The sequence below is a fragment of the Urocampus carinirostris genome, chromosome 12 (assembly GCF_059441175.1).
Source record: "Urocampus carinirostris isolate Australia breed hairy pipefish chromosome 12, RoL_Ucar_1.0, whole genome shotgun sequence".
Taxonomy (NCBI): domain Eukaryota; kingdom Metazoa; phylum Chordata; class Actinopteri; order Syngnathiformes; family Syngnathidae; genus Urocampus; species Urocampus carinirostris.
This window is the reverse complement of record NC_142360.1, coordinates 4558969-4631057: the sequence shown is the minus strand read 5'-3', so window position 1 is coordinate 4631057 and position 72089 is coordinate 4558969. Positions and strand designations below refer to the sequence as shown.

Here is a 72089-nt window from a genome sequence, read left to right as displayed (position 1 = left end):
TAAGCAAGTTAAGCGGCTGCTTAGTGCCCCATGACCACTAGAAAGCCCCAAAGAGCGGTTAAATTTTTTTGGGTGCCAACCTTGTCCCCATCGCCACTTTTGTGCGTCAACAACAAAAATACCCCAACAGAAATACAACGAAAATACAAAAAAAAAATCCCTAAAAAAATAAATATCAAACATAATGCTTTAAAACAAGGACCTTGTATATTATTTTGCTTTATTACGGAAAAGAAAAAATAGTATGTAAATACTACAAAAATATTACTACAGCAATACTATCATACAAAATACTACTAGAGAAATATTACCCCAGAATTACTACAAAAATACAACTACAGTAATATTGCAAAAATACTAGAGAAATATGAAAAAAAACAATGCTATGTGAATACTACAAAATAAATTACAAAAATATTACTAAAATACTGCTTTGGAAATACATCTATAATACTTCTACAGAAATACGACAAAAATACCACTCCATATTACTATAATACAAAACACTAGCAGAAAAATATTTCTAAAGAAGTATTACAACTGAAATACTGCGAAAATACAACTAGAGCGATACTACAAAAATTCTTCTATGGAAATATGAAAAAAAAAAACTACAGTAATACTTTACTACAGAAATACTACGGATGTACAGTATATCAAAAACCTTGGAATGAAAATACTACAAATACAACAAAATAGTACAAAAACACACAAAAAAAAAAAAAATGAAAGGGTATTTGTACAAAACCACCAAAAAGTACTGTTATGCTACAAAAATACTACAGACATACAACAAAAAATATACTATCATAATACAACAAAATTGCTACAGAAATACTAAGAATTTACTGTTATGTAAAAACAACTAAGAAAACTACTGCAGAAATAATACAAAAATAAAACCACAGCAATACTACAAAAAAACTACAGAACTTCAACAAAAACCTGACAACAGAAATACTAAGAAAATACTTTTAAAAAAGTACAATGCTTGAAAACTAAAAATCAAACGTTCTTATATATTTTTGCTTTAATTGAGATTGTTTCAAAAACAATTTGATGAGACTAATCTAGTTCAAAAGTATTATAATATGTAAATGTCTGCATGTATATTTATTCCCAAATTTAAAAATTGGATGTTTTTCCAAGATCTAATTCTGCTTAGGGCCCCATGAAGGCTCAGGCTGGCCCTGCAGCTGCTAGTCGGACATTGGCTAATGTGTACATTCTAACAATACAGAGCTAGCTTACTACAATTGAAATGTTTTTATTCGTACAAACATACTTTATGTGTGGCACTCAGTCCGTTTGTCCCCGAAGTCGAAGTGCCTGGCTAAGCTATGTACTGGAAGAGTTTAAATTTACTATTATTATTATTTTACATTGGCGATATGCGACTCGTTTGTTGCATCATTAAGTACCCCTTTCTCTTGCATTTTATTTTTTAAAATGTTTATTACATTTTTTTTCGGGTTTCAGTTTTCATTTCAGTGCATCAACTAATAATTAAATAATAGGAGTAATCAACGGTAGTAACAAAGCAACTTAGAAGAAGTATTTCCACTCCAGCTTCCAGCCTGAAGTAATTCCCTTACAGAATTAAGTCATTGTTCCTGAGGAAGGTGGGGTTTTCACAGGTCCAGCTCATAAATGATGCCTACAACCTTGTGATTGACGCCATGCTGGGCCCTGAGGACGACATAGTCGACATCAAGGAGCCCTACGCTGGGATTCTGGTCACACTCAAGCAGGTCAAGATCCCTATAGTGAGTGTGGACGTGCCCTCGGGTGAGTCTGAACCTCTTGGTGTGTCCTTAGGGTTTTTTTGCCCAGGAAAAGTGGCCGGTGTGCAGGATAGATATGCTCCAAGAAAATGCAGTATGAACTCACCAATTAACTTGATGCAACTTTATTATATACACGTAAATTTACCTACGATCATTATTAGACTAATTTAAACATTGAAAAAGAAACTTCGGGGTAGGCAAGGGCCTATAACCGGCTTGAGGATTTACCATGGTTTAAATTAGCCAAAATTTAAATTACTGCTACATTAACTGCCATTTGAAATTACCATGTTTTTTTCCTGTCTAGACATCCATCAATCCCGACAGCTATCTATCCAGGCATCCATCTATCCAGACATCTAACTGTCGGTCTATTCAGACATCCACCTATCTGTCTATGTAGACATCAATCTATCCAGACACCTATTTATCTAGACATACACCTATAGTAGGGGTCACACAACCTTTTGAAGCTAAGAGCTACATTTTGTAACTGTTTGTGACCAAGGACTACCAGTCTGATATGCATTTCTAAAATGACAACTTGTCATGTTATTATTATGTTGTCAGTATGTTATTGCCAGGTTGTAAGTTTAGAAGTTGAGCTCAAATGGGCTCAGTTAACCACTAAAAAAATCATGCCAGTAAGAAATCAAATTTCCTCAAAAATCACGATAACTCATCACTGGTAAGCTAATGTCAGAACCTGTCCGAGGGCTACTCAGGCGTTCCCCAGGGGCTAATTGGTGCCATGAGCGTTCTCCATTCGGGCACCGGTGCTGTGGAATGCTCTTCCCCCTGAGATCCGATCTGCAACCTCAGTGGAAATGTTTAAATCTAAACTTAAAACTCACTTCTACTCCATTGCATATGAATAATAACCTACTCTTCTTGTCGGCTGAAAAATAGTCTGTGTAACATAGTGTACTAATCTGTGAAGCCCTTAGAGACTTATTGTGATTAAGGGCTATACAAATAAAAATGACTTGACTTGACTTGACTTGACATGAGCACCACGTTGGAGACCTTTATAAAGACTTCTATATAGACAACCCGTTTATACACTTATCCATCAATATATATATATATATATATATATATATATATATATATATATATATATATATATATATGCAGACATCCATATATCCAGACATCCATCTGTTCATCTATCTAGGCATCCATCAATCTGTTTATCTAGACATCCATCTATCCACAAATCAATCAGCCAGACATCCATCTATCCAGACATTTATCTATCTATCAATCTATACATCCATTAATTTATCTAAACACCCATTTTATCTAGGCATCCATTTGTCTATTTATTTAGACAACCTTCATCTAGAAAGTTTTCTATCCAGAAATCCATTTATACATCAATTTATCCAGACATCCAGCTATGAAGAATTGAGAGGTTGACCGATTATCAGCATCGATATTTTGGAATTTGACCAATATCGGTATCGGCATATTATCAAGCCGATTAAGCGGATTATTAAATCACGAGCAACAGCCGAGCTGAACTTTTCTCTTCCTCTCCTGCGTTCTGTCTCGGACGCTACCTTCTGTTTGGATAAGCGACCAGGGTCGGAGCCACTGAAACTGGAAGCCCACTCTGCAGTCACAGATTAGAGCGAGAGTCGCAAATATTTCTTTATATTCGCGAACATTTTTCCCATGCTCTTCCGATAGAACGAGTCTGATGATCGTAGTCTGTATAATGTGTTTATTACAAAATATTTATTAACGTGATTAAAACAAAAAAAGCAATCGTTCTCTATATAATGAGTTTTTTAAGACATATTCCTGCAAACGTCACCAACACTGTAGGCGACTCAATATAGCTAAACGCTATCATATTTACGACCACGACTAGTTGTTAACAAGTAGGCTTTATAAAGTGTGCTACAGTGTTATGCATGTTTATTGTACGTAGTTGTTCACTGATCGCTGTAACCACAGAACCAATGTGAATTTGATTTCCCCTTTTAAACAAATGTTTTAATTGAATTTTCTGACTTCCCTATTTACCGTTTGCAAAGTAAGACACACTTCAAACATATTGTGTTGTGTAGCGTTGGTAGATGTATACCACACGTATTATTCATGTTAGTAGTGATGAAATTCTAATATATTTACTGTAAAAGGTTTCAGAACACTGTTAAAGTTTTATTCTAATTTACAACAACTATTTCTTTGTGTCTTTTTGCATTATTAAACATTTCTTACGTTCATTATCAAGCTTTTACAGCAAATCATGTCGGCCTCCTGTTAATACTAACAGTCGGTATCGGCCCTGAAAAACCCAAATCAGTCTAACCTTAGTAGACACCCATTAATACATCAATCAAGAGATTCATCCGTCTATCAATCTAGACATCCCTCTCTCGATATAGACATCCATCGACCTCTTCATTCATCCAAGCCATACAAAATTCGTGCCAGCTCTATAAACGACATATGGAAACAGAATTGTACTTAAAGCAAAGTTAGACGGATAAGATTACCGAACACTGTCTGCTTTTTCTTAGGTTGGGACGTGGAAGAGGTGGGTCAGGACGGCATCAGCCCCGAAGTACTCATCTCTCTGACGGCACCAAAAAAGTGTGCCATGAGTTTCTTAGGAAAGCATTTTTTGGCCGGACGCTTCCTGCCTTACGATATCCAGAAAAAGTACGACCTCAACCTACCAGATTACCCAGGCACGGACTCTCTTATTGAACTGTGATGCACGGGAGGAACTCTTTGTCTCTTCGTTTTTGCATTTAACAGATGAGAAAAAAATAACGTCTCAGTCGTGTCATTTGGGCCTTAGTCGCATTTGCTGTTCAGTGACTGTAGGAGAATTTAGAACCTGTGACATGGTGTCTTTTTAGGTAAAGCTTGTGTGTCAGTCTCCAAATAAGAACTGTAGCATTATACTTGTTGGATTGATTTAACAAGAGATTTACTTCAAAGAACTTTTCTTAAAAGAAGTTTGCAACTGTTTTGATGTTTCTGCAGTGAAGCAATATTTTTGTTTTTCCATCTTTTTGCTTTGACAAAAATACAGTATATCCCTGTTGTCTTGGTAATAAAAATATCGATTAAAATGATGTGAATGTTTTTTTAATCACTTACTTTATGTTTTTTATAACCAATATTTGGGGATTTGACGGACATAGGTGTCAGCTTTTTTTGATCAATTCTATTGGCTGACTAAATATATTTAGACCTGTGTAAGAGGAGGAGACGGAATCTTTGCTTTGAAAGCCACGGTGTTCTTTCTTTCGATCTTCCCCTCCTCCTCTTTCTTCCTAACCCTACCCCCCGCGCCTTCTCATTGGAGAAGCGACCGTAGGTGGAGCCACTGAGACAAACTAGAATCTTCAGAATTCAAAGGCATCAAATGTACTTTAGCGCAAGCTTGACTTTAAATCCCTGCTACATAACGTTGAAACATTGACTATATTGAAATGAACAAAAAATAAAGGTAAGAAGAAGCGGGATAAGGTGGAATACCAAACTGGAAAAAACATGAAAGAGGAGGATGGGAACATACTCTTGTGTAAATAGAACAATTACAAATTGTTCACCAAGCTCTAACAACGAAATAATTATACATACAAGTGCAAAAAAGAACGAGACTGCCTTGAAGACGAAACCATGAATTATTGTGCAAGGACACTAACTAGCTGAAAGACAACAGAGGATATGCTAGAACACTAACTCTATTAGGCCAGTCTCTCATCACTACATTCAAAATAAAAAATTCTGCCATTTATCCTGATAGCCTTTAATCTTTTTTTTATATGCATATTCTACGTCATCACTTGACCATGGAGTGCCATGTCTAATCTGGTTACATACAATGTTTACTATGTTTCTATCAATGACAATAAAGAAAATTCATTTAAACAAGAAAGGCAAGGCCTGATATGTTGGGACATTAAGTAGCTCTAATTGAACAAAACATAAAAGGTACAGTATTTTCCGCACTGTAAGGCGCACCGGGTTATAGGGCGCACCCCGAAAAAATAGTTTTTGGTCCTATTTTTGACATACATAAGACGCACCGGATTATAAGGCGCTACAATGGGAACGTCGACAAAACAGTCAGATAGTTCAGTCCAACTTATTACCCCCTTAACATTCCCAAAGCTTGCAAAGACGCAAATACGTGTCGAGAACACGTGCGGATGCGGTGTCCGTACGATGTCACTCAAATGCATCGTTCCATCATTCGGAAGGTTAAAGTCTTGGGATTCAAGAAATGCCAACCATTCCTTAGTTTCTGTTTTCTTTTTCGCTCGCAACTTTACTGTGCATATGACAATAAACACTTGGAATTGAGTTTATTTTAAAAATAGACACTCCATTCCATCCATTATCTGCACCGCTTATCACAGAAACATCGAGTTCAGTCTGAAACAAGTTACAGGGACAATATAAAATCCGGAGTAGCTCACCGAAGTCGTTGTGTTCATAATAATGTGCAGCCAATGTCCTCTTATATCCGTGAGGGTAGTAAATCCAGGAGAATAAAATATTTACAAATACAGAATAGAAAAAAATGCTTTCTCTATGCCGTCAGCTACGTGCTATACACATTCATCTTTTTCGGCCAATTGCAGGCTTTGTTTTGCCGTTTAAGCAAATGCCAGCCTGTAAATGATAAAAAGGATCCGCCCCTTGACCTCCGAATAACTTTAACCAATTGTGATAGATTCAACTGATGATTGACACATCTTTTTTGGCCAATTGCAGGCTTTGTTTTGCCGTTTAAGCCAATGCCAGCCTGTAAATGATAAAAAGGATCCGCCCCTTGACCTCCGAATAACTTTAGCCAATAGTGATCAATTCAAATGATGATTGACACATTGGTTAGCCAATGAAACGCCGGTAAATAAATCCCAGCATACACCGCGTACTACTTGGCGTTCGGGGGAAAATCTAGTCGGCGGCTGCATGTTAGTTGGAAAACTTTGCGATTTAATATTGATCCATAAATAAGGCGCACTGTATTATAAGGCGCATGGTCATCTTTTGAAAAAAATAAAGGCTTTTAGGTGCGCCTTATAGTGCGGAAAATACGGTAATCTAAAAGGTGTGTCACGATAACGAGACAACAAAATACCAAATTTCACAGACGAAAGTCATGTTTGCAATGAGAAATCAGGAGAGATAGTGACTGGGAGAAAAATAAGGAACAGTAAGAAATGAGAATCGGATAAAAATTGAAAGATGTGAGCGCTTGCATGAGTCTGATCTTTAGTTACTTCTATCTTCCTCAATGCTTGCGGGACATGGACTCTCACAGAAAACTGGAAAATAAAATCCATGCCATGGAGATGCGATACTACCATCACAGGCCAGAAACGGAGACAGGACCCGATAGCGTTTGTTTTTACTCAGTTTTATTCAGAAAGAGAGCAGTGCTTGCTTCCACGATCCGATGATCGTTGGACGCGGGTAGCTAATGGCAGGAACGAGGAAGTGGCACTTCCGTGTCGAGCGAAGATAGTCTTAGGCAGCGGGAAAACTGGTCAATAGCCGGGACGGGGGAACAAGTGCGGTAACGAGTCCAGAAAGGTAGCCGGCAATAGGTATCAGGCAGGAAACAGGGCAAAACAGGTCGATGGCCGAGACGGAAGAGCGGGGCAGAAACAGGTCCAGAAACAGGTCGACAACAGGTATCAGGCAGGAGAAAACAGGGTAGGAGAATGTCGGAAGGTGCAGAGCTTGCCTACCTGGAAGCATATGTTCACAGATGGTCTGACAGCATCCTCTTGGAAGCCGGGGTTTTAAAAAGAGTCACGGATCCAATCAGCGCTCAGGGCTGTTGGCGCCAACGGGGCAGTCGCAGGTGCCCTGAATCAGCAATTATGACAGCTACAGGAAACTTCTAGGCATCAGTTACTTAGCCCATGTGACAAACGAAACGGTGCACAACACCATCAGAAGGCACATTGGACTCTACGAAGGACTGTTGTCAACTATGCGCGGACGGAAACTTCAGTGGTATCGTCAGTTCATAAGATCATCAGGACTGACCTATATCATTTTCAAGGGCACAGTCTAAGGGGGCAGGATAAGAGGAGGACCGTAAAAGAACTGAGCGAACAACATTAAGGAATGGATTGGTGCCAACTTTGCCAGAACCCTAGAACAGGCCAGGGACTTTCAACAGTGGATAAGGCTGTCCAGAGTTGCATCCTTAGATTGTACAGAGAGTGCCAAGCCACGGTATCCATGTATCACACACAGAGAAAATAGGGCAGCTGAAACAACAGCAAGCGACTCTTCAGCCGGTTTTCCTTATTATACAAATTTATCTTAAAAAGACGGGCAGCACGGCGGCGCAGTGGTTAGCGCATGTGCGGCACAGTTCATGTCATGGGAACCTCCTGCGTGGGTTCAAATCCAGCTCCAGACTTCCTGTGCGGAGTTTGTATGTTCTCCCCGTGCTTGCGTGGGTTTCCTCCGGGCACTCCGGTTTCCTCCCACATTCCAAAAACATGCATTTCAGGTGAATTGGCCGGTCCAAATTGTCCCTAGGTGTGAATGAGCGAGTGAGTTGTCTGTCCCCGTGTGCCCTGCGATTGGCCCGCAACCAGTTCAGGGTGTCCCCTGCCCACTGCCTGATGATTGCTGGGATGGGCTCCAGCACCCCCCCGACCCTACTGAGGATAAGCGGTGCAGCTAATGAGATGAGATGAGATCTTAAAAAGACAGTAGAAAAGGGTCTCAATTATTATACACAGAGTTATATCCATAAAGTCCAAAGACGCTAATAACCTAGTAATCTTGGCGATCTATGAGGAAGTCGTCAGCCCCGTACCAATTTTATAAAAATTGATGGACTCTTACTGCAAATGTAAAGCAGGGTATGTACACTTTATTGTTTTCCCTTATAACAGACCTTAGGGGCCGGTCACACAGACATTTACGGCTGAATCACGGCCAGAAATTTCTGCCTTTGAGGCGGACGCTATAGGACGCATTGAGATCGCCATTCAGACAAGTTACGGCAGTGCAGAACACGAGGTCGGAAATTCGCGCGCGGGTGGCAGCGCGAAAAAATTTTGCGCTGTTCAATTCTTGAGAGCGCGTGGACACAGACTTTCACGAGTTTATCGAGGCTGGACCGCGGCCGTAAACTTCTGGCCGTGAAGCAGATGTCGTTGGGCGCTGTTGGACGTTTTGAGACCGCCATATAGACGAGATAGAGCAGTGCTTTACTCGCGGTCGGAAATTTTCACGTGGTTGGCCGCGTTCAAAACTTTTGAGCTGCTCAAAAGTTTGAGCACGTGTTAAACCGCGTGCCGCACACGTGGTCAACACGAGGTAATGACGCGGAAATGACGCGGATCAACGTGCTCTGGCCGCGGCCAGGGCGTAGTTACACATGGGTAGGACGGGAAATTTCAGCGGGTAATTGTGGGCGGAGCATGGTAATAGCATGTTCTGCGCCTGTATCGCGGTGTTATTACGTGAAATTAGCGTGTTACGCGTGTGACAGTCAAACGCCTTTCTCCGCGTATATACAGCGCGATTTGCCGAGCACACCATTGTGCTCGTGACGTCAAGGGGGTGAACATGGATCACCGTCAGCGTAGTTTCTCTTCATTTCGAATAAATCTTTCGGTGCATTATTAATGGTCGTAACAAGGCTTTGATGCTAGATCCTTAGCCTGGCCTTTTGGCCGAGAGTAAGAGTCCCGGCTCCTAAGCTTTGTAACGTGTTATGAACTGATCGATAATGGATAATTAGCAAAATAGATAAAATAATTACCCTCAATAAACCCCTCCCCGTCAGCGTAGTGATTTCGTCTTAACCCATATTTATTTCTTGACATTTCTTTTAAAGATTATAAAATAAATATGATGCCATAGCTTGAAGTCTTGATATTCACGGGACTGTGTCTAGAGCGTTTATGAATTCTACAGCCCGAGAAATACATCCCTGCCGAGATTTGCATTTCCTCGCTTCTCCAACCATTTTTACCTTGCTTTATCTCACTTATAGGGAATGTAATGGCGAACATATAACCAAATCCACTTCGTCTTGCATTCGTTGGGAATGTAATACAACATAATCCATTCCGTCTTTATTTTTGTTGTTAACGTAATCGAACGGTAAATCCTTCCCACCTCGCGTGAACGCGCATTCTGCTGCGCTTTCATCAGAAGCGATCATATTCTATATTAAACGCTTATTAAAACAATAAAGCGAGCTAATTATAATAATTGGTAGATCCTAGTCTATATAACGCGTTTATTTAAACAATAAAGTGCGATCGTATTCTACAAAATGCGTTTGTTAACGCGGATGAAAAGGTCAAAAGCGATCGCAGCAGAATGCGCGTTCACGCGAGGGTGTGGGGGGGTGGGTGGTTGTGTTGCGTGGGAGTCGGATTTGGGCACAACACCGGCTCGGGAGCTTTTATACCCGTGGTCCACACGAGAAAATAATAATAATAATAATAATTTCCTTTGTATTGTCATTCTTTGTAACAATGTACACAGAACGAAATGTCGATACACCTGACCCGTTGTAGCGAGCCGATGCAGCCGCAGCCAATGACGCAGAAATGACGCGATGAGGAAGCGGAACAGTCGCCGGCGTCTTTTTTCCGGCCATACCACAGACGAACGGCGGGTTGTCAAATTTTGCGCATTTTCCATCCCGGGCAACCACGGGCAAAAAAAAAAACGCAAAATTTTAGCCGTGATTCAGCCGCAAATGTCTGTGTGACCGGCCCCTTAGTGAGTTTTAGATATGTCACCTCAGTCTTATTGTTTTGCGCATCTCATGTTATGAATAGGGCAAAGTCGTCTTGAGGCTGTCTTTCATAACCTGTGACAAAACAAACCCATTGCGGATTTTTTCAAGGCGTGTCGGGGTTTTTATTTCATGGTAATATACCAAATTAATGTGGCAGGGAGGAGCTACACGTCACACTGTGAGGCTGATAGGGTGCTGTGTTATAGCCGACCCAACAGCAGCGTAAACTTCAATTTAATACGGATAAAACAATTACTGTAGAACAAATAACTTTTCCGTTAACCCGTTTCCATCAATGAGTTTCACGTTGAGTTGAACATGAGGGCCTTTATCCACTTTGTCCGGACACTTCTCCAAATTAGTTTTTAGCTGAGGAAAAGGGACAAACATAACCCCTACCAATCGTTCAGAATACTTCTGGTCAACGTTACAAGTGCCCCAGACACGTTGTCGAACCATCTTTGATCCAAAACACTCAACTTACAAATGTTTCAGGTTACAAAGCTACTCCCAGAACGAAATAAATTTGTAAGTAGGGGGACCCCTGAACAAGCGCTCGGATTACATGTGGCACAAAGATAGAAGACCTAAATTGGCAGCCACCGGCTGTTGTCATCCTGGCGTCCTGATTGGCTGAGAACAAGCGCTGTTTGGTTTATTAATTGGTGCCCCGACGACGCAAGCGGTTAAGGGATCCGTGAACCGTGAGTGCCATTACTCTCAAGGGATTTTTGTGACATATCTTTAAAATATCAAAAAGTAAAATTCAATTGAAAGCACCAAAACAGAACATGGCCGTACAGAAGGTACTGACTATGACAAAATATCTAATCTGTGTATAAAGTACACACTTGTATACGATTAAAATCAGACAAAGGTAATGAAAAAAATTCTGTTTAGCTTATTGATAATAACCAGACTTAGTTTGGTCTTTAACGGTTATATTCTGCCATCAAGCAGGCGTGGACATAGGAAGGTCTCTCATTACGCAGCTTACAACTTCTGGTTTAAATAAAGATGACGGAGAGAAGCTCCATCATGAATGAGCTCATTGGTGTTTATTGTACCACAGGTAGCTTAAATTGAATGCTAAGGCAATAAAATTAAGTGCATACTTTTATAGAAACGGCTATAACAAAATGTCAATCACCAATTTCATTGAAAAAAAAATGTCTGCGTGCATTTAGTTTCCTTTACTTTAAGGCCTGTAGAATGAATTAGCTTGATGCTAGATAATGACTTTACTTGAAACCACTTCATTTTTTTGACTCAACATTACCAAAAAGAGGAAACAATTCGAAAAAGGATTTTATTTTGCAGGCTGACTATTTGATGACCATTCCTTTTGTGAACAAGGCCAAATTAGCATAATAACCTTTTTTTACCGGAATATTAGCAGGGTAATTGGTCACTATAAACATGACCTCACATTGCATAAACAACGCACAGATGTAAACAAATGAGCCACGGTCCGCAAAGCTCCAGGAGGTTTATTTACCGAAATTGTTTTCTGGATAGCGAAAGACTTCATTGGAGCGTCGTTCTGCTTACACAGATGGACTTTGGCATGTCAGAGTAATCACGCTCGATGTGAAAAAGAGCTTAGTGTTTCGATAACGTAAGACAGTTGAGAAACGCTGTGAATGTTTATCTTTTATTATTTATTGTCATCATACATTAATTATTTTGGTGATTGTTGTATGAGCAAATTAGTGAATTGTGTTTTTAGCTAATACTAATGCTAGCAACTTGGTTAGCATACGTACTAAACCAATTTCTTTTAATCAAAATTTGCCTGATTGGACTTCATACATTAATGCAAAGAAACTGTCATTAGCGGCTAGGAGTTGCGTTCACAATCCTACTTGTCACAATTCTTTGTGCAAAAAATGAAATTTCATCAAACTGAATGTTTTTCATAAGAAATATTTCAACAAATTAATCTACTTTACGGAAAGAGTTAAAATATATATAGCAAAATTTACATGTGCTAGCTTGTAAAATCCTTTTTAATCATGTAGGTCAAATTATTCTCACCGTATGAACAATAAGGCGTGGATGTAATTTTACAAAGTACAGTAGCAATAAAAACTGCTTACCTACTGCATAAACAAAAAATAAAGAGAATAGAAGCCTTACCAAGACGCCATGCATTTTCAAAGGGTTGCGAACAGTACAAACAAACACATCTTCAAATCATATTAAATAATCCCAAATTGTCTGACAGCTTCCTCTTACTGCTTCCACCCAGCCGGTTGTATTGCTTCTAAATGCATTGTACAATGTGATACTCAAAACTTTGCAACAAAATAGTTTTCCCATGGTGATTTAGGATCTAGTATCAGTATTACGTCACACAAACACCGCTGGCCGTCATTGAAGAGCGGGATGACGCTGTACACCGAAAAACAATGATGAAGGTGCTGTATCTAAGTCACAACAGGAAGCTTCTCCTGTTACTGGTCACCATGGAATGTTTTATGTGGGGGAGCAAACGGCTACCCAGAAAAAACAGCCTGGACACAGGAAGTAGTGCAGCTATGACCCTGGCGGTTAAGGGATCCGAGAGCCGTGGTTAAAAAAAAAAAGGATCTTCCGTGACCTTCTAAAACTCATAGAAGCCTTGTAATACAGATAAACACATGTAATGTGTGCCTTGACTGAGCTTTTAACAAGCAACATTCCTCATTAGCTGCGCTTCGCATGTTGTGAACAAGCACACTAGGGCGCCTTGTATTCACACGTGTTGATTTTTTTCCTGAGTGGTTTGACATCTGACGCTACTTCCACTCTTTTTGCAGCACACGGTCATGCAATCGACGACTTTTAAAAATAGGAAGTGGAAGCAGTCTGACACACTAGGAAATATTATTTTTTGATTTTTATAATATGTATATAAGGTTTAAACCCGTTGTTGGAAACTTTAGGAAAGTGGGCCATATTTGTCCAAAGAATGGATTATTTCTGCCGCTAATCAGCTGTAAAAACACACACATGAGAGGAACTGTTTAAATAGCCCATTTAAACCACATATTTTAATAAGATGTAAAGTTGTGAAAAAAAAACAGGGAAGGAAAATCACTTGATTTATGGAGCTTATTCTTTGGTTTCTGTAAGTAAGTTCTCTATGTACTGTAAACCCTTGTTTATCGTAGTTAATGAGTATTAGAATCCCCTGCGAAAGTAGACAGTTAGAGCTTATTCCTTTCGAAAAAAGATGACGAAGTTCTATTGTCATCATCTGGTCAGTGAGGGATGATGTTTTGTGCACGTCTGCAGAAACGGGATCGCCCGTTGGAACGTGATCGTCACGCTGGTCGAGATCGTGTGAAAGTTCTTGCAATGTTCATGCATTGGTTCAGTTTTTTTGCAAGAAAAGTGACCTTGAGTTTGTTGATAGTCTTTAGATAATGGATGTATCACAAATTCAAATACAAAAAATGCACCAAATAAAAGTTCTGCTTGAAATTCATCCTTTCATGAAAAGCTGTTTTTCTCAGAAGTTTTTTTGGAAATTAGTATTTTCAAGAAATTTAGCAACGTAAACTGTTGTTTACTAAAGAATGGTCAAAACTCGGGACATATTTTTTTTACCTAATGCAAGACGAGGGTTCAAAGTTTTTTTTAAATATGTCCCATTCCATCATACTGTAGATAACCAACTACATTTTCGGTAGGGCTTCAAAAATGAGTCAAATTTGCAAAAATTGGCAGGCACCTTCTATCCCAATTGAAAATAATGTTCGACAATAAGTGAGTTTAAAGCGTTGGCAACAAATTTTATTATTGATTCGTTATGTCTCGTGATTTATGCGGCACTCAACTTTATTTAACTCACTTAATTCAATGCAAATAAGAGTCCATTGAATTTCCGCTTGATCCTGTGACGAACTTTCAGTAGCACATTGGTCCGACAAAGGGCGCTTCAAGACCATAATATGATGCTCGAGGTCATCTTGATTCAAATCCAATTTAAATAACACTTTTCAGACACTGAAATGCAACTCAAAGTACAGTATAAAAACCTTCGATGTACAATGTACATATAATGCAGGACTCACAATCTCATCTGATATTGCCTCTCTTTTTTTGCACTTAATAAAAGAGTACTGTATATTCGATTTATTATTGTCACGGTTGCTATGGCCCGTGTCAGATTGGCTTCCCTGATATTTAAACCCAGTCCTGTCACACTTCCTTTGTCAGCCCGTCAACGGACCTCTGCCCCACAAGACGTGGGTTTTGACTCAGTCCTGTTTTCCTGTTGGTATTCCCTGTCCCGTATTGTGCCCATTTATTTTTGTCCTGTTTAATATCGGTTTCCAGTTTTTGTTCCCGTCTAGTTTGTCCTGTTATATCAACTTGGGCAATTGGAATCGATCTCGTCGGTCTCTGGCTTCCTGTCTTTCCACGCCTGACCGCTGCCTAACTTGCATGACTCCCCATTTCCCGTAAAATAAAAGGCTTGTGTGAGAACGTCACGCGTTTGGGTCCTGATCCAGTTATGGTTCTTGACAATTATTGTTTTATATAAAAGAATTCTGTTTTTTTTGGTGCACTATTCTTCTATCTGTCCAAATATTCAATGTTTAAAAAAGGGAGGAATTTAAAAATGTATTTTTCAAAAATCTGATTATCAATTTATCGGAAAAAAAAAAGGTCTGAATCATCAATTGTCAAAATAATCGTTAGTTGCATCCTTAATCACGATGACATTTCCAGGGTTCATACACCTTTTTCATGGCCAAATTTAAGCACTTTTTGGGAACTTTCAAAGCCAATTTTCCAATTTCTACAATACTACTATAAAAAGAATAATGTAATTTTTCAAGCCAAAAATATATCTGTGATTTACATATGCGTTTTTTAATCTTGTGTGTGCATTTATCAGGACACACTATTTTTCGATCTTGAGGAATTCAGGAATATGTTTTTTGTTTAGACAAACTCTCCCCATATAGGTGTTGGGTAAAAATGACAGTAATATGTATCATACATTTTCAGTAGCAAGAAAGTCTTCTCATCAAATTTAACACCAGGAAACGAGACCTTAAGATTTTGCATGGCCCATGATAAATTTATATAATTGATTCGTAATCCTTAGGGCAGCACAGCGGCGCAGTGGTTAGCGCGTGAGCGGCACAGTTCTAAGGTCTTGGGAACCTCCTGTGTGGGTTCAAATCCAGCTACCGGACTTCCTGTGCGGAGTTTGTATGTTCTCCCCGTGCTTGCGTGGGTTTCCTCCGGGCACTCCGGTTTCCTCCCACATTCCAAAGACATGCATTTCAGGTGGATTGGCCGGTCCAAATTGTCCCTCTGTGTGAACGAGCGAGTGAGATGTCGGTCCCTGTGTGCCCTGCGATTGGCTGGCAACCAGTTCAGGGTGTCCCCTGCCCACTGCCCGATGATTGCTGGGATGGGCTCCAGCACCCCCGCGACCCTACTGAGGATAAGCGGTGCAGCTAATGAGATGAGATGAGATTCGTAATCCTTGCACTATAACGAGGGAAAATGAAATGTAATGGCCAAGCAAAGTCACCAGAGAGCAGTGCCATTTTTAAGCAAACTTGTTGTGAAACATGGCAACAGTTTTAAGCATTTACAAGCACTTTATCCAAAATTTAGGCACTTTTCAAACCTTGAAAACACAAAGCATAAACATTTTCAAGGATTTCAAGCACCCGTACGCACCCTGGCTTTTTAATCAAGCGGAGCTCTTATATATGACACCTTACTCTCCGTTTTGAGTCCCCCAACCCCTAACTCCAGTCCCAACTACCCACTTTTACACCTATTTTGTGAAAGTTGATACAAGGGAGCCAGAAATTGACCAATGGTGAGCAGAAGGGGGCCGGATTGGCGAGCGCCCATGCCGCTCCATCTTTTTAAAAAGCGTCAGCCTCCGACCAGACAAACACAAACTGCAGCTTGAGCAGCGAACGCACCTCTCAGCATCTGGCACACCTGACCAGGACGCGAGGTTAAGCGACACCATGTCGGGATTAAAACCTGCAGCCTTCCTGCTGGCTTTCCTGGCTTCCGTGGCGCTCGGTCAAGGTCAGTGAATGTCACGGGGGAATTAAATGTAATCTCAGGTCGATAATATCGTGCGAAGGAAATTGGTGGTAAGATCGGGAAAGGAGGGGGGGCACACATGCTCTGTGTTATGACATGAGCATCTCCACCGACAAGCTAATATGCAACACGTGCTGATAGCAAAGGAAGGGATTTCGAAGAGCAAGGAGATCACTTTTTTTTCTTTTTTCAATTGATAGATTCAGCCACTTTTTGGACCGAAAAAGCAAATACTTGCCGAAAACAGATCGAGAGATAAAAGTCGCCAAAAAACACACAAGAAGATTATTTGGTTCTTATTTACATTCACAACTCTGATTTAAAACAGTTTGAGACAAGGCACACTTGTTATCAGTAAAAAAAAAAAACTCGAGGCACATTGTAGGCCAAAATATATAAATATTAATTCCTGGCACCAGTTTCAATTTTCTTAAAGCCTAATGTTTGGGTGTGTTGTTTGAGGTATCCTTAAATTGTTAAGAGTATAATATTTTCTCTATTAAGTGTGTATTAACAATTGCCCACTGAGGTCAAACCCTTTTCTAAAACATTTTCCACTGTGCCTATCTGTATTTATCATCCTTTAAACCGAGCTGTTCAAGACGTGCAACACAACAGGTAGAAGGAAAGGAAAAAAGAACGGGGGGAGGTTGAAGAGTGACTTAAAGCTTGTCATCACAGTTTTTGTTAGAGTAGTTTTATAATAGTAAAAGTAAAAAAGGCCTGTTTTAAATACAGTCCAAACGCCAACCAAAACCCCTGAAAAGATGAAAAAAAGAAAAGGTTATTTGAACGCGTCTAAAAAATGCATGTACACCACAAAAGGAGATAGACAGAGGCTGCAATGATGACTTAAGCCAGAAGATGGTGTCGGCGAGTAGAACATTTCCAAATACTAGACAGCACCTTTAAATGATCATGTTGCCTTAATTGACAGTCTAAAGTTCTTATCATTTGTGGTCACTGTGGCTCAGGAAGTAATACAGGTTATTCAATATGTTTGCTTTAACTTTTGATTTTTCTTCAATTTCATCCTTTTTTTCTAGAAAAAAAAACAGTTGTACCCATCCAAATGTAGTATGGGTTTATACTTCTGGAAAGCCGAATACAAAAATCATATTGAAAATGAGCAAAAATGACTTGCTAGTGGAACAAAAATACCTTTTACAACTTTCTAACTTCTCAAGTTTTTTTTGTAAAACAAGAAAACAGTAATTAAAATCAGCTCATTTCTGTGTAATAATTTGCTGTATTCAATTGATTAGATATTTTTGCAGTTCATCATAAACAGCTTCATCAAAAATATTTCCCTTTATCATTAAATAATATAAAAATAAATAAAATTGTAATCTGCTGCCACCTACTGACATGGATGAATGTTACAGGCTGACTGCACAAAAGACACTCAACAAATGCATACTGTACACTTTTTTGGTAAGAAGAAAATGGGTCAATTTCGGTAGTCACACTAGACAAGGTCTCGCTGTAAACCAGTTGAAAAACACTAGCTAAGAGCACAGAAAAAAACCGCAGTTTTTTTTTTTCAAAAGATGAACACTTTTCAGAGCTAATTAGCAAATACTTGCCTAAACAATATGAGGAGAAATAAAATCAGCAAATAACACCCCCAAAATGTTGTTGCTGCTGTCATTTACATTAACAACTTCTTTCTAAAACAGTGTATTTTAAGTACTTAAGATTACTCCTTCAATGCCTTTTTTATTTAAATAAAAAATGTCGAGGCACACTGTCCGTCAAAAATTATTTAAAATTATTTCCCGGCGTCAGTTTCATGTTTTTTTCAAATCCTAAATTATCATGTTGATTAAATTGACAGTATAAAGTAGTTATTTTCATTTATGGTCAATGTGAATCAGGAGTTAATGCAGATTATTAAATGTGGTTAAAAATTTTGCTGTCATTTAGGATTATACAATATTTTCATTTGTTTTTCAAATTTTATTTCATTTACATCCTGTCTTTCTAGAAAACTAATTCAACATTTGTATCATTTCATGTGTAGTGTGGAAAGCCAAATACAAAAACTAAAACTCAAAATAAGCAAAATGTTTCCACTAGTGGACCTGCATTTCTTTTACTTTATTGTAACTTTGTTTTGTGTTTATGTTTTTAGCAAAATACTAAAATAATTAAAATCTGCAATATTATGTGCAAGATTTCTCTCTTTAAGATTTATTTTATGCGTTTTCTTATTTTTCGCGGTGGAATCTAAAACCGCTTCATCAAACAAAATAAGTTATATACTATACAACCCAATTAGCAGATTAAAAAATAGTAATCTACTGCCACCTACTGATATGGATGACTGTTAGAGTCAATGGGAAAAAAGAAAACCTACAAAACAATGGCATGATTTATTTGTAAATACAAAATTGGGCAATTTCCTGCGGCATACTAGATAAGATCTCACGGAACCATAATGTGCTCCAACACACTCGATGATACACACTATTAGTTACTTTTTCCCCCGAAGCTTACCGTGTTCAAATGATTTGTGCTGTCTGTACGTTGATGAAAAATTCTTTTTAACACTACTACCACTAACTTTTTTATGGCAGAGTTTATTTCCTAAAGGTGTACAAATGATTTAAATATGTAGAGTTCACTTAGCGTATGTCGGGTAAAAAAAAAGAACACATTGTGGTGCGATTATGACATGCAGTTACGGACTTGGTCTGCGAGCTGTCAATCTTAATTAAAATGGCATTCACACACAAAAACGTCAGTGTGTCATGAAAAAGAGAGGAACTTTCTAACCACAAAACAAAATGTACTCTGTCAATGTTCTCGCTAAATTTCAGAACCCTGTACAGATCTTGTGCCACGCCTGATTAAGGCCGAGCTCTCTAGTGCCTCGCACACATTACAGCGGTAGAGAAGGTTGTGCTCCTACTTCTGTATACAGACGCTGCCTTACTTACGAACGAGATTCGTTCGTAAGTTGCTTCAGTGCTATATTTTGTATGTTTAAGGTTTATATATTTGTCTAAGTAACCTGTATTGATTTGTACTAAAAAATAATCATTTCATCAAATGATTTGCTGTATAAGGATAAATAAAGTTACGTTTAACTTACTCCTGGAAGATAAATGGTAAATGGTCTGCATTTATATAGCGCTTTTCAGGTCAATGAAGACCTCCCAAAGCGCTTGACAATGTGTTTCACACTTACCCATTCACACACTCACACACCAATAGCGGCCATGCAGCCATGCAAAGCGCCGACCTGCTTGTTGGGGGCATTAGGGATTTAGTGTCTTGCCCAAGGACACTTCGACATATAACACGGAGGAGGGGGGAGTCGAACCCGAGATCTCTTGATGGGCTTCAAGAGGGCCTCCTCCGTGTTATTGTGTGGACGAAAAAAAAAGCGATCCAACCATTTTCTCAACTGCGCCAAAGTCTCTTATTCCACTTTCATTTCAAAAGAAACGGCTCGCCTCTTCTTTACACTTTACACCAACCATATTGAATGGATGCACGAGATTTTAAACGATAAAAACGTTAAGGTTCTTAGAGAGCTAGAGATACAGTACACGTTGTTATGTTTACACAAGAACTAAGAAGTAGAAGCCAGGTTTTTTCTTTAATAATAATAATAATAATGCATTTTATTTAAAAGCGCCTTTCAGGCCACCCAAGGACACTGTACAAACAATGAAAAAATACAATTTAAAAAGTTGTAAACGAAATAATAAATAAAAAACAGGACATAAAATCATAAAAACAAAGGAAATGGAGAAGCTATGTGTTGTAGGCAGTCTTTGGGGTGGATGCTGGGTGACACGCCGGTAGTGGCCGAAAGAAGCGCTACAGTAATGTCCTGTACTCTGAAAAAGGTGCACACAATACAAAACAGCAATGTCCGGATATTTTTCGACATCCCATAAAAAATGTTTTAACGTAAGTAGAATGGTCGTAAGTAGGGGAGCGTCTGTAGATAGGAAATCAAAATAAATTCTGAAGCGGGACATAAATACTTAGAATCTTTTGAATAAGTAGTGTCGGATGACTGTGGTTGTGCGAGCTCTCCAGTGCCTTGCCAGTGTTCCTACAGCTTAAGCAAGTTGAATTTAAGACTTTTAAAGACTTTATTTTAATTGCCTTTTGAAATCAAATTTAAGACCAAGTCAACAACAACAACAACAACAAAACACAGTGAAAAAAACAAAAAAAACAAAACAAATATTTCTTGCACACAATACATCGTACCTCATATACATCACCTGGAACCTGGCACAGCTTTGGGCCATGGCGAAAAGCGTTCGTCAGACAGCCACTTCTGATTAAATTTACAGTCTGTTTCAAGTTGCTAGGTGTATTATGGGCAGACCAAAGATACGCGTCTACTCTAAAAGGCCCGACTGAAACCATATCACCGTTTTGATGGTTATTTTACTGTGGTCACGTGATGATGCCATGAAAGTAAATCTGTGAAATATATTAAAAAGACACTTAATAAATGTTAGTTAATGTTTTTAGTTCAAACAAATAAAATTCTTATTAATGTGTTCACATTTCTAAGACTTTGTAAAATTGGATATAAGACATTTTAAAGCTGATTAAGGCTTTATTTTTAGAATAATGAATTCAATGCCTTTTAAGACTTTTCAAGAATCCATGGGAACCCTGCTTGCACACATTAAAGTGAGGTTTAGAGGAGACACAACCAAGTTGTGCTATAAAAACGAAATATATTATCATGAAAAACATAAATGGTTGGAATCTGTCCAACAAGTAAGTCAAGTCAAGTCAAATAGAGTCAAGATGTCGCCGTTCGGGCATGTTGAGTCTCAGGCGTCGGTTGACAGGCAAGATCGATGAAGAAATATTGGTGGAACTAGGCACAATTTCAGTCTTTGTGTCCTTCACTGTCGTTTTGCCGATGTAGCTCCCTTAGCTTAGCACACTTGCCCAAGCAACAGCCCCGCTTTTGTTTACGATCCCTACGGCGTCTCCGCCGCTTCGTAAATGGGTTGGCAACCCACGGAGATACCGTATCTCTTTGTATTTCGTCCGGGATATCAAAGGTGGTATAAAAAGTGCCCAAAAAGGCGAAATTTAGACGCTGACCCAATTGTATAAGTTCCTCCCAATTATAGGTATTATTGGCCACGCATGTGTCCAGAAAAGAAAGCAAAAAAGACAAAAGAACAGTAATAAATAGAAAATTAGCTGAAGAGCTGTGAGCCGCTGCGTCTGTGCGTGCCGCCATCATCGTCTGCTGATTAAAGTTTAAAGCATAGCATAAAGTAACGCATTATCGGGTCTTTTTTTCTATCAAGCCGATTAACTAAGACATAATATTTAGTCGTTATCATGTTCGCCCTTATGATTATTATTTTTAAAACATAATGTACTTTAAGTTAAAGTATACAGTAATCCCTTGCTGTATCGTGGTATCCTTATTATGGTTTCACTACTTTTCAGATTTTAATTATTATTGTGTTCTGCATTCTAATTGGCTAAACAGTCAACCCTTTTCTGATGGTGTCTGCCTTAGTGTTAATGACGTTGCGGTCTAAACTGTTCATTACATAAGCGCATATCTTTTTTAATTTCAAGTTTCTCTAAAAGCCATCAAACGCTCAGACCGAAAGGTAGAGGAACATACTTTTTATCGCCAACAAAATTAGACTTCTCGATTCGCTAAAGGAAGTGCAATACATGCAGCAAGATTATTTTTAAGATTATAATTTGACAGTACAGTAGTTATTTTATAAATGATGTAAAGTAATTTTATTTATTAAATGATTGAGCCTGTAAATATGGTTTGTTCTTTGGTTTTAATGTACAATAGAGTATTTCATTAATAAATAAATAAATGTTTCTACTTCTTGGGTTTTGACTATCACGGGACCTTTTTAAAACACAAACCCCTCAAAAATAAAAGGATTACTGTATTTGGTTTTCTATGCATGAAAACACCACTGATCCGAGCCCAGCTACAGCCTAATTCGTATTTTAAGTGACAACATATTCCACAGGAGCACACAGCAGAGGAACTTGGTCCCTAAGTAATGATGTTCTTCCAAATCAAAGTGTTTGGCTTTTAAAACAGTGAATGCGCATTAAAGTAGCACAGACGACATTTACTTCATTCGTCCTCAGTTCATTTGCAATGTCCTGCCAGCAGCGCCTACTTGAATCAAAAACTAACCAGCCCACTTTCCCACCTGCTGACTCGGACTACAGCTAAATCTGGTAGATGTAGTAAAAACCTCCAGAATTTATTTGGCCATTTGAAAAGTCACAAGTGAAAAGGGGGAGGCACAGAATTCGTACATCTTTTTCAGGGCCAAATCGAAGGACTTTTTTTAGGATTTTCAATGCCAATTTTTTCCAATTTCTCCAGTATCATTAAAATAATTCTGATGTGAATCGTGTGTTTTTCAGAGCCAGAAATGTATCATCGATTTACATATGCGAATATTAATCTTGCATGTGCATTTATGAAGACGTCTGCTTTTTAGATCACGAGTAAATTGTGAATCTATTGGTTTTTGAGACAAATCTTTTCCCATTTAGTTGTTGGGTAAATGACACTAACATGTAGCTTACATTTTCAGTTGCAGGAAGTTCTTCCTATTACAATTTACCACTGGGAAAAACTACCTTAACTTTTTGCACAGCCCATAATAAATATCAATAATTGAAACGTAATCCTTGCACTAATACACATTTCATAGTTCCCTTTTTAGGCGTGGTAAGCACCTGTCCCATAGGGGGCTATTATACTTCATAGGACAGGATTATTTTAAACAAAAACCCCAAAAATCAATATTGAAAAAGTATATACTGTAAGCGCCACGAGTATTGTATGATGTGATACTCAAAATCTATGAACGGAAAAAAACAGGGGTTTAGGATCTAGTGACAGAATTGTCACACATGTACCCAAGAGTCTAGGGGCAGGCTTGCGTCGCTGCCCGTCAATGCCATGGTCTGGCTAATCTCTCATGAGCCGGATGGCGCTATAAACTGAAAATCAACAGAAACCATACTATGAAGATGAAATGAAATGATCTGCATTTATATAGCGCTTTTCAAGTCAATGAAGACTTCCCAAAGCGCTTCACATTTCCCAATAGCGGCCTTGCAGCCATGTAAGGCGCTAACCTTGCCAAGGACACTTCGACATGTAACACGGAGGAGCCGGGATTTGAACTGAGATCTCTGGATCCCAAGACGGGCGCTCTACCTCCTGAGCCACTGACAGACCTATTAAGCACCGTGGGAAATACTTGATTACAGAGGATTTTGACAAAAGATGCTATATATGAGTCAGCTTCTCCTGCGACTAGTAACCATGGAAACCAATATGATCTGTTTCATGTACAGGAGTCTACCCTTATGCCCAAAAATTGGCCTGGAGTGGGACATGTGCTGCCAGGCTGTACTTGCCAAAAACAGACCACAAGAAGTGCCGCACCGACAACCCTGGCGGTTAAGGGATCCGTGAACCCTGACGCTTACTATATTAGACAATGCCTTTGAGTTTGCTATCCCCAACCCAACTTATACAAATCTCCACATAAAATGTTTTACTAAAACATTTGTTACTCGTTCTGTTTTAGGTTGATAATATTATTGATTGATCTGGTAGGTTAACACCCTGTAGACTTTGCTTTCATGGCGACTTACTTAAAGAAAACCAACCTGTTAATTTAAATGATCCAGTGATGGGCGTGGCATGTGTTAGTGACTGATTAGGGTTTTCTCAAGGAAAGCTTGCTAAGCCTGGTGATCAGAAGGGAAAGACTGGGAATTGAGTTTGATCAGGACAAAAAACTTGGGCAACAGAAAGTGGGTGGTGGTTTACTAGTATACTATGAACAATATAATCAATCATTTTGTCACTTGGTGAGATGGCTTATAGGTCTTTACAGTTTTTGAAGATGAAAAAGAGGGGAAATGTCAATGGAGGGAAGAGTTAAGACATTGATTGGACTTTTAAATGTATTTATAGTTTGGTGAAGGGGGCAACAATAATTTGTTGGACTGACAGGCTTATAAACCACTGTGGGAAATACTTGATTACAGAGGATTTTGACAAAAGATTGGCTCTAAAATAAGGAACCATAAAGTATATAACTTCTCACTTCTGCAATCTGGTTGGCTACAGTCTCTCTGCTTCTTCAGTACCTAATAATTACAATTATTATTTAACGACACAGTAGTATTTGTAAAAATAAATATTAATACAGCAGTTTTTTTAAGTAAACAAATGTTTTAGCCTTTTTTGTTTCAATGTATTTAATTGTAAACTTGTAAAAAAAAATGTTTTCTAAATTACTTACGGGTTTTGCCTATCTCAGGTTCATTTCGGACCATAACCCCTCCAATAAACGAGGATCCACTGAATGAGAGATTTGTTTTCATCTGTATTTTTTTTTTGCTTACAAGCAAAAGCATATGTGGAATATTTTTCCCCAATTGTTTGTGTGACGGGCAATTTTTTGGCAGTTTAAATAAGGACATTGGGAGAGCTTCAATAAACCACATCAAATTTGAAGAACATCAGGGATCAAAACTATCCCTGACTTAATTGTACAGTATCAAAATGAAAATAAACATGCAGCTGATGTGCATCATTAGGAGGAAAATCGCATGACTAAATGAGGCGCAGATGCTTTTGGAATCCAAATTTGGACAATTGAAGGAAGGGGGAAAAGACGACACGCGCCTTGGCGAAGAACCCCGAAAAAAGCAAAGAAAAAAAGCTTCCATATGACATACAGGGGTGCCCTCGTTCTCAACAAGTCTGCATCAGTTTATATATCAACCATGCAGTCTAATCTCACAAGTTATGTAACCAGGGAAAGGGGGGTTGGTGTCCTCCCGCGGAATACACATGTAATAAACAAACTCCAGACTTCTATGCATCTGGAGCTCTCATACCTGCCGTGACATCAAGGCCTTTTTTCCACGTTTTATTTATTACCTGACCATAATGCGTCAAGCAGGACTCGCGAGTCACAAAGTGCCAGTGTGACGCAAACGCAAGCAATAAAACCTCTAAAATAAGAATGGCAGTTGTCATGGTTTAAGAGGTGTAATCCGGGAGTTTGCCCGGTGCCAGTCCGATTGTAACCGGGTTGCCAAGCAGGCCTAATTTGGACCCTCCCAACTTTTCACCAACCCGTGACAGGTGGGTAGGAATGTTCAGGTTGAAGGACACATTTTATGAGTGTAAAAAGCAGAAAAGCAGACGGAAATAGCGCACGTGAGCATGTCATGGAAGTGTAGTCACGTGATGCAACACGTGCTGAGGACTCCAAAGCATATTTCTTAAATGTTTTTTTACAGCTAAGGTCCCTAGCGCAAATCAACAACCTTTTTATTCAAACCATTAGAGCAATATGACAATTGATGGGCGAGATCTCCAGTGCCTTGCAAACATTCCAGAGAAGTGGAGAAACATGACCAAGTTGTGCTGCTACTTATATAGTTTATTAAAGAAAGTAATCCCTCACTGTATAGTGGTTTACTTTTTGTTTTCGATACTTGAACACTTTTGAATTGAATTGGTCATCTTTATTGTCATTGACATCAACGTATCGTGCAGTGTTATGCAGCAGACAACACGTAAAAATGCTATGTAAGGCAAAAGTTCCAAAGTTGAGTCCTCTACAGCTACCATAGGCGCAAGTTGGGGAGGGCTTTGAGTGTGTGTGTGTGTGTGTGTGTGTTGGTTGGGTGTGACTGTGCGCGCAACTGTGATAGGGTGGTCTATGCTGTCAGTCAAACAGCCGGCGCACAAGTCAATGTGACCACTGTCCACCAAAACAAACTGTGATGCACGGCGACAGCTATTATTTTAGCAGCTTGTAACATTGAAAAAAAAGTTTTCAATTAAATCAGACTCTAAGGAAAGTCAGAAGAGCGCAAAGAAATACTGATCACCACTTGGTGCTCCGTGGATTGTTATCGGGCCTGGAAAAGACAGAGGCGGCCTCGGGAAAGAAAGCAATATCCAGGCTGCATGTCTGGCCTACTGCTATGGCTTGGCTATCATCAGTATTTCACCAACACCAGATCCGTTACCCATGAATTGGTGACCTGGAGCTACAACTCATGTGATACTGTTACATTTGTGCCGATTGTATTTCAGTCATCACAGAGACCTGGCTCAAGCCGAGGATTATTGATTTTATCGTGCAGATAGCCCCCCAATTTAATTGTACTATTATATGGTGGCAATAAAGTCCTTTCGTCCAAGAGCAACTCTGTGTTTTTAATTTGTAGATTTATAGTTGTTATTATGTATAGAGGACTGAACTGTCAAAGGTGCATTACCCCTTGCCTTTTCCAACCACTGACCCTGCCAACACTTCAAATAAATTAATAAGGTATTAAAATTAATTCAAAAAAGAAAATTAGTGATGCAAAGATGAACTGCAAAAGAGTGAAAGAAAACTGGACAATGAATTTACTGCTAACAAAACATGTCCTTCATGCAGGATTTCAACTATCAGCGAAGAGCCGGAGAGCAACGCCGAATAGCTCTACGGATACACAGACGACAGGTATTTTATACTCCCCCTCCATTTTTGCCAACATGTCTTTTTGGAAAAGTACACGAAGAATTAAAAAAAAGCACAAAACATGGAAAAGAACAGAAAAGTATAAAAAGTACTGAAAATAACTATTGATTACTAAAAACTAAAAGTGTGTAAATGTATTAAAAAGTACCAAAATATAAAATTTTTCTGGAGGCTGTTTCTGCAAAACTACACAAGACGTTGGGTCAAACCAACCCACATACTGGATTGGTCCACTTTTGATCCAAACTTATTAAGTTATTTTTTGGAGCGTCCAATGAGAAATAATGGCACAACCCTAGCAGAAACAAATTTCCAAAACAAAGAATAGAGCTGTCTTTAAAATTGCGGCGCACATGGATGCAGAAGCTCACAGATCTGCAGCTGATTTTCTCTTTATTACTGTAGTCTTGTCTATTTAGCGTTCTCTTCTGGGCACTTGCATGTTTTTGAGTTTTTCCTTGCCCTCATGTAGGTTTTAGGTCAGGGGATGGTGTAATAATAGCCTCTAGTTTGCAATAGTCTGTGCAGCCCTTTGAGACTCCTTGTGATTAAGGGCATCACAAACATGACTTGACTTAAATGTTCTTTCATTTAATATATAATGTGACTGCAAGTAAGGTAAAATTCCAGTTTTTCATGGGCGGATTGTTCATAAAATGTTCGACGGTACGAAATGCAAGTCTTGAATACTACGTGTAATTCTCCAGTAAATAACAAAACGAGTCTTATTTCTCTTGAATACATTTTAAAGTAACAAATATCTAAAGTGATTACTTTTCTAGATACTTTTGCTTATGAGGGTGTCACCTGCCCACTTCCGGAATGTAGCTCCAGGACCCCCGCGACCCTACTGAGGATAAGCGGGGCAGATAATGGATGGATGGATTTGCTTATTTAATTTTTATAGTCTTAATATTAGATTGAATAGGCAAGAAAATTAATCACAAATGTTAGGTAATTATCATCATTCAAGCATGACTTTTATTTTACCTTGACCACAAAAAAGATTAATAATATTGTTAAATACTGTTGTTCCAATGGCAGATGATTCGGTGTCTTATTTTACTGAAATTCTCAAATCATTTTGAAATAAGAAAAATACTGAATATTAGGTAGTCTAAAATTATATATATGAAAAGTAAAATTTAATAAAATCCACCCCGCCCACAAATGTTTATAACTATTAAGGGATATAGCGGCTAATTTGTTGTCACAATTGCGATACCTTTATGAACACAATACTCACCAAGAAGCAGCACAAAACAAATTATTTTCTTGCAGGCAGCTTCTTACAGAATCCTTTGAGTAAACACGTCTTTAAAAAATTCACAACATTAACACGTTTTCTCTATAAAGTAGCTTTTGTTAGTTGAAATGGCATCAAATAGTTCCTTTTTGACATACCGCTATCACAGGGAGACTTGCGTCATCTTCACGACAGTCAATAAGATTCCGTAAATTGCCAAGACAACCAATGAGAAGCAAGTTTGAAATGTTAAATTGAGAGGTGCATGAAGTGAGTGGCATTTGAATGGATTCCCCAGATTTTAGGTTTCCCCGTTACGGCAACATGACTAAATCGTTTTTTTATAGATTTTAGGTATTTTTTTTACACACAAAATAACATATGAAAAATGTAAACGAATTAGGTGTAATGTAGGTCTTGTAAACATATCTTTTTAAGCATTCTCCCTCACACGCAGGTGGGTGAGACTTGCCTCACGACAGCCAATCAGATTTCGTTATTTGCCAAAACCACCAATAAAAAGAAACTATTACAAATGAGTTTTAAAAGAGCGTAACATGAATGGCAGGTTACTCAGCTCCCCAGATATTAAATGTTTTTCAATTTATATTTTTTCTTCCATTATTTATTTTAAAGTCATTTTTGTGCAATATACAGTGTATATAGTGTTGTAAAGAATTTTTTTTTTTGAATATTTAAATGACCCATAAATAATGTATTAGTTATTTAAAGAATAAGGGTGTTATTAATCCGTCAATATGACATGGATTGTTGCTTGCGTCTAAATAATTTGATAAAAATAAATAAAATAATACATTTTCTTTAAGGATTATGTTTTCACCTCGTGGGTAAGAAATCGGATTTGTTTTTAGGTATTCTTTTACATTTATACAATAGATAATGATTTTATTAATGAGGTAATTTTAGCTCTTTTGTCATCTACTCGTTAATTTCATTCAGACTTGATTCTATTTTTGAACAATGCTACATTCCATGAAGTGGTTTACGTGAATGCGTTCATTTATTGTCAAGTACTCTCATTCCCCCTTTCTGAATCTACTAAAGGCCTTATCTGGTTGATGACGCCTGAAGCCTTGTTATTTAAAATAGACCGTATCCAATAAGTTGTCAGAGAGCTTTTCCTTTTGAACCATCAACACAATGACCGTCTTCTGCATGTACAGTGAACTCTCTTTTATCACAGGGGCTACGTTCTAAACCCAAATTGTCATAGGCAAAAACCTTTTTACTTTTATGCATTTTCCTTGGACCTGGCATCTATTTATTGTCGGTATTTCCACCACAAAGAGCACAGGACTCTTACTGCTGAGATCCATTATCCCCGATAGTATTGCTGAGAGTGGGGCTGAGAGAACAAACTTGTGTCACTTTTCTGTTCTTTCACCTAATATAAACAGTGTTTATGCGGCTGGAATCCATCATCCCCGATCGTATATTTCTGTAAACCGATCGTATATTTCTGCAAATCGAGCTGGTTTCCTCTTTTTATTTTTTTCTGCCTGAAATGAAATCTATGGTTGTGGCTCTTACCATTTCAATTTTCACTGGTAGACAACAATTGAGAAAAGAGCAAGAGCCACCAGAGCGCATTTTATTTCTTGGTTGGGGCCACTGTGTGTGATTACTGCATGCCTAAAATTAGATGCGTTCTTTTAGCTGTAATCCATTATCTCTATTTGAGTATTGCTAGCCAGCCAGTCACAAGGCGCACAGGGACAGACAATTCACTCGCTCATTCGCGCCTAGGGACAATTTGGACCGGCCAATTAACCTGACATTCATGTTTTTTAAAAAGTGTGAGGAAACCTGAGTACCTGGAGGAAACCCACGCAAGCGCAGGGAGAAAATGCAAACTCCACACAGGAAAGTTTGGTCTCATGACCTCAGACCTGGACTAACACACGCACTAACCACTGCACTGCCGTGCTGCCCCTGAAAAAACATGTTCTCTAAAAATAGTCTGAATTCCCATCTCTAAAATACATTCTGGTCACTGTTGTGTTTCGTATTTGCTCAGATCATTTCAAATTATTTTACATACACCAACTTATTTTTAAAGTAACGGAAATAGTTACTATCCCTGGTAACTAAAAACTTACTAGAGTAAATCAGTTACTATTGGGAAGAAGTAGTGAGTAACTATAATTGATTACTACTTATTTAAAGTAACGTGCCCAACACTGCTCTTAAGTTTTTATTTGCAAATAAATATCCATCCATCCATCCATTATCTGCACCGCTTATTCTCAGTAGGGTCGCGGGGGTGCTTGGAAACTCCGCACAGAAAGGTTGGTAGCTGGATTTGAACCCATGACCTCAGAACTGTGCCGCACACGCGCTAACCACTGCGCCGCCGTGCTGCCGCAAATAAATATATTTATTTATATATCTTGTGTGTTTCCAAACAAATTAGATGAAATGGTCCATCCATCCATTATCCATTATCCTCTGTGTCGTCACGGGGATGCTGGAGAACATCCCAGCTATCTTCGGGCAGTGGGCAGGGGACACCCTGAATTGGTTCTGAACCAGTCGCAGGGCACAGAGGGACAGACAATTCGCTCGCTCATTCACACCTAGGGACAATTTGGACCGACCGATCAACCTGACATGCATGTTTTTGGAATGCGGGCGGAAACCGGAGTGCCCGAAGGAAACCCACGCAGGCATGGGGAGAACATTCAAATCCCACACAGAAGGGTTTGATCCTATGACCTCATAACAGTGCCGTAGACGCTAACCACCCCGCCGTTGTAATGGCACGAAATCGTCTATTTCTAATCAAATAGACAATAAAACATGGCTTACGCAGGTAAATGCAAGCATGAAAAAATGGGCCTATGTTATCTATTTGCCGCATGTATTGTGAAGGTATCGGATTTAAGACTCTATCGTCATATACAAAAATTGAAATACATCAATTTATGATCCGGTCCAGCTCCTGCACAATTTTTGTTCAAATCAAAGTGGCCTGCGACTCAAAATGTTGGGAGAACCCTGGATAACAGCATAATACAATGAAATACTTTTAACAGTGCATAATTATGTCAACATAATGGGTTTTAGAAACTTAAAATGGCGAAAGAGTCTGCACGTATGTAACAATAATTTGATAAGCTGTTTTACGTACGTGGATATTTTATACTGCAACGTTGTTGACAGGGCGCCAAAGCAGGTGACTGGTTAAAGCGTCCCTGCCACAGTTCTTAGGACATGGGTTCATATCCAGCTACCCACCTTCCTGTGCAAAGTTTGCATGTTCTCCCCGTGTTTGCGTGGGTTTCCTCTGGGCACTCGGGTTTCCTCCCACATTCCAAAAACATGCATGTCAGGTGCAGATGAATGAACATTATTGAGTAGAGAAGAAGCAAAAAGACTGGTTGACCACAATGCACTGTGCAAATCAGTAAAGTAGTGAGACAGTGAAAAGTGAAATGTTTTATAGTGAGAGCGCTTGACTTGTGACTGAGAGGTCACAAGTTCGATTCGCGGCTCCTTCGAGTTAAATGTCGAAGTGTCCTTGGGCAAGACACTGAACCCCTAATGCACACTGACGCTGCTATGCGTGTGTGTGTGTATGTGTGTGAAGCACATAGAAAGCCCTTTGGGAATTCTTCAGTGACTTGAAAAGCGCTACAAACACGAAGACCATTTTTTAAATTATCTCAACCTTTCAATGACCTTCAGGCCTAACAGAGTGGACGTCTTGGTTTAACATCGACCATCCCGGCGGCAACGGCGATTACGAACGTCTGGAGGCCATCCGTTTTTACTACCGAGAGAGAGTCTGCTCCAGACCCACGGCGATGGAGGTCCGCACCACGGACTGGGTGGCAGCTTCCGACACTGGGGAGGTGATTCACTCCAGCTTGGACAAGGGTTTCTGGTGCATAAATAAGGAGCAACCCTACGGACGCACTTGCTCCAACTACCATGTCCGCTTCCAGTGCCCGCCAGGTAATCTAGTTCTGAGACCAATTGTTCTTTTCCCTCTCAATATTGTTCTTTTCTTTTTTGGTCTCTGCGCTCAGAGCAAAGCTTTTGGAGCGAATGGGGAGAGTGGGGTCCGTGCACGACGACCGTTTGCGACGACGTAGGCGTTCAAGTCCGAGAGAGGAGATGCATGAGCACACAGCCGATGCCTCTGCTTTTGGTTCCTGCCTGCCAGGGCCACCATTCAGAGAGGAGGGAGTGCTCTAACCCTCCATGCACAGGTAAATGTGACTTTGAGTAAGGTAGCCATAAGCAAAAAGTAGTTTATCTGCCTTCCCAAGTTTCGTTTCCATGGATATCACGTTTTAACCTCTACATGTCGCATCAGTACACCCCTTGGGACCCATACCAAATACAATTTATAACATATTGAATAGCACTAACTAGCAAAGTATTTAGGAAGCACAGAAAATTATGAACTGAATGACGAGAAAGAAAGGCATTGAGGTTGGTAGTTTAGACAAAAGCATATCAGGAATTTTCATGATTTCAGGCTGTCAACCAATTGCAGACCATCATTTCTAATGCCTTTAAATATTAGCACACAGGTATCTTAGTTTTAATTTTGTAAGTTTTTAAGCATCCAAACAATTTGTTTTTAATGTAATTAAAAGGTGAAAATGCTGTAGATGCTGAAAAAAAAAACATAAACTGTAATTTGAAAACATTGTGAGGTGGAGTCGCTGTATCCCGGGGGTCTATTGAGGAGTATTTAAATAGGTAGCAGCTATAATATATGACCTATTATATTGGCTGGTTTGAGAAAATAGTGAACAATTGGCACAGCCTTTAGGTTTCTGCTCTCTTCCCTTCCAGAATTCTAGCAAACCTGAGACATTAATACCAGCACCAAATAGGAGCTCAGAATTTTAAATAAAAAATAAATAAATAACAATAATAAAAATCTTGCAGTCACCTGATATGTCGTAAAATTTGATTAGTTTTCAATTTGAAAAGAGGCTGCTTTAAATTAGGGGGACAGATCACATAAAAAGGACAAGCGATAGCGTATTTATCCGGAGAAATTCCTGATCATCATTGCACGGCACGTTTTCAAAAGAATCGTTCGTAGACATTTTTTTCTTAACCAGAAACGGAATCCCCTTGCAAACTACTTCAACTGTGTCAAATGAGTCTCCTTTCATTCCAGCCAGTGTCTTATGTTCATTCAGAGCACATCTGATTTACTTTTGCCAAGTGCATCACTAATCACACAAGATAAACTACTACTTAGGGTTTCTCACCTGTTTTCAGCCAAGTGGGGTCCGTGGGGTCGCTGGGGCTCTTGCTCCGTAACATGCGGCGGGGGTCGCAGGATCCGAAGGAGGAGTTGCGTCAAGAACTCAGAGACTGTGCAATGCACCGGACGTCCAGCTGAAACTCAAAAATGCGGCAAGACTCCATGCCCAGGTATGACGCAAAAAGGATTCAGACTTATTTTGGCTTTCTATTTATTTGACTTCCGTCCGTGCAGCGAAATGCCAGCTGGTGTGTGCGGAAGGCCGCCCCGACAAAGAGTGCGAGCGCTGCATCTGCGACAGCCATGTTCTGCGTGGCGACGTCCACAGCGTGACGGGTGTCCCCGTGGAGGGGGCCATAGTGGCTTTGGCCAACCGTCCCAAAGTCATCCGAGCCCGAACGGACAATAAAGGCTGCTTCATTTTGGACGGGATCTGCTCGTCTAACGTGACTTCGCTCATCGTCAGGAAGGAGAAATTTTCCCCAGTTACTATTTACTCTTCGAGCAACAGCACAGGCCTTTCCTGGGCGAGGGCAATACTCAGATCAGCTGGTGAGTAGAACTGTGTCCTTTTCATTAGGATGTTTAGAATAAATCTGAAATCTTTAATAGTTTGCTTTTATGTGGACTTTAAGAAATGCTATTGGCATTTACAGGTAACAGAAAATTGATTAGTATTACATTAATACTTAAGTACATATGTTATATGTTCACACCAATGAGTGTTAACACATTTTTCAAAGTGTCACCTTGTTTTTTTTTTTTTTTTTCCACAAAACTGGCAATGCTCCAAACCCTCAACAATCTATGAGGTTAAATATTCACCTAAGGTCTTCAGTAACCAAACAACTGAAATCATAACTTATTGATGAAGACATAAATTAACACTTTTTAGCATGAATCTGATTTTATCTTGATTATCCTACGCTGTCTTTGTTTTAATAAGTCCCAGTGTTGGTTTTCTTCTGTGATAATTTAGCACTTTTTAACATACCTGTCAACCTCCACGGCTCCATGCCCATACAAACTGTCGTATTTTCCCGTACAAAATAATTGTACACTATATTTTTTTTTTCCGGAATGATGCATGATGGGAAATCCCCTGGCAGCAGACGCATGCGATTGACAAATTTGCGTTTTTCCGTACAGATTTCCTTGTACGTCGTACTCGTCTTAAAATGCATAAAAAAAGTACTTTGTACGGCAAAACCGTACAGGTTGACAGATATGTTTTAAAGTGTCACTTTTTGTCTTCACACTTAATCATTGCTACTCCAAAACCCCAACAATCTGTTGTGTTAAGTATTTATTCTCTTCAGTAATAAATAAACACTTATTGTTGTGGGTTTAGGGCGCCACGGCGGATGAGTGGTTAGCGCGCAGCCCCACGGTGCAGAGGCTCAGGGTCTAAGTCCAGCTACCACAGCGTCCCCGTGTGGAGTTTACATGTTCTCCCCATGCCTGTGTGGGTTTCCTCCCACATTCCTCCCCAAAAACATGCGTTTCAGGTTAATTGGCTGGTCAAAATTGTCCCTAGGTGTGAATGAGCGGGTAAATTGTCTGTCTCTGGGTGCCCTCGACTAGCTGGCAACCAGTTCAGGGTGTCCCCTGCCCACTGCCCGAAGATAGCTGAGATGGGCTCCAGCATCCCCGCGACTCTATTAGGATGAGCGGTGTAGATAATGGATGGATGGATGGGTGGGTTTATCTAAACCCATAGTAGCATTAATCTAAACACTGGTCAATTTACTTTAAGAATTCAGGTTTTTTTTGTATAATTTGTTGTAATTTATCATTTAGCTAGTAAAGTAAACAGTATAAATAATCCTGAAGAATTACTGTACTTTATATTTTTACACAACATTTTATTTTACTGTCAATCATTTTCAGGACACAGAGCATGAGTGACGACCATCCATCCATTCATTATCTGCACTACTTATCCTCAGTAGGGTCGCGGGGGTAGAGCTGGAGCCCATCCAAACCATCTTCGGGCAGTAGGCAGGGGACACCCTGGACTGGTTGCTAGACAGTCGCAGGGCACACAGAGACAGACAATTCACTCACTCATTCATACCTAGGGACAATTTGGACTGGCTAATTAGCTGAAATGCTTGTTTTTGGAATGTTGGAGGAAACCGGAGTTCCCGAGGAAACCCACGCAAGCCAGGAGAGAACATGCAAACTTCACACAGGAAGGTTCGATCCCATGACCTCAGAACTGTGCCGCACAAGTGCTAACCACTGTTCCACTGTGCTGCCCTAAGTGACGACTATTTTTTGATCATTTTTGCTCATAAAAATAAATGATATAAATATATTCCTTTGGGACAAAGTGAGCTACAATGAATTTGAATGCAATATAATGATCAAATGTCAAATTGTAGACTTACTTTCCTGCCGATATTTATCCTGCTTCCATACTAAACTATGTAATACTGCGCTTGGAAAAATCCAAATCACTTCAAAACAATCATTATTAAACACGTTTAAATTGCAATATTTTTGTCTCTGTTGCCTACAGAGAAGCCTTACATCGTGAAGCACCCCGAGGACAAAGTGCGCTACGAGGGTGGGCGCGTGCTACTGTGCTGCAAGGCAACCGGATCGCCGATGCCTGACAAGTACTACTGGTGGGTTTCATACTTCTGCCAAGCCTAATTTCCCCAAACAGGACACTTTGTATGTCTCGTTTGGATGCCAGATACGTCATCCACTTATCCAAATAATAACCGTCTTTTACAGCTTAGTACTATGAACAGCCGTGACTGAATTCTTTTGATTTGGTTTATACTTTATGGAGGAAACAATCAATTGCAAATGGTTTTAGAAACTACTATCTAGACCAGGGCTAGGCAAAGTACAGCCTGCAGGCAACATATTATTACCATTATTGCATTCCACTCATTAAACTTGATTAAGTTACGGTTCTACCAATGCAATTTTGTTCTTTCAGTCTTAAGATCATGACCAGTTACAAATTTAACCTGGAAATATACAAAGAATTGATGCCTGATTGGCCGAAGGTTGCCAGTTTGTATAAAACAGTGGTGGGAAAAGTACTGCCCGAGGGCCAAATGCCCCGCTAGGCCTTTTAATCCAGTCCACTGCAAGGAAGGTTTAAAAGAGTACTACACATTTTCTAAAAGGTTTTGTCCCCAGTGTCTCTTAAGTGACCTTTTCTCCATAAAATATACATTTTCATAATTGAATATGTACAGTATTGTGTACTTTCAAATATTGCACAAATATTGGGGTTATTTTTTTTTATCGTATATTTTTATGAATTTGCGATTCATATTTTAATGATCCAAACATTTATCAAATGGCATGCAAAAAGAACTTTAGGATTTTTTTAAAATACATTTCAAATTCAGCGTTTAAAAAAGGGGAATTGTATATTATGTGTGTTTCCAACGCAATTTGATAGAATAGTCTGTTAATGATAAAAACATAAAATAAATAAAGCATTGAAATCAAGTTTCAACCAAAAAGATTTTTCAATGTATATTACAGAATGTTATGCTTAAAGAGGCAGAATATATTACTTTAAGTTTGAGTTTTTCAAAACAAATTTGATGAGATGTTCTTTTAATAAAAACAATGTAAAATGCGGGCAGCACGGCGGCACAGTGGTTATCACTTGTGCGGCACAGTTAATGTCATGGGAACCTGTCGTGGGTTCGAATCCAGCTCCAGACTTACTGTGCGGAGTTTGTATGTTCTCCCCGTGCTTGCGTGGGTTTCCTCCGGGCACTCCGGTTTCCTCCCACATTCCAAAGACATGCATTTCAGGTGAATTGGCCGGTCCAAATTGTCACTAGGTGTGAATGAGCGAATGAGTTGTCTGTCCCAGTGTGCCCTGCGATTGGCTGGCAACCAGTTCAGGGTGTCCCCTGCCCACTGCCCGATGATTGCTGGGATGGGCTCCAGCCCCCCGCGACCCTACTGAGGATAAGCGGTATGGCTAATGAGATGAGATGAATATAAAATGCAACCTGTAATTGTATATATATATATATATATATATATATATATATATATCATCTCATCTCATCTCATTGGCTGCAACGCTTATCCTCAGTAGGGTCGCGGGGGTTCTGGAGCCCATCCCAGCAATCATCGGGCAGTGGGCAGGGGACACCCTGAACTGGTTGCCAGCCAATTGCAGGGCAGACAGGGACAGACAACTCGCTCGCTCATTTACACCTAGGGACCATTTGGACCGGCCAATCCACCTGAAATGCATGTTTTCGGAATGTGGGAGGAAACCGGAGTGCCCGGAGGAAACCCACGCAAGCACGGGGAGAACATACAAACTCTGCACAGGAAGTCCAGTAGCTGGATTTGAACCCACACAGGAGGTTCCCAAGACCTTAGAACTGTGCCGCACACGCGCTAACCACTGATATATATATATATATATATATATATATATATATATATATATATATACATATATATACAGTGGGACCTCGCTACTTCGCGGATTTTCCCTTTTCGCAGGTGGTTTTGGTCCCCATTAACCGCGATAACTGAGGGATTAATATATATATATATATATATATATATATATATATTTGTATGTTCTCCCCGTGCTTGCGTGGGTTTCCTCCGGGCACTCCGGTTTCCTCCCACATTCCAAAGACATGCATTTCAGGTGAATTGGCCGGTCCAAATTGTCCCTAGGTGTGAATGAGCGAATGAGTTGTCTGTCCCTGTGTGCCCTGCGATTGGCTGGCAACCAGTTCAGGGCGTCCCCTGCCCACTGCCCGATGATTGCTGGGATGGGCTCCAGCCCCCCCGCGACCCTACTGAGGATAAGCGGTACGGCTAATGAGATGAGATGAGAGATATATATATATATATATATATATATATATATATATATAGCATAAATCTCACCATACCCGCTGTCCGACTCAGCTCCATGGGGAGCAGAGCTCTCAGGCACTCCCCCTAGCTATGGAACTCATTGCCGCCTGACCTCCGGAAATCTCCACCTTAAAATATAGACTCAAAACTCACCTCTTCAGACTTGCCTTTTCTTTGATCATCTGCGTTACATACCGCCCCCTTTTAACTTTACTGTGTTTTTATATGCTATTTATTACTTGCTTGTTTTATTCTGGTTTTATTGTTGTTTGTTACTATATGTACAGCAACCTCGGGTGTCCTGAAAAGCGCTTTGAAGTACAATGTATTATCACTATTATTATAAATTCTGTTTTTCCTTGCACACTGCCAAGGTATCAGGTTGAGACTTTGAAGATACAAAAAAAATTAGATTTCAACCAATCATTTCATTCCCTCCTGGCTCAGACAAATCTTTTAACTCAATGCAAAAAGTTTGCCCGCTCCAGATACAAACAGATTCGTGAAGAAACTAATTATGACACTACTAACTGAATACATTATTTTTCCCCTAGCATTGAGTTTGAACAAATATTAACTTTCCGATTGTGTCTGATAAGGTACCATAATGGAACCCTGCTGGATAAAAAGGCGTACATGTACCAAGAGGAACTTGTACTGAAAGATCTGAAGCCAGAACAGGCAGGAGAGTATTATTGCAAAACCAGCAGCCCTGCGGGCAGCATTAAGTCTTCCCCTGCATCCCTCACTGTCATTGGTAAGTCTTGAATAACCATCACAAGTCTCTCTTTTCCCGACACGTAAAGCAGTCCAAAAACAGCATTCGACCGATACAACTCCCTTTCTAGTCAATGCACAGCGGCACTATTAACGTGACAGTCTGTCTGACTCCACAGTTTTATTTGAAATCCTTCACAGGATCAAGCAAAAGTAGGTCTTTAGAGACGGAATGTTATGTTTGAAGAGGAAATGACCCAAAGCTTTAGACTTCATCTGTGAGTCATGTCCATGCGTTAAGAAAGTAAAACGTTCAAAAACATTTAACGGGCAATTTCATTTGGGGATACAAGGAAAACAGACACGCAGTCTAGCTGAGTTCAATAGCTTTCCTTTCATTATTACCTATTTAAAATGCAGTGCTACTTCTACATGAAAAAAATGTGGCCAAGGCGGCAGTAAAACGAAATTCCCTTGAAATGAAATGATCTGCATATATATAGCACTTTTCAAGTTGATGACTTCCCAAAGCGCTTTACAATGTGCTCCACATTTCCCAATAGCGGTCTTGCAGCCATGTAAGGCGCTAACCTGCTTATTGGGTGTATTAGGGGTTCAGTGTCTTACCCAAGGACACTTCGACATGTAACACGGACGAGCCGGGATTCGAACTGGGATCCCTTGATCCCAAGACGAGCGCTCTACCTCCTGGGCAACTGCTATTAAGAATTAAAAAAAATAATTCCAATTGATGTAGACATCGCACAACAGTGACTTTTGTTAACAAGCAGACAGTAGGCCAATTATCCGTGTTAATGCATCCCGTCTATTAGCAAGTTGCGCCCGTAAGTGGCTTGCCAGAAGGATAGAATTACACTATATACGGTTGGATGAAACTGTGATATCAATTAGATATTGATGAGTACACCTGTGGAAAAAAATAGTGTGCGACTGTCCAGGGAAAATCAACCAATACATGAAGCTTTTTTAGAGTAGGCCGAAGTTTGTGTGTTTCATTCATCTGGGTACTACAGGTCCCATAGTGCTTTGGGGGCATTAAGATACCCTGAAGAGGGAAACTGTGCGCACAAGATAGCGGCTTACCGGATATATGCACAAGTAATTGCATTTGGAATACTAAAAGTCAGACTATGACCTTAATGGTAATCATAATACTGACAGTACTATTGTTCCAATCTGATTATTGCCTGCGTGTAAACATAGCCAGTCAATTCCAGAAATCCACAAGAGGATGTAATAACTTAATGTTCTACAAGTGCACTATAATGGCAAGAAAGTGAGATTCAAATTTGGTGACCTTGCTCTATCCTTTCATTTTGATTATGCATGTTTTGGCCACCAATTTTTAAGAACCGCACTAGTAAAAATGAAAGGAGTTCCTTCCCAATTTGAACGGGTCTGATAATTAGCAAGAACATTTTTTAATTTTAAAAACATTTCATAATACCAAGATGACTGCCCTATGCCACCGTTATGCACAAGACACATTTGTCTGAAGTTGTTTTTGTACGAGGATTTTAATACGAGTGCTTAGAACAAGTAGTAATATATAATGTTTCCAATTCATCATTTTTATGTGTCATATCCAAATAACTCACTCTGGTTTATCGCAAATCCGCAGAGAAAGGATCTCCGGCGTGCAACTCCACTCCTGAGTCTCATCTGATTCGACTGCCGCTGGATTGCGTCCAACCCGGGACCGACTCCAACTTTTACAACGCTGGCCGCTGCCCCCATAAAAAATGCGCTGGCTCTCTGGACTTTGATATGCGCTGCAGAGACGACGCCGGGTTCTGTTGCGGTGTCCAAGCTATGGAAACTCGCACCATCGACTGTGGTAGCTATCACCTTCCGATCCGAGCTGTATCTCAGTGCAGCTGTCAGAAGTGTGTGCAGCCTACTGTGCTCGTACGAGGCCGAGTGGTCACGGCGGACAACGGTGAACCCTTGCGATTCGGTCACATCTACATCGGTAAAGAGAGGGCTGGCACCACTGGGTACCAGGGAGGTTTCAACATTCAAGTTGCTCCAGACACAGAGAGATTGGTGGTGAATTTTGTCGACCCCACCGAAAAATTCATTGATACACCAAAAGTGTTTATTTTGGACAAAAAGGGTGGATCGATCTACCATGATGTAAAAGTCATGAGGAAACAGGCTCCAATCGATATTGATGCCGGGGAGACAAACGCTATTAACTTGGGCGAAATGACAGGGGAGGATCCGATCGGGCAGCTGGTCATCCCAGCAAATTCCTTCCACAAAGACAACGGCGATCTGTATGAGGGCACAGTAAAAGCCAGTGTTACTTTCATAGACCCGAGAAATATCACCACAGCTTCCGCAACTCCTGGTGATCTTAATTTTGTGGATCCCGAGGGCGATATGCTCCCTTTGAGGACCTATGGCATGTTCTCAGTTGACTTCCGCGACGACAGAAACAAGGAGGTGCTTGGGGCCGGAGCGGTCCAGGTTCTTCTTGATACGCAACACGTGAAAATGCAAGAGCATCTTCCGAAAATGAAACTATGGTCTTTAAATCCAGATACGGGGGTGTGGGAGGAGGAAGGCGACTTCACAAGTACAACGACTACAGGCGGGCATGGGCGGAGCAAGCGCGAAGAGCGCACCTTTCTCATAGGTAACATGGAGATTAGAGAGCGGAGACTCTTCAATTTGGACGTACCTGAGAACAGGCGTTGCTACGTCAAGGTCCGTGCCTACATGAGTGACAAGTTCCTCCCTGTGGAACAGTTGGAAGGCGTTGTGATCAGCTTGATCAACCTGGAACCCAAGCCCGGATATTCCTCCAACCCGAGAGCGTGGGGCCGTTTCGACAGTGTCATAACCGGCCACAACGGGGCCTGTTTGCCAGCCTTCTGTGACGCACAGAGGCCTGATGCCTACACAGCGTACGTCACAGCAATGATGGGTGGTGAAGAACTGGAGGCAGCACCCTCATCCCCCAAGATGAATCCCAACATCATCGGTGTGTCTCAGCCGTATCTTGATAAAATAGACTACCAGCGTTCTGATCATGAAGATCCAGCTTTGAAGAAAACAGCATTCAGAATCAATTTGGCGAAACCCAACCAAAATAATTTCGATGAAACTAATGGTCCCATATATCCGTATCAGAATTTGATAGCCTGCGAAAACGCTCCGGTAGACGCGAATCATTTTAGATTCTTCCGAGTGGAGAAGGACAAGTACGAGTATAACGTTGTACCCTTTGAGGAGACAGATCTGACGACCTGGACCGGAGACTACCTCTCATGGTGGCCAAACCCTCAAGAGTTCAGAGCATGTTTTATCAAGGTCAAGGTCCATGGACAAAAGGAAGTGATGGTCAGGTCAAGAAACTTCGGAGGAACGCACCCACAGACAAGAGGCGAACTTTACGGAATCAGAGACATACGCAGCACCCGGGACATGCGAGAGGCTAACACGTCGGCAGCTTGCGTGGAGTTTAAATGCAGCGGCATGCTATTCGATCAAGCCGAAGTGGACCGGTCCCTCATCTCCATCGTTCCACAAGGGAACTGCCGCAGGGTCGCCACTAACAGCCTCCTGCAAGAGTATCTCATCAAACATCCCCCAGTTGCTCAAAACAACGACTCTCATGCCTTCACTATGTTAGCCCCCGTGGATCCTCTAGGACATAATTATGGCATATACACAGTCACGGACCAGAACCCCAGGTTGGCCAAAGAAATCGCCATTGGCCGCTGCTTTGATGGCACCTCGGATGGTTTCTCCAGAGAGATGAAGTCCGACTCGGGAGTTGCTTTGACATTCAGCTGCCCGGAGAGGAAAATCAACAGGGAAAGTCTCTTCCAGCGGTTGCAGACCAACCCGGGACAGACCCTGTCACAAATGGCGAGGGACATGAGAGAGATGGAAGGCATGCAGGTGCAGAGGTCATCCACTCGAGTGATGGCCTATCCCTCTGAGCAACGGGGCAGGACCCAGGGACGTAGGGTTGTCACTACAAGCAGGAGGAGGACGGTTGTGCGCCAATGATAGTGGAGAGGTACGTCTGATTGAAAATGTATTCCCAATGAGTCATACCAAATGCAGTATAACTTTGGATAGGCCATTAATCCATTCTGAGGTGAAGGGGGATTGAAACTTAGAGTAATCAGCTGATGCGTTACTAAACCCAGGGCCCCAGATGAAAACCTTTAAGCAGCAAAATATTAAGTAAAACACATTAAAATCAAATATGCATTTAAAGGAAAAATGAAATTTGATTTACTTTAATGTGTTTACGTGATTATTATTATGTAACGTGATTTGAGCTGTTACAGTGGAGTTACTGGGTGAATGCAACTGCCGGTTAAAAATAAAACTGATCTTAAAACCTCCACTTGCGAGGACTGTCATGCCCCCAGAATGTCCTTGCTTTAATACTACTGTATTTGGTAATAGTCCCGATTGTTAATTGGTGACAGCCATGCAACTTAACAAGGGTAGCCATTTGTGTGCCTTCGAATTTCTTGATAATCGCAATGTCAGTTCCCACAGTTATCATGTTTTTGCTTCCGCTTTAGCATCACTGCATGACTTAAATACAGTATTGTATCACCGACTAGAAGCACATTGTGGGAGATAATTCAGCCAATAGCATATCAGCATTTTCACAATGCCGTGACGTAAACCGATACCAGACAAGCATTTTAAATGACTTCGACCAATAGCAGACAGGCATCTTAAGAGATGTAACCCTACATACGCACAGACCGAAAAGTTAGAATCTAATACGTTTTGGGGGCAGGAGAAATAAGTGTTTGTATAGTACAAGGGTGTCAAACATGCGCCCCGCGGACTGGATCAGGCCCACCAAGTGGTTTAATCCGGCCCGAGAGACTACGCTGTGAGAAGTGCAAGAGAAAAAATTGTCTGCAGTTTTAAATATGTCAACTAGATGATGCCAAAGCCAAGTGTTATGCACAAAGCAACTAGAGCTGGATTTCTTTCTCTCACTCGCTTTCTTTTGCTTTCTCTTTTAAGATTTTTCTTTTTTCTCTTTTGCTATATTTTCTCCCTTTCTCTTTCTTCCCCTCTATCCTTTTCTCTCCTTTTTTTCTTTCTTTCTCTCTGGATTCTTTCTCTTCCACTGGATGATGCCAAAGCCAAACGCCACTCACAATGCAACTCGAGCTGGATTCCTATTTTCTTTCTCTTTCTTTTGAGTTTTCTTTATTTTGAAGTTTCTTTCTTTTTAGCTTTCTTTCGTTCCCTTTTCAATTAATTTCTCTCACTCTCTGTCTTTATTTCTCTCCCTTTCCTTCTCTTTCTCTCCCTTTCTGTCTTTCTATCTCTCTGTCTTCCTTTTAACATTTTGCTCGCTTTCATTCTTTTGCTCTCTTAATTTCTATGATACTCTTTCCTTGGTTTATTTCTTCTCTCTATCTTTTTCTTTCCCTTTCTCTCCTCTCACTCTCTGCTGCTCCTTTTCTCTCTTTCTTTATCGTAATTTTCTGGTCCAGCCCCCATGAGAATGTTTTTATAGTGTGTGGTCCACCAGGTCGAATGAGTTTGACACCCCTGGTATAGTAGTTAACAGGCCTTAAAGATGGTCTAAAAACATCTTATTGTACGTCATGGATTAAAATTGTCATAAAGCCAAGTCTCCTTATCCCCTAGCTCTGTTTTTTGTGAACGACCTACCTGAGGCCATTCAAAGTAGTGACATCTCAATTTTTGCCGATGATGCTAAACTGTCGGCTTTCTTACCAAAAACCCAGGTTGCAGGAACAATTGATTCTCTCCAAAATGACATTAAATCAGTTTTTCTTTGGTCCGAACAGTGGCAACTGCAACTGCCATCTCATAAATGCTTAGCACAGTCGTTTTTTCATGGTTCTGTTCCGCTGTATAACATTAATAATCATGATTTGCATGTTGTTACTGAACATAAGGATCTGGGTGTCACTCTTACTTCAAACCTAAAGTTTATCACGCATATCGCCAAAATTACCAACAAAGCCTATAACATAGCATCAAACATTTACAGACACTTTTACAACAAGAACCCAGCATTCTTAGTTCGAATGTTTTGCGTTTATGTTAGAATATAATAGCGTTGTGTGGAACCCTTACTTACTCAAGGACATTAACCTACTGGAAGGAGTTCAACGTCGGTATACGAAGCGGATACTTGGGATGCACAACTTGTCATATCCGGAAAGACTACAAAGACTGAACTTGGACTTTTTGGAGCTCCGCAGAATTCGATTTGATTTAATTTTTGTGTTCAAAGTACTACATGGAATGATCGATGTGCCTTTTGATCAATTTTTTGAGTTCTGTCGTGTTGATGGTTTACGTGGTCACAGGTATAAGTTACGGGTGCCTAGACCTACCAGCAACTTGCATGGAAACTTTATTTCTTTCAGGATACCAAAAATTTGGAATTTTTTGCCTGACCGGGTTATTAGTGCAAATACGGTGCAAACCTTTAAGCAAGGTTGGCAGAAATAGATCTGTCAAATTTTCTTAGGGGAGGGGGCGTAAGGTGACCATATTTGGCCATGCTCACTCTCAGTATTAGTTTTTTCTTTGTGTCATGTTTTGATTAATGTATCCAACAATACCTTCATTAAACATTTCATTTATTATTATTAACACTAAATTCTACTCTTCTCTTATGTCATTTTAGATCTTCTCTCTGGCCATCTTGTAAAACCGTGCATTCTGCTGAAGGAACTTCCTCTCCACTGTGGAAAACACCAAACTCGGACAAACAGCAAAATGTTGAGCCTGGCTGAACATATTCAATAATCATATATTGACTTGAAAGGTTTGCTCAGTTTTTTTTTTTTTCTTTTTTTTCTTCATCACTCCTGAAATATTTTGTGGCTTTATGAAAGGTAGCAGCTGGCATGTATCTACAAGAGCTCTGGTCACACTTTATGTTTAAAAGTCACATTTGACTTTTGAGAATGTACATTTTACGGATCGAATGTGTTGTATCCGGTGGTGCTGTTTTTTCTTTCTTTTTATTTTACTTTACAAATGAACGACGCCGGACACTTAGCCCCTTTCGTTTTAAACTAAAATTCTTGATCCCTTGAGAAAAAGGTTTCCAGGTATTACCATGTCTGGAAATAGGGTCAATCATGTCCCAGGTTTTCCAAATAGTAAAAACACATTGCGGAACGAAGGGAAGAGTCAAACGTAAGGGTCATTGGAGAGAAACTATTTACAGCTTAGGAATCCGCGGTCATATTTAAGCGGGTGTTTCTGTTTCGGTTAACAACTAAATTCAACAGTTGTGTTCAACGGCGACATTTTTTGAGCAATCATTTTCTGACTACCACTGTTTTGACGACATTTAGACTTGCAGGGATGCAGTAGGGAGAAGCAAAAACATGATAACCATAGAAACAAAGCTTGAGATTGACATGAAACATGAAGACACGTGATATTGATAAGTCTTGCTAAGGAACATGGCCAAAACCAATCAATTACAGAAACATAAGGAGGTGGGTAATAGCAAGAAAATCTTTGATGGGCATGCCAATCCTCACAAATAGAAGTTTCAAAATAAGCTCTCATTTGAATCTGCCGTCCTCCCTCTGCATCCACCCCAAAACTCCATTGCACCAGCTCAGATCATGTCATGCCAAAAGTAAATACAAATTTTCCTTTTCATGCATATATATATATCATATAAATGTATATTATACATAACATTCACTATGATTTTTACAAACGCCAAGAATAATTCAACAGAGTCGAGTCTGCTCCGGAAACCCAACAGAATATTAAGCGTAATTTTAATTCTTGTTATAACTTCAGTACTTGCAGCCCCGACAGTAAGATAACCTCTCCATGCTGAACTAATCCAAAAAGCAGCCACGGGCGGCGGTGGTCCATGGGGAGCCCAGGACAGGCTGAGACATAAACACACTTGTGCAGTTAATTAGGAAATAAACTGTAAGTTCCTTGGGGAGCCATTACGGAAATATAACCCAGACGTTCATTAAAAGTCAATTTTGGAGACAAAAAAGTAATTAAAAGCAATCTGAAATAAGACAATTAGCATCATAATGGGATTTTGCCTTCTAAGAGGAGATGTTCACTTCAATAAAATACAGTTGGAAGTATTGAAAATGTGTTAGTTTTATGTATAACCGGTGACACGATGCTGAAGATACAAATCTAATTGGTACAGTAGAACCCAGGGTTAAGGGGCCACTACCTTATGCTATTTTCACATTAGGATGTGGAATAAGATGGGTTTTTTTTTACCCCCCGTTATGGTGTTTTCCTCACGATACAGTATCAACAAATAATTATTTTGAATGCCCAAAATCATGCAAAATTCATATGTTGCGTAGTTTATGCGTATGACAAATTACATTTCTAAGATGCCTGTTTTCTTTGGTCGATATCATCATATACACCGCTTGTGTGCTATTGGTTTGCATCACGGCAGCATGAAAAATGCAGATATCCTATAGGCTGGAGTACCTCCCACAATGTCTTTCTATCTGTTGGTTCAGTTGAGAATCTCGAGTGCTTGGTAAAAACTTTGCGAGTTAGTGCGATACTATACTGTATTTTCTGTACTGTATTTATTAGCTATTGTCCCAACACTTGAATTGGTGCTAAAGGGAGAAGGAAAAACATGACAGTCATGGCGAAGAAGCTTACGATTATAAAGAATTACGAAGAAATCAATACCCTCTCTAAGGAATATGACTATAATTACCAAGCGATTAAAGCAAGTATTCTAAGAGTCATCCTCACAAGTACAAAATCTGTTTCAATTTGAATCTACCCTCTGCATTCACCTACTAACACCACTGTACCACATTAAAGGTTAAATTACATTTCCTTTTTTTTCCACATGTATATTTATTTGTAATGTTATTTAATCATTTGCATATAAGTAGTACTTACTATATATTATCTTCTTATTTAAATGTTTCTACCTGGTGTTCCAGGGCTACGGAAAATTATTAGCTACAGTAACTGCCATAGTAGTTTTTATCCCCCACCATATCACAATTTACCTTGCGATTTCAGAGGAAAATTACCTTGTATCCTGGGGGTCTTGGTTTTGGTTAGCAATGTGGGTTGAATAGTTCAAATTGTCCTTAGATTATGTTAGTGTCACTTAAAAATCTTGCTAAAATCACAAACATACCAGTCGGAGTACAAGCTGGACTGAAAACAAACGTCAACCCACAACAGATGTAACATCCGACCTGCAAGGTGGCCGAAAATCGAATCCAGGAGATGCGGCAACGATCAGTCAGGTCATTATGACGTCATACATCTGTGGAAAAGCTTCACGGACATCCGTTGAAAGGAGGAGCAGTGATGAAGAAAATGTTTGGTCAAGGTGGAAAGAGAAGTACAGTAATTGGGATCTTGGCAGCCTGTCGCAAAAAGAGTTGACGACAAGTGGTTGCACGTGCGGGAGGGAATATGGGGGAGTGTGAGCGACAACAAAAATCATAGCCCTGCCAAGGCCTTGCATGGGAAAGTAAAGAATACCGCTCCGACTGTTACGCGAAACATTAAGAGCAGGGTTGAGTAGGGTTACTTTAACTTGATTACTTTCAATTACTTTTGGATTACTCCAATACCAAATAGGCTAATAAAAGACAAAATAAAGTAAATATTAATAAAATTATGACTCACAACATGTGGTAAGCTTTCTCTCCTGGCTTTGATCTCTTTGATCACCGGCAAAACAAACATAAAATGTGACAGAAACAAAATGAAAATAAATCCAAACAGCTTGCCAACATCATTTTTGCCGTTCCATGTATTCCGTTACTTCCCAAGCCTGCACAAAATTTAGTAATTTTATTTATATTTAGTTTCTTTTGTCTTTCATAAGGGTATTTGGTATTGGAGTAATCCAAAAGTAATTGAAAGTAATCAAGTTAAAGTAACCCTACCCAACCCTGATAAAGAGACACTTAAAAGGCAAAACATTCGCAGTCTTTGATGCCAGATTGAGCCCCGCTCCAACAGACAAAGCACACAAAGCAAGATTTATCGTGTGTGGAAAGAAAATGTTGTTACGTCTATCGTAATAACATTCTCTCTTAGAGCGGGGTTGTAAAATGTTAGCATGACAAATCTTGGGTTGTCTTCAGTTTTTTGGACTGGGGAAACAATGTTAGCTTTGAGAACAGGAATGTGAGTAAACTGGAATTCTACGCATTCCATCAATCCAAGTAGTTTAAGCCAGATTTAATATCAGAACATTGATTGCTGCCTCATGATTTTGTCAAGCTAGCATTTTTTCCCTTTTAAATGCAATCAGATACGCTGGAAAAGCTTTGTCAAAATATAAGTTGGGTAATGTCGTTGTCCCACACCCTTGGACATTTGCCCCAGTACATCCAAGTGATAATATTGCTCGCTGTACCCGCAATAGTGCTTGCATGGTGACACTTTTTAACGTGTAAATTAGGGTGGAGCTTACAGTATATGACCAATATATATTTTTTTCATGTATTCTTTTATCTTACCCCACAAAAATGTTCCACTTCCACCAAAAACTACACAGCAGAGGTTTTAGTCATGTAAATTGATATTTACAAGCAGCTCAATCACTACATAAATTTGGATTAGCGCCTATTAAGCCGTTTACACTCCCAAAATAATGATGGCTTAGGTACATAATACAAACAATGAGAAAAACTCAGTCCTTTACTAGAGTCGGCTGTCAGAAAAAAGTTTTGAGGTGTTTTTCAGCAATTTGCTGCAGATAAGTTTCATCTTTTGTGATATGACCACAGTATTCCTGAATCAGCGCCACACCTCGTTCTTTTTCATTGCAGCCACCGTGAGTTGTTTCATTGATGCACTGACTTGATGGTAAAACAAAGCGTGTGTAACCGTTTCTGGTGTTACCTACCACAGGTGATTAGAACATTTCTGAAGGGCAGCCTTAGATATTGCAGCATTTATGTTTGAATATTCCACCAAAGACTTTAAAAGCTGCAAATCAGTGAGAGGGGCATTTGCAGCAAGAGGTGCCATGATCCAGTTACAACATTTTTCATGCCTCTCTTCCTCTTTGAGATACCAACATCTGATATGTCATGACTTGTTCCTGGTTTATCATCTTCTGAACTAGTACTGCTACATGATAATTGAACTGACTCATTCGCAATTCTTTGCTCAGCTTCAGATTCTAGGCGTCGTTTCAACAAGGTCTTTTCTTGTTTTTCTTCAAGTCTTTTTTCTTTCACTGATCATTTTTTGTCAACACCTATCATTGACACCTTTCTTCGCTTTGCTCTTTGAGCCAACAAAAACTCTTTGTCTTCTGGAATTGTCATAATGTTGAGAGCGTTAGCATGAGCAATGCCAAACAAGTCATCAAGTTCTTCTTTGCACTCACTTTCCTTGGCTTTTTGTGTTGCTATTTGTCGTACTTTGTTCTTTTTTAGCAAACGCCATGCTTGAAAATGTTTTTCTTCTTGCTTTATTCCAAAATGATGATATTTCTTTCACTGTCACTGCAGAAGACGCTCTGATGGGCTTGTGCAATTGTAAGTGTTGATAAAGAAAGAAACCAAGAGCCATGCGAACTGATGGTAGCTTGCTTCCGGTTAGTTCAGACACATAAGTACCAAGCAGATACACTTCTTTCTTTGATCTAGTTGAAACCACGTTGCTCATGGGAAGACGAACTGCAAGATGGATGATTAGAAAGTCTCGCAATTATGTTCCTTCACTATTCATGCAGATGTAATATCAAACTGTATCATGGTGAGACAAATGTATTTTGTGCAAACTTTGATCAGGAATATTATGTACTGAATATTTACCTTATGCTGATCTTTGAATGTCAATCACTTCTTGGAGGACAAAGAAGGTCTGCTGGCCTTGTCTTCAAAAGTAGGTCAAGGGAAATTATACTAGTTGAATTAGACTGATCTTGTTGAGTAATGACTTGTGGGTAAAAATTGTTTGAGATATAAACTTACACATATGTGGCTTATCCCAGCATCTCTAGAACTCAAATTTATGAAAACTGATAGAAAACGCCAAACTTCTCAGCATTTGAGCTACCTCTAAAATGTATTTTGTCTAGACCAAACTGCACAGTGATTGTTCTTTTGTGTAATAGAACACAATTAGGGGGTAAGACGGTGACATTTTGGAACTTTGAAAATAAGCTCCACCCTAGTGTAAATGGTGTATTGTATGAACAATAAAGAGAATGTAAATAAATGTTTTGGATCAAGAATTTGGGTTTGGACTATCAATAACTGACCATTGAATATCGAAATGTAGTCATCAATGGATGTCAAAATACATGGACTTTGGACATCTGTAGCATTCAATGGCATTAAGGGTTTGAGTTTTCGTTGAAATTCTAGTATTTACCATTCTGTGAACTTTAGTGGGGTAAAAATAATTGATTATTTTAAATAAAACACTGTGTTAAATATGGTGAAATTACATCTGAGCCCTTTAGTGTTACCTGTGGTGTTCCGCAGGGTTCAGTACTTGGCCCCCTTCTTTTCAGCATTTACATGCTTCCATTGGGAGATATTATTCGGAAGTATTATATCAGTTTCCATTGCTACGCAGATGACACTCAACTATATCTTCCAATGGAGGAATCTGCAACACTAAACTGTGGAAATTTGGAGGCCTGCCTCACTGAGATAAAAGAATGGATGTCACTCAACTTCTTGCGCCTTAACTCTGATAAGACCGAAATGTTGGATATTGGTCCATCTAAATGCCGCGACTTGTTCTCAAAAACTGCTCTGAACATTGACAAATGTAATATCACTCAGAGTGACTCATTAAAAAATTTAGGTGTCATATTTGACCCTGATGTGTCCTTTCAAACACATGTTAAGAATATTACTAGAACAGCTTTTTTCCATCTTCCCAACATTGCTACAATTCGCCCTATGCTGTCCTAGTCTGATGCAGAGATTAGAATTCATGCGTTTGTTACCTACCGTCTCGATTGCTGAAGTGTACTACTCAGCGGTCTCCCGAAATCTAGCATCAGAAGCCTTTAGCTGATACAAAATACTGCAGCGAGGCTTTTAACTACGACAACAAAGTTTGATCACATGACCCAGATTTAAGCTAACCTGCATCGGCTCCCTGTTAGCTTAAGATGTGATTTTAAGGTTCTGTTGGTAGTTTACAAAATCATGCATGGACTTGCTCCCTCATATCTTTCAGATTTAATTTCCCCCTATGTCCCGGTCCGGAGACTTTGCTCTAAAAATGCTGGTCTATTAATGATCCCAAGAGCCAAGAAGAAATCCGCAGGTTGTAGAGCGTTCTCCATTCAGGCCCCGATGCTGTGGAATGCTCTTCCCCCTGAGATTCGATCTGCAACCTCAGTGGAACTGTTTAAAACTAGGCTTAAAACACACTCCTTTTCTATAGCATATGAATAACCTATATTTTATGTTGACAATATCTGTGTATTATTTGTTATTGCAACATTTGTTGCAGCCTGGTCATCCTGGAAGGGGGATGACCTCATGTGCAGTCCCTCCCCAAGGTTTCTCCATTTTCATCATGTTGAGGTTTTTGAGTTTTTCCTTGCCCTCATGTCGTTTTTAAATCAGGGGACAGTGTCATAATAGTCTGTGGTTTGCAATATCCTGTGGTCTTTGCAGCCATTTGAGACTCCTTGGCATTAAGGGCTATACAAATAAACATGACTTGACTTTAAAAGTTTGTTACAATTTATTAAAAAATGTATCAAAATAGTTGTTCAGCATTTACAAAAAGCACACCACATTTACTGTGTTTACATTAAGAGTGATGAAATATAGCAAGAGCTCGTGTACAGTTAAAAGGAAATAAAACCTTAAATCAATGGTGCATATAATGTTGAGGAAAATAAATCCTCATGGGCCATTTGATGTTGAGAATGTTTCCATAAGTTCTTTTTTTTTTTAACAAAGTGGAATTCTTTTTTGATGGCTCGAGTATTTTGTGACGGTAAGTCTGAGTAAGCACAAATGTTTATCACATATCAAAATCGTTTACGTTATCTGAAAGCCTTTGAAAAAGTACATCAAACATTTGGCCTTCTTCTCATGTAGGAAAATCAAATTTGAAATCCGCTGTGGTCCAAGTCAGTTGAAACCAGTCAAGTAGTTTTCCTTTTTTTTTTTGGTCCGTCGATGAAGTCATGTCCCGATGTCTCTTTCAGACAATCGCCTGATATCATCGACGTCTGACTTCACATGCAATCAAAGAACAAAGTCTGAGAAGTCAACAGACAAGGTTGAGGGAATGTTTTCGGATGAAAGGAAGAAAAATAATTCTTATAAATAGCCCCGAACGTGCTCGCTACCGACAGGACATCTCGTAATCAGCGACTTGGCAACCTGGCCTGGCGCGTGCGAGGTCCAAGGCATCAGCTCTTGTGATGGACGGGAAACGGCTCTAAGGAGAGGCGGCTTGCGTGACTCACGTATACGTCGCCGTCCTGCAGTTTGACTTGATGCACTTGTTGCTGAACCGGAATGGACAAAGACAAAAAAAACTTAAGACACAGAAAATTGGTGCGAAATGTGTCATGCACCTGGGTTGCAATGTCCCTAGCTTACAATTTTTTCACCTTACAACGTGGAATGCTCTGCTTTATCAGACTCTAGTAACGGCACTTTCTCCGCCAAAGGACATGAACAAGAAATTATTGCTTCCCTATAATGTTGATGCCAGTTATTGGTATCGATGTGAATACTAGCTTTATTTGCTATCAATAATTAGAACAGTGGCTGAAATTAGTATAGGCAGTCCTCTAGTGTCCAAGAATCACAAAGTAGAACTTACATAATAAATTACTGTAATCCCTTTCTTATCACAGTTAAAGGGGAGCAAAACACTGCAAAATATGGAAAAATCTGCAAAATAGTCCCAGCAACAGTCGACCGGGGATAACAGATCGCAGCCGAAATCATGCATTTCATTCTAGGCAAGCTAAAACGCTGTGCCTCTTGACAAAATTGCTTCATGCCCCTTTTGCAGCAAGATGAGATTAGGGATGATGAACAGCAGCCACACGAGTGCAGTTCATCTTAGGCGGAAATACAATAACGGCAAACAAAGAGTCGCCAGCTTCAACAAAAGTGTGCTATGCCGGGTTCCGCTCACAGCAATATGAGATCGGGGATAATGGCATATTTTTCAACAGGGGCCGAGAAGGACAAAGCCCCAAGTAGCGAGGTATTACACGAGACTATTTAAAAGTAATATAAAGGCAAGTATAATGATGGAATCTGAAGGCAATTTTTAACACATTGATATTCAATAGTGGTATCCGTACCTGGTATTAGTATAGATGACTTATCAAAAATGTTCCCTCTAAGCTGCACGCCTGCGCAATTGCGCACCGCCCGCACATCCTCAGCGCACAAGAAAATCTAGCCAGCGCAATGTTCCCTCTAAGCTCCGTGTGCGCGCAATTGCGCACTACCCAGAGCTTTTCAGCGCACAAGAAAATCTAGCCAGCTCACAAAAATCAGGGCTCGAAATTGCTAATTAAGAGGCGAATTAAGTCACAGTTACAGTGCATAAAGGTAAAAATACACGGGTTTCCCTGACGCTGTGTTCGAAATGTGGTATTTTGATGGCAATGTCGAAGTAGAAAGAAGTTAAGTAAAGTCAGTAGAGTTTTTCCAGAACCAGCTTCTTCGGCTCAGCTCACTAAAAAGAACCGGCTCTTTCGGGTCCCAAACGGCTCTTCAGGTTGTTTTTGCTTCTTTAATCCCTACACGACCAAATATTATATAAAATTGTTCACAAAATGACTTAAAGGAAGGGGGGAATAGAACATAAACGAAAAAGATACCAAAATGAAAAAGTAGTGAAAAGCTGAAAAAAAGAAACAAAAGGAAGAGAAAAAAGAAAGAAAAATTCAGAAAAAAGCCAGAAAAAAAGAAAAGAAAGAAACAAAGGAAAAAAAGTAAATAGAGAACAAAAAGAAAAAAGTAACACCTAGGAAAAAATCAACAATGAATTTTTTTTAAAGGAATTTAAAAAAATAGAAAAAAAACAGGGAAAAGGAAGAAAAAGTTTGTGTCGCATTCAAATAATTTCCAATTATACCAAGTCAATCTTGTTGCCAACATTGTACTTCCACTAAAAAAATGTGATTAAATACAGTTGTGTATTGTGCAACCGACTAAATAAGCCCCCAAAAATGTTAGTATTATGCGACAAAAGATACCAGGAAAAAAAAAGAAATGGAAATGGCCTACAAACGTCATTTGTTGTGAAAACAAATGACGTTTGTAGGCCATACAACCTTTGCAATAATACATTAGTCAATTCATTCAAAAGTGAAACATTTTTTTTCATTGCCGAAAACTCAGCAAAATGTAACTTGATGTCAAGTTTTGGACATGTTTGATAATGATTTATTTGCCACACTTGGGATTGCTGTTGCTCACTGTTGTTTCAAGCGTTGCTCGCCGACTTTGTGTGAACGCTCAGACCTGTGGAAAATTAGAGGGAACATTGCTTATCAATAGTTGAGTATCAGTTTCGGGTTTAAGATTGTGACATCTAAAAATCCCTAAGTCTAATTACCATATTTTGAGGACCATAGGACGTATTGTGTTAAAAGGCGTAGTCTCTGTAGTTGGTTCAATTTCTGAATTTAACACTACACAGGGCACACAACATGATAGGGTGTGAGTGCATTCTGCTGTGACAATGGTAACCCCCTGAATGAAATGTTTCCCCTTGCCCATACAAGTCAAGTCATGTATATTTGTATAGCCCTTATTCACAAAGAGTCTCAAAGGGCTGCACAGATCAAAAACTATTGCAAACTACAGACTATTATGACACGAAGGACAAAGCACCAAGTAGCGAGGTATTACACGACACTATTTAAAGGTAGCCCAGCATGATAGGGTGTGAGTGCATTCAGCTGTGACAATGATAACCCCCTGAATGAAATGTTCCCCCTTGCCCAAACAAGTTAAGTCATGTTTATTAACCCTTAGTCTTCTATTACATTCTCCCAAAAATTAGATACAAAGACGTTTGAGTAATGTTGGGGCATTTAATGGGACATTTCATTCAGGGGGATGGACGGGCATTTTTCGGGGCAACACTGTCTTACAATACAAATATACAATGAGCGTAATTAAAAATAAAGCAGGACTGAGTTTGGTTGTGGTTTATTTAAGTATTGATTACACACAGATAAAAACTTGTCAGAGTTTGTTTTTCAACTTCTACTATTTGCGAACCTTCCATTCATTATTCGTCAATTTTCTTGCGGCGGCTGCTCGGCTTCTATGTTATTCCAAGTAAAAATCAACACACCACGGCGGACAAAAACACTGAAAGTGAGGTTTTGGATTTAATTTATATTTGAGGGGACAACTGTCTTTACCCTCACGTAGCACAATAACATTCATATTACTAGACCCGCTCGGCGTAAGCATCCATGAGCACTTCTACAAACAATGCATTGCGTGTGACGTCAAGCGTCCTCTTCAGCGCAAGTGGGATACGATGGCATTTAAACAACAACCGCTTAGAAGTCACAGGAGACGCATAGAAGTCGCATTTAGTTCGAAATGTGTACGATATCACAAAAACATTGGATTTCACCCAAAAATCGGAATAGAGAATTACGGTCTGCGGTGTAAATGGGAGCCTCGTCGTGTCCTTAGATACGGCCCTGCTTTACATCACACACGGGGGGCACTGCACGAAGGAAATCGGACACTTTTATGTGCGCCTTATGGTCGTGAAGATATGGTAATATTTTCAACGAGAGCTATCAGTATAGTAAGTACAGATGCTGCCCTACTTACGAACGAGATCCGGACAATTGTTCGTATGTTAAATTTGTTCGTAAGTTCACTACAGCCCCTTTTTATCCTCCAAAAACGTGCAATTAGAACCGTACACAGGGTAGGATATCGAGATCATACTAATATTTTATTACTGCAGTCCAAATTATTAAAATTAGATGATTTAGTAAAATTCACTGCACAACTGCTATTTAAGGTTAACAAAAACATAGTGCCAGAAAACATCCGTAAAATATTCATTCGGATAGAGGGAAATTATAATTTAAGGGGCTGTAGTGAATTCCTAATCCCAAAGGTGAGAACCACCAGGAAAAGTATGTGTGTGTCTGTGTGCGGAGTCAAGCTTTGGAACGGTTTGCAAGACGAAATCAAACGGTGTCCAACTATTCACTTGTTCAGGTTTAGATACAAAGGAACATTCCTGGCGGAATACAGAGATGAGAAGGTGGGGTGGGGTATGAGTGGTGCGGCAGATTGGGAATAGTGCGTCGAGTTAACTTTGTGTTATTGTTGCTATTCTTATATCAAAACTACTAATATCATGACAATTGTTGTGATATCATTGGTATATTTGGTGGGGAAGATGAAGGCGTAGGTAATATAAGCATTTTGCTTCTTACTACCCCTTTTCGAACATATTATGTAACGTTATTTTTTTGTTAAATTATTGTTTTTGTTCTGTTTTTATTTTTTTTGATGTTCGAATAAAGTTTTCATTATTCATTCATTCATTCATTCAAGTTGCTTCAGTGCTATATTTTGTATGTTTAAAGTTTCTATAAGGATATTTAAGGCTTGTATTAAGAAACGTGTATTGTTTTGTACAAAAAAATAAACATTTCATAAAATAATATGCTCTATAAAGATAAATAAAGTTAAGTTTAACTTAATTTGGAAGATGAGCTTCAACAGTTAGGAGACTTCCGTGGTAAAAAGTGGCCGAAAAAAAAAAACGGTCCAACCATTTTCTCAATCGCATCAAGCTTCCTTGTTCCACTTTCATTTCAAAAGAAACAGCTCGTCTCTTCTTACACTTTACACCAACCATATTGAATGGATGCATGAGATATTAAACAATAAAAATGTCAAAGTTTTTATCACGCTGGAGATACAGTATAGAATGTTTACACACGAACTAGGAAGAGGAAGCAGATTTCTTCTCCGGGGTGGATTCTGGGTGAACTTTCACCACGCCACACACCTGTAGAGGCGGAAAGGAGTACTACGGTACTGTGCTGTACTCAGAAAAAAGGTGCACACAGTAGAAAATGTAACTAACAGCAATGTCCGGATATTTTTCCACATCCCGAAAAAAATGTTCCTATCTACCGTTTTGCGTAAGTCGAATGGTTGTAAGTAGGGCGGCGTCTGTATTAGTCACTGGGGAGACATTTTCTTATCAGAGGCACAGAAAATATTGGTATTAACAGTTAAATACTCAAAGAGTTGAGTCCAAATGAAAATGGCATCAACCATAACAACCTTTCAAAATGCTAAAAATGGTTCCAGGCTCATTTCACTTGAATTCCTGACCTTCAAAGATGTCCCCGACTTGCCGGTCCTCAAGTCAAAGTCGTAGTCATGCCACGGACAGAACACCCGCAGGACTTGTTCGGCCTCTTCGATGTCCCCCTGACAAAGTGGACCCCCTGGGAATGATAGAGATTTTGTGTCGAATAAAAAAAAACCTAATGATTTGGGGAGTCCAAAGAGTAAAGAATTACAATGTTTTAAACCAGAGGAGAGAAAAGCATTGATCAGTAGAGCGAAAGAAATGGGATGACTCTGGTTATACTAGTCTACCAATCGTATAAGACCTTCTTGTAGGGTAGTCTGGAAAGAGAGGAATTCCGTTCATCGAAATAAGAGATACAAGGATGCATTGGTATCTCCGTTTTGCCTGGTTGGAGTAGATGTTTTATAAAATGTAGGGTTCAGATGAAAAAAATGATGCTTTTCATAAAATACGTGTCTACGTTGTTAATCAGCCTCAGCTTTTCCTCGTATCTAGTTTTTGAAAGACAGTCTAAATTTATATAGTACTCTTCTTCCATTTTCGCTTGTAACATAATATGACGGCTGCTTAAAGTCAACTAACCCTCCGAATCCTCTATAACTGACCAAATGAATCAATCGTAAATCTGAGCAATATTATTTGAAGTACCAGAATCTTAAGTGTTTTTTTACCACAACTAATTGTAACATTTAGAGGGACTTTGTGTATTATTGTGTATTTGGAGGTAAAAATTTCATTAAAAAAGCCAACAATGTTGATTTTATGAAGTAAGCAAAAATCTATCATTTAAATGTGCCTTTTTTTGGAGAGACTGCTGCCACAGTCTTGTTCCACGGACAGACTGAGGAGATCATTTCTTCCTCATGCCATGAGGCTCTTTAACTCCACCCGGGGGAGTAAAAGCCCACATTAAAACCCCAAACACACGTTTGCATATTACCTTATTTTTATTACAGTGTGCATTTTCCGTAGCACTGTTTAAATACTCTATATCAACACTTTATATTGGGTATTTTTGTATTCTATATCTTTTATTTTGTCATTTTATTTTTCAACACAAGTATACCGCTGGAAGTGTGAATTTCCCTACGGGGATGAATAAAGTATCTATCTATCATCCATCGAAATATAATCAAAAGCCGGGGAATTTGAAATTATCCTTCATAACATGACCCTCACCTAGAGACAAATGACACAAATTAAACATCTTGCAACTACAGTTAGCCAAAAAACAAAAACCATGTGAGGGCCTGTGCCACAATTTTGGGGAATAAAAATAGTGGGGGGTTTTGTCACTATGAGTCTCTGTAGTTCATATTATTCCCTGTGCTTTTTAGCACTGATTTTCGATTGCACTAATGTATATACAATCGGCGACAACTAGTAGTTGAATACATACTGACCCTGTTAAAAACTACAACATTAACAATGTCGTGTCTGACTAAAAGTGTCATATCTATTGGATTTTTTTACATTTAAATATCACTCAAATGACCGTGTAATAACGATGTTTAAAGTTTTACTTTGAAATTAATTTCAGTAACCGGTAACCAACCAATACCTTGGTTTTCGAAAAGCGCTTTATTTTAAATGTAGATGTAGTTTTTCTTTTTACCAGAATGGGCACAGCGGGCGTCCATGGCGAAAAACTCGTCTTTGACAAAGAAGAGGCACACGTCCGATTTAAAGCCGAAAGACGAGTACAAGAGGCGGCATCTCTTGGCGGAAAGCTCCGAAGCAGCGCCGATGTGTCTCCAAGCAACGCCCCCCACTATACCTTCTCCCTCGTCGTGAGATGAAGCCATTAAAACCCGGCGTCATTTAACTTCAGAACTTTTAAGCACCAAATAAATCGACATTTGTTGTGCCACGTTGGGACATTATTCGATGTTTTATAGCCGGAATGTCACACCGAAAAGTGCTGCTCATCTACGCGCGTGCGCGCGCATAGGTCTTGTTTGTTGTCATTTCCTGTTTTATCGATGCTTGAGTTTCGTGAGTTATTTGAAATATATAATATGACAAAATCGGATATATTAAAGTAGACTCAACAGCATTCAAATTACACTGAAATATGTACAATTTAATTAAAATAACTTTTTTTTGCCTCCCTCTTAGATGGCGGACATCTTGGTAATTGGTGTCGACTTAATATGACGTCAAACTTACTTACAACCAATGACGTCATTTTACTTAGACGGCAATCGTCAAAATGCTATTGTACAAAATTAAATTGTTAGGGAATACTGTGTCTGGAATGTAATTTTTTTCTCTCTCTCAAGTTCAATTCCTGTTTGACAGTCCTGCCACTATACAACATCATCAAAAAACCAAAACATTTTGTGTGCCTGAAAATGTAATTTTTAACTTTGTAGTCTTCGTGCCTATGATGAGTAATGTCTTTTGTAAGCTGCCCGTGTGCTATTGGTCAATATCATATACGACGCTGGTCTGCCATTGGTTTGCGTCACGGCATCATAGAAATACAGTTATGCCATTGGCCGAGGTACCCCCACAATTGAATTATGGCTCTTCATTCACAGAAGAACCATGAGTGTGCTTTGACTTTGCAAGTCAGTGATACAATACTGTTTTATTGCTCTAGGTTCAAAGGCTTGTAGTGATGCTAAAGGGAGAAGCAAAACATGAAAACCATGGAAATTGAGCTAGCGATTATGAAAGACTACAAAAAAGGCACACACATCATTGCACTGCTACGTTAGATCTGATCAATTGACGATTGGGACGATTACTGAAAATAGGCAGGAAATTAAATCAGGGAAATTTTACCATGGGCATGATAATCATCGCACGTTATTAAATCAATTTGATTTTTCGTCCTCCCTCACTATCTACTCCTGGACCACTGCATCCACCTTCTACTCCACTTGACCAGTTCAAGTCACATCACACCAAAGTATAAAATGTTTTTTATTCATTTACATATATATTCATGTATAATTTTATTCAATCAGATACAAGTATATTACACATAAGTAGTACAGGGAGTACAAGCCAAGAAATATGAACACTGCACCGCTTCCACAGGTTGGGGTACACGTTTTCTTCTATTTTATTTATTATGGGGCAGTCAATGCAAATATAATTTGTAACAAATGTCATTTTCTACTTTTTGGTGTCGGTTATTTTGGGGAAAATGCAATTACACTTTTAAATGAAGTGACTAATAACTGCCCTGCGACTGATTGGCAACCAGTTCAGGGTGTCTCCTGCAAACAAACAAAAAGGATAGCTGGGATGGGCTCCAGCAACCCCACGACCCTACTGAGGATTAACAGTGCAGATAATGGATGGATGAATAACTAATAACTTCGCTCTTCAACATCTTCTTCCGTAGCTCTGGACCAACATGAAGGTACAGGAACTCAGAAATCTGGTCACTTGAGTTATGACCAACAACCCACAAGGTATCACCACAAACATCACCTTCAACCACAGAGAGCTATAACCTGTAATATTTAAATATCTTGGATCTGTGATAACAGGAGAGGGGTCAGAACTAGATCCCCTTACAAAAGACATTACTCATCATAGGCACGAAGACTACAGAGTTAAAAAGGGCGGCTGTGGTTTGAACAATCCTGACTTAAACTCATTGTGAGGGTCGAGAACAAAGAAGTGAAATCAAAGCTCAGTCTCGTGCAATCGCTGGTTACTTCCATCTTTCTCTATGTTTGCCAGACATGGACTCTCACAGCGGAACTGGAAAAGAAAATCCAGGCCATGGAATTGCGATGCTACAAGAAACTTCTAAGCATCAGCTAATGAAACGGTGTGCAATGCCATCGGTGGGCAAATTGGACCCTACGAACCGTTGTCAACTGTGCACAGACCGGAACTTCAGTGGAATGGTCATGTCATAAGATCATTAGGATTGTCCAAGATAATTTGTCAGGGCACAGTCCATGGGGGCAAGAGGAGAGGAAGACCGAAAAATAACTGAGCCGACAGAATTAGGGAATGGACTCCTGCCAGCATTGCCGCGACCCCAAAACAGGCCAGGAGCGACTGTAATGCTTCGGGAAACAGCCAGTACAGAAATCAAAGCAGACGTCGGCCAACGCAAACGCTTGCCTAGCTCTTTGCACGTCTGCCATCGGTCATGACCCAATTACACACACACATGCAAACTCTTTCGTCTTCCTTGGTGGAGGTCCATCTGTGACACGGAAAAGCTGAACTGGTTTCGATGCCTAAGACCGAGACAGATGTGGAAACATCAGTTATGCAAAATGTAATTGAGGATGTACAAACATAAAGCTGGACATTGTTTCGCTAATGGGAGGCTGGAGTTTGAGGACATTGAATTTTCCACATCACAAGTTGCTTTGGAGCTCTTCTGTTGAGCCTCACTGTCAAATATGTTCTTTGACTAGGAAAAGTATTTTCCCCCATAATGATACCTGACCCCATAGATCCAAACTAACCTCAGGAAGATGCAACCTATTAAAGTCAATGAGGCGTGTGAGATAAAATCAAAAGCTTTCATCTTCCAGTGCACGCAATAAATTCTGTGTATTCAAAAGTGCAACTAAATGGTTTTTAGTGGTTTCCTCACCGCAAACGAGTTTGGTCTTGGTGCCTAGAGTGGAGGTTGCTCAGCTTTTGCCAAGGTGGCTGTCAGTAGACTGAAGCAGAACAGAGAGCGCTTGTTTAGACTGCAAAGGGGCTACTTTGGAACGTTGCTTCACCAAGGACGCAGTCAACCAGTCACATCAAGTGAGACTAATAATTGCTTTTTATTAACGTATGAATGAAACAAGTTGAATGACACACTTGGAACCAGGGTTAAACTACCCAATGCAGTGATCCCTCGCGAATCGTGGTTAATGCAGTGTCTGCATCTTTTACACATATTTTTTTAAACAAATAAAACGTTTTATTCAGAAATCTTCGTTCGTTTTGGAAATTTTGGAATTTCGGTTTGTTTGGTAATTTGCATTCGCGGCAGCCAATCAGAAGCCTGCATCGAATAACTTTGTACTTCCGGACTTTCCCGAGCGTTATAAGGTCGTGCATTTGCATATAATTTTCCAATGTAGACACACATAGAACACAAGAAAATGGATAAGTGGTTAGGAATTGTTAAGATTTGTCAATTTAATAGCGCTCTTACTCGTGGTATTGCAGTAAGACCTTTTCCATTGTGTGATGTCATTACGCACGCACCATTTTTCGTTTTGCCAATAGTTGATTGCCATGTTGTATTGAATGGAGCCGTGTTCTTGTTTGCTTGCTGTTGGTGAATAAAGGCTTAAAGGCTGAACCAAAATGTCCTGCTTTTCTTCTCACGCATGAGGAAACTGCACACTCTGACATATCCTTACCAGGAATCAAGCCAAAACCACAGCCCCAGAAGAAATATTTAAAAGACGCAAACAAAATTTATGACGCTACAAAACGTAAACGTACATTAAAAGCACCGTGGAAAGAGGAGTTCACGTGGCTTGTAGCAGGCGACGCAACACAAACATTGCATGAATGAAGATGAGTAAATACAGGTACATACTGATGGCGAATGGATAACAGCGATATCATGATGTCATATACATGCAATGAATGTTATAAGTAGATTTATAATAAACTTGATTTGAAAGTGTTGTTCTGTTATATATTCTGATTATCAATCCTTAAAACTTTGCAACAGTGATTTTTTTTTGTGATTAGTCGTCTTATTTGTGTTTCAAGTGGTGAAAAATGGGGCATGCAACTTTATGGCTGGGCAGGCAACTTTTCAGAGTTGTGTGCCCTGGTGTTCGCTAACTTTTTGTCATGAGTTTCAGACACTGTTACTAGAGACAAGAACCGCCGTGAAAAATAAAAATGTGCCAAGGAACCTTACACCTTCATTAAAGCGCCCAAGGTTCATACTTACCTCCAGAATACGTCCTTATTGACTGAGAGTATAAGACTGTAACAAAATAACAACTATACATCTACAAATGAAAACACAGAACACAGATTTGCAGTCAACTGAATAATCTTTATTGTCATAGTACCCTGGTTTGAGACCAGCTGTAAACATTTGTTGGGCTGGAGAAGGACGGGCGCCACCAGGCTGTACTTGCCCAACACACACCACAGGAAATGGTGCCCCTACAGCCGTCGTGGCTAAGGGATCCAAACAACAAAAATTGGAGGGCATCTCCTTTCAGTGCAAGAGAGTGATTTATAGACTGTCTGGCGAGCTGCATGCTAGCATCAGGTATCAAGTTGAGCCAGGTCTCTGTGATGGTTAAAATACAACTGTCCTGAATGTAGCAGTTTCCCTCGAGTTGTAGCTCCAGGTCATCCCTTTTATGGGAAATTGATCTGGCGATGGTGAGATACAGGCTCGGCAGGGGAGGCTTAAGAGAGTAGTCAGTCTAGCCGTAGAAGTAGGCCGAACTTCCAGCCTTGCTTTTGCCTCGCTTCCTCAGTCGCTTCCCGTACTCAACAACAATGCACAGAGCACCCGCTGTTGATCACCATTTCTTTGCGCTCTGCTGGCCTTCCTCAGAGTCCGATTTTAATTGAGGAACTTCTTTTCAATGTAACAAGCAGCTAAAACTACTAGCTGTCGCCATGCTTCCCAGGTTGTTTTGAGTTAACATATTGACTTGTGCGCCCGCCCCTTTTTTTGACTAAACCAGCCTATCACCGTCGCACACACAGTCACACCCACCAAACACACAAAGTCCTCCTTAACCTGCCCCAGTTATAGCGTTTGCTGTGTGCCGTCGGCGGACACAATGCACGAAACGTTGATATCGATGACAATTAATACAATTCCATTTAAAATCTGCATAGCAGTGAACCAGCGATAACCGAAGCGCAAAGTAGCGAGGGGTCTCTGTATTTGGTTTTTTTATATTTTCTAAGTGTCTCATAACATGGAGTGTATGGGAACATAATGGAGTCTAGCGAGTGTTGACGTCTGCATCTTGGCCTTCCAGCCAAGTGGAGTAAACTGATTGTCAAGAGCGAGATACAAATCACTGTGATCCGAGCATTTCTGTAGAAGGGCCTTGAAGAAAAAAAAGGAAGAAAAAGAAAGCAATGAAAAACAGCTTTCGATCAGATCAGAATTCTGTGCTAATTGGAACAGGACCAGAACTGTTTACAGACGCTCCGCTACTTGTGAACATTCGAGTTACGAACAACGTTACAAACGAACATTTTTTTTGGGATGTCGAAAAGTATCCGGTCATTGCTGTAAGTTGGATTTTGTATTATGTGCACCCTTTTCCGAGTACAGGACAGTACTGCAGTGCTTCTTTCTGCCGCTACCAGCAAGTGGTGGCGCTGTGAGAGCTCACCCAGCCTCCACCCCGAAGAAGAAATCCGGCTTCCTCTTCCTAGTTCGTGTGTTAACATACTATACTGTATCTCCAGCGCGCTAAGAACATTGACGTTTTTATTGTATAATATCTCGTGCATCCATTCAATATGGACAGTGTAAAGTGTAAAGAAGAGGTGAGCCGTTTCATTTGAAATGAAACTGGAATAAGAAAGCTTGTTGCGGTTCAGAAAATGGTTGGATCACTTTTTTTTTTAGCCACTTTTTACCACGGAGGAGGAAGTCGCCGAACTCTTGAAGCCCATCTTCCACAAGTAAGTTAAACTTAGCTTCAATTATTTTTATAGAGCATATTATTTAATGAAATGTTTATTTTTTAGTACAAAACAATACAGGTTACTTATATGTAACCGCGGTGTACCTGTCCCACCAAAGATCCACATTCACGCTGGACTGGATGATGAGGTTTTTATTACAGTTGCTGCAAATAAATGAGTCACAACACTACACGTGGTAAGCTTCTCTGCTGGCTTTGATCTCGTTGGCAGCTTGTTGTAGACTGCCAAAACCCCCCACCTTCCTGTCGCAAAGTCTAAAGCCAAACCAAACCTTACCACATACCAGCAGGTGGCACTGTTGGACTCATCATTGCAGGACACCTATACAGAAACTATACAACATATTTCAGCAGGAATTTCAATAAAACAAAAGTCATTATTACACCCGTTACATATACAAGCCTTAAACATACTTAGATGAACCTTAAACATACAAAATATAGCAGTGAAGCAACTTACGAACAAATTCAACTAACGAACAATCGTCCGGAACCTCGTTTGTAAGTTGGGGAGCCTCTGTATCTGCAACCAAGTACAGTGATCCCTGGATAAAAAAAGTACTTCCCGGAATTACAGCGTCACCTTATTAGCGCCTTTATACGCAAACAAAGTTGAAGAACTTCTGTCTGTTTCCTAGGTTCTTATTTGAAAAATCCAATCATCCATCATCTGCCCTGCTTATCCTTACGTCAGGTGTATCATTCCAAAAAATAAATAACTTTGAGAGCAAAACGTCTCTTCAACGAGCATGAGTGTCTGTTTTCTTTGTCCTAGATGGGAAAGGGCCCGGCCTCCTGTCTTTCTCTGCATCGTTTTGTCTGTCAGTTTACCCAACAAAAAGATGTGCTTGTACATGTTTTCCCGGGAGCATAGACTTACACTATATATGGATGGATAGAACTGTTGCATTTTTGCTGCAGGTGCAGATAATCAAACAGAAATGTCCTGGAGAAATCAACCAATGCCAATGAGTAAGACATAGTTTGCATGAATCATTTGTCTCTGTACTGCAATTCAAGAGTGTGTGCGTGTATGTACGGTATGTACATTGTATATTCATTGTATATATATCGTATGTATATAAGTATGGGTAGTTATGGAACAAATTAACCACAAAAATCACGGGAATATTGTATTACACTGGAAATCATCAAGTCACTCAAGAAGAATGGGGATAAAAAAATCCGATGTGGTTGTTGACTATTATCATATCTGCTAAGTGATAAATGAGCGCTCGGACAGACAAGGACAATTGAAACACAAACGAAACTAGGAGTGATGTTTTTGTTCTGACGGAGAAAATAAATGACGGAAATAATAAAACAATATATCGAGGACATCCCGGAACGACCACCGGAGAGCTGTGTAACTACTTGCGGTAATGTGGCTTGTAAACAAACCGTTTATTTTGCGCTGATGACATATTAGACAAGCAAATTGAGCTTTCTATCATCATTTAGTCGTTGACAGCTGAGAAACCACAAATGAGACTCTTAACTCAATCTGGATGACCTGACCTGACAATTTCAAAAGGAAAACAAGCACAGAATACGGTACTTATTTCCATTTTGTAGCTTCGAACGATCCTAAAAAATTGTTCAGGGCTAGCCAGTCTTCATCCTACAAGGTGTATTAAACATAGAACTGATCTTGAATATGACTTTAACAGTCCTACAAGAGGATTAATAAGAAAAAAAGTAAAAACACAGTTAGGAATCATAATAGCTATCAGTTAGTGCAGGGGCGTCCAACCTTTTTCAAACTACTTTTTGCTAATTAGTAGTGCAAAGGGAACCAATTTTTGTCAGGCACCAGAAACGGAGACAGAACCCAATTGCGTTCGTTTCTTAGTTTTAGTGAGAAGGAGGCGAAGGCTGGTACCCACAATCCAGTGATCGTTTGTTGCGGGGAGCAGATCGCTCGGAACGCGGAAGGGGCACTTCTGTGGCGAGCGATAGCGGTGTCGCAGACGGGAAAACAGGTCGGGTTGTCGGGCGAAGGAGCAGAGACGTGGTCAAACAGAAACAGGCCGAAGCCGGGAAACGTACGAGAGCCAAAAACAGGAGGGAGTCAGGGTCGAAAAGCTTGCCTTAGCGGGAGCTGAAGGTTTGCAGACGGTCTGACGCCGGCAATCAGGGATCGGGGGGTTTAAACAGTGGCAGGGAACCAATCAGCGCCCAGGGCTGTTGGCGCCAACGAGCGGTCACAGGTGCCCTGAATCAGCAATCATGACAATTTTGATATACATTTCTAAAATAATAACATATAATACTATGTTGTCACTATGTGATTACCATTTTAATTATTGCGAGTAGAAAATAAAGAGAGAAAAAAGTAAAGGAGAAAGACAGAGAGGGAAAATGAGGGACAGAAAAAGAAAGGTAGAAATAGAAATAGTGAAAGAAAAGGCAGTAAGAAAGAAAGAAAGAAAGAAAGAAAGAAAGAAAGAAAGAAAGAAAGAAAGAAAGAAAGAAAGAAAGAGAAAGAGAAAAGGGGAGAAATAAATAAATAAATAAATAAAGAAATTAGGAGAGAGCGAGAGTAAGAAATTAGGCTTGGTTCAATACAGAGTCATCCCTCTGTTGCTGTTTTATTTATCTTGATCATTTTTTGTTGTAGTTCCCGTGGTTATAATTTCACATCTGGACAAGTGAGAAAGCTCAAATCGCTTGCAGAACTTGTGAGTGAACAAATTCTCAAGTGCAACTGTGATTGCAATAAAACATGTCTGGTCCAAGTAAGGCAGTAGACTGCGGAGAGCAATTTGTACTTTAATTTTCGCTTCAATTTTCTTCTCCAGTGACGGTGTGGCCACTTTGCGTTGGCGAAGGTCCAACTCTGTCTTTAGCCTTCAGCTATCGTCAAATTGTCGGATTTTGATTTGTCAGATGGAAGTTGTGGAAGATGGTTCAATAGATAAAATGACAGAATGCCAAGATAGCTGGATGGATGTTTTCACCAATTACTGGATGGATGATTGAAACAGCCATCCATTTGGTGAATACATCATGGGATGGATGGATGGAGGCAGGGAGGGATGGATGGATGGATGGATGCATGAATGAAGGATTGTATGGCTGGGTAGATGTATGTTTTGATCAATGAATTGATGAATGGATGAACGGATAATCAAAACAGCCACCCATCAATCAATGAATAGATCAATTATTTTGGAGGATAGATAGACAGACAGACAGACAGACAGACAGACAGACAGACAGACAGACAGACAGACAGACAGACAGACAGACAGACAGACAGACAGACAGACAGACAGACAGACAGACAGACAGACAGATAGATAGATAGATAGATAGATAGATAGATAGATAGATAGATAGATAGATAGATAGATAGATAGATAGATAGATAGATAGATAGATAGATAGATAGATAGATAGATAGATAGATAGATAGATAGATAGATAGATAGATAGATAGATAGATAGATAGATAGATAGATAGATAGATAGATAGATAGATAGATAGAATAGAATAGAATAGAATATACCTTTATTGTCATTGTAACAAAATGGGTTATGGGCTCCAGCACCCCCGCGACCCTACTGAGGATAAGCGGTGCAGCTAATGAGATGAGATATTGTGACAACGAAATTGGGCATGACACTCCAGTTTCTCACATTCACAGTGAGGTAAAGAAACCAAGAAGATAAGGAACAGAGAAGATAAGGTTATAAAACAAGGAGGATAAGGTTATAGTTATAATTTACACAATATTTACACAAAGAAATGACGGCATGTAGGATGTTACATACAGTTGGTATCTGTGAAGTCTATATATATATTTTGTGTATTTCTCAGAACATTCCTCTAATATTCACTGTCTATATATCTTTTGCTGTTTTAGTCTCATGACTACCCAATAATGTGTCAGTCTAATGTCTACCCAATGATGTGTCAGTCTAAAGTCCACCCAACGATGTGTCAGTCTAAAGTCCACCATACTTGTACTAAATAAAACCGGCTGCGGAGAGGAGGAGGAGGACGATTGTGGAGCCCAGAACACATCCGCTGTGTTTCTCCCCGATTCTCCCCCGCTGCAGCGGAACGAAAATGTACATTGTCTCTGCCTGAAATTCCTTTTATATCTGATGACCCGCCACACAGGGTTTACCCACAATTTGGAACCCACAGTATCGGAAGGGTTTGTTCAATATGCATTTGGTGCAAAAATAGTCAATATAGTACAAAAAATAGTCAACATTGTGCAAGGTGAGCAGTAAACACAGTGCAGTCAACATTACGCAAGAAACATAGACATGAGTACCATTTTACGTTCGTATGAGGTACCGCGACCCTAAAAAGGATAAGCGGTACAGCTAATGAGATGGGAGATGAGATGAGGTAGTGTGTTTGCAAGAGTTTTCAGTTTTTTGTGCGGTGTGTGTTTAGGGTGGTAATGGCTCTGGGGAAGAAACTGTCTCTGAGTCTGTTTGTTTTTGTTTTGTGTGACCTGTAGCGCTTGCCGGAAGGCAGCAGGTCAAAGAGGTGGTGGCTGGGGTGAGAAAAGTCCTTGATGATGTTTTCTGCTCTGCTGAGTTAGCGAGAGCAGGCAATGTCCTCCAGACTGGGCAGAGAGCAACTGATGAATGGGTGTTTTCATAAATCACTGGATAGATAGAAAGACAGAGGGATGGAGAGACACAGAGATAGAGAGACAGAGAGACAGAGAGACCCCTGGGATACAGTAGATGGTCAAAACAGTCAGGGATCCAGTTTATGAGTAGATCAACAGCTAGACGGACTGATGGATGGCTGTTTCAATAATCTAATTGATGAATAGATCAACGGAGCACAAGATAAATGGATGGCAGATCTAAAGAGCAATCCATTCAATCAATGAATAACTCAAAAATGACTGAAGGATAAGCAGATGGATGGACAGATGAATGGAAGAATGGATGTATAGGGGGACTTTTTGATTAATCTATGGAGAAGTGAACTAATTAATAGATTGGTGGAATGACAAATTATTCGAGAGACAACACAGTAGAAAAGTGGAAATAAGAAATCTCATCTCATCTCATCTCATTAGCTGCACCGCTTTTCATCAGTAGGGTCGCGGGGGTGCTGGAGCCCATCCCAGCAATCGTCGGGCAGTGGGCAGGGGACACCCTGAACTGGTTGCCAGCCAATCGCAGGGCACACAGGGACGGACAACTCACTCGCTCATTCACACCTTGGGACAACTTGGACCGGCCAATTCACCTGAAATGCATGTTTTTGGAACGTGGGAGGAAACCGGAGTGCCCGGAGGAAACCCACACAAGCACGGGGAGAACATACAAACTCCACACAGGAAGTCTGGAGCTGGATTTGAACCCACGCAGGAGGTTCCCATGACTTGAACTGTGCCGCACATGCGCTAACCACTGCGCCGCCGTGCTGCCCGGAAATAAGAAATGAATGAATCAATATATAGAACTTGTGACTAATTTTCTTTAGATCACTAAAACAATTTCTGCTCTGTGACTGATCTGTGACAAGCAAGTTATTTGCCGCACCTAATAAAACAAAATCCTCTCAAAAAGTAAACGGTTACGCTTCATAACACTCGTGGTTCTAGGAAGTGACAAATCTGGGCCTGTTTTGCGTCAAATCGCACAAGACAGACTAAAAGAAAATGTTCTTTCCGGCTTCGGGTATCAAACGAACAAACTGAACGCTATCCTCGGGTAATAGAGCTAGACAAAAAATGGTAACCTCGTGCTACATAAATTAGCTCTGCTCGTATTTTTCAAACCCGCAAAATCCAAAAAACATGTGTGTCTATCCTTGTCAGGCACGGGAT

General features: G+C 39.9%; 3 protein-coding genes across 3 annotated transcripts in view; 2 read left to right on the top strand and 1 right to left on the bottom strand.

Annotated features, from left to right (window-relative positions):
• yjefn3 (YjeF N-terminal domain containing 3) overlaps positions 1-5566 on the top strand; it is a 68884-nt gene extending 63318 nt beyond the window's left edge. Inside the window, exons 5-6 of the mRNA XM_088349405.1 lie at positions 1638-1788; positions 4322-5566. Coding sequence (XP_088205531.1) covers positions 1638-1788; positions 4322-4518 — 348 coding nt within the window. The 3' untranslated portion in view covers positions 4519-5566. The remainder of the gene's footprint in view (positions 1-1637; positions 1789-4321) is intronic.
• A 10937-nt stretch (positions 5567-16503) lies between these two features.
• On the top strand, positions 16504-49153 carry cilp2 (cartilage intermediate layer protein 2). Its single transcript, XM_088349406.1, has 10 exons — positions 16504-16614; positions 27117-27182; positions 32155-32424; positions 32499-32681; positions 33715-33870; positions 33935-34252; positions 36225-36333; positions 39175-39332; positions 40935-43346; positions 45978-49153. Exons 1-9 carry the CDS (start codon positions 16551-16553, stop codon positions 43334-43336), a joined length of 3726 nt encoding a protein of 1241 aa, XP_088205532.1. The 5' UTR covers positions 16504-16550; the 3' UTR covers positions 43337-43346; positions 45978-49153.
• Positions 49154-53055: 3902 nt separating this feature from the next.
• Positions 53056-60767, bottom strand: LOC148354705 (Rieske domain-containing protein). The gene is made up of 3 exons (XM_088350374.1): positions 60255-60767; positions 58657-58772; positions 53056-53801 (listed from the first exon to the last, which is right to left on the bottom strand). Exons 1-3 carry the CDS (start codon positions 60442-60444, stop codon positions 53703-53705), a joined length of 405 nt encoding a protein of 134 aa, XP_088206500.1. The 5' UTR covers positions 60445-60767; the 3' UTR covers positions 53056-53702.
• Positions 60768-72089: the final 11322 nt, after the last annotated feature.

Bases quoted from the DNA above. Each gene is read 5' to 3' on its own strand.
- cilp2 (XM_088349406.1), top strand. From the start codon at position 16,551: ATGTCGGGATTAAAACCTGCAGCCTTCCTGCTGGCTTTCCTGGCTTCC. The intron at 16,615-27,116 runs GTCAGTGAATGT...TCCTTCATGCAG, and splicing joins TTCCGTGGCGCTCGGTCAAG to GATTTCAACTATCAGCGAAG. The intron at 34,253-36,224 runs GTGAGTAGAACT...TGTTGCCTACAG, and splicing joins GGCAATACTCAGATCAGCTG to AGAAGCCTTACATCGTGAAG.
- LOC148354705 (XM_088350374.1), bottom strand. From the start codon at position 60,444: ATGGCTTCATCTCACGACGAGGGAGAAGGTATAGTGGGGGGCGTTGCT. The intron at 58,773-60,254 runs GTAAAAAGAAAA...TATCATTCCCAG, and splicing joins CGCCCGCTGTGCCCATTCTG to GGGGTCCACTTTGTCAGGGG. The intron at 53,802-58,656 runs GTCAGGAATTCA...ATTCCGGTTCAG, and splicing joins AGTCGGGGACATCTTTGAAG to CAACAAGTGCATCAAGTCAA.